This window comes from Seriola dumerili, unplaced genomic scaffold (assembly GCF_002260705.1).
Source record: "Seriola dumerili isolate Sdu_G_001 unplaced genomic scaffold, Sdu_1.0 BDQW01000449.1, whole genome shotgun sequence".
Taxonomy (NCBI): domain Eukaryota; kingdom Metazoa; phylum Chordata; class Actinopteri; order Carangiformes; family Carangidae; genus Seriola; species Seriola dumerili.
The window spans coordinates 693,776-765,864 of NW_019174704.1; the positions used below are offsets into that span (position 1 = coordinate 693,776).

General features: G+C 41.2%; 1 protein-coding gene across 3 annotated transcripts; it reads right to left on the bottom strand.

Moving 5' to 3' along the window:
- Nucleotides 1-19,294: 19,294 nt before the first annotated feature.
- On the bottom strand, nucleotides 19,295-45,852 carry LOC111234360 (gamma-aminobutyric acid receptor subunit alpha-1-like). Of its 3 annotated transcripts, none has more exons than XM_022762401.1 (10): nucleotides 45,753-45,852; nucleotides 43,176-43,281; nucleotides 39,003-39,115; nucleotides 37,836-37,903; nucleotides 36,030-36,250; nucleotides 34,892-34,974; nucleotides 33,546-33,689; nucleotides 32,430-32,582; nucleotides 21,535-21,737; nucleotides 19,295-20,751 (listed from the first exon to the last, which is right to left on the bottom strand). In XM_022762401.1, the coding sequence occupies exons 2-10, from the start codon at nucleotides 43,253-43,255 to the stop codon at nucleotides 20,431-20,433; spliced, it is 1,386 nt and encodes a 461-aa protein (XP_022618122.1). In that variant the 5' UTR covers nucleotides 43,256-43,281; nucleotides 45,753-45,852; the 3' UTR covers nucleotides 19,295-20,430. The 3 variants fall into 3 exon arrangements, with proteins under 3 accessions (XP_022618122.1, XP_022618121.1, XP_022618124.1); XM_022762400.1 differs by having other exon boundaries at nucleotides 45,694-45,852; XM_022762403.1 differs by lacking the exon at nucleotides 45,753-45,852 and adding an exon at nucleotides 44,865-44,927.
- Nucleotides 45,853-72,089: the final 26,237 nt, after the last annotated feature.

Sequence of the window (72,089 nt, forward strand, 5' to 3'; positions counted from 1 at the left end):
TCAGGGGAATGGAAGTAGGATGAAGTTTTTCTAATGTGAGAACAATTACCTGGATGCATGATTTGATTTAGCGCATCAAGGCGGCTGCATCCTGTGAGGTCTAATGGATTTAGCTAAGTAACTTCTTAATGCCTTTTCTGGAGAGCATTCAAAATCTCTATTGGATTTTCCACTCTCCCTACCCCTATTTTTTTTCACTGTCTCTAACATTTGGTCCATCATTCCTCACCCTGTATTTCTTCCTCCCTTTCTTTGCCCCTTGCTCAACCCCTGCTTCTCTCTCTGCCCCTGCCTCTGCCATCTGGTCTCACGGTGCCAGTTTGGTTGAATATGAAACTCGCTTGGACGGCTCCGAGACAGCGTGGAAGTGTCACTAGAGAGCCAGAGAGAAAGGGTATGTGAGATAACGGTGGTCTCGCTATTCGCTGCCAGTGGAATATCAGATGTTCTGTCAGTCACATGATAACCTACCATGGATCCGTACTTGAGATTCAGTGCATAAAGTACCGTACCTTCAGGACAGAAAACAATAGATTTTTTTTCACTTTGACTTTGTTTCAGTTTTTTTTTACTATGTTTCCATTCAAGAAAATATTTTTTCCTTTATACGTATATGTGGAAATTATTTTAGTTATGGAATGGCTCAGTAAAACAGGTAATGGACTGAAATGTGTTCAGCTCAGTTACAGGCACACAGTCATTACAACAAAGTCCAACGGAGCAAAGCGGGCAGACAGAGTGTGGGTGTGGAAAGCAACACTCCAGGGACAACTGGACAGGGAGGTAATGACAGGTTTTAAAATGATGACATGACGGCATTTTTTTAAAAACTTTTCACACATTTATCACATAGAAAACATGGTTTACAGAACATATACACAAGTGCAGCCAAGGAGTGCAGAGTGCTTCTCTGGTGTTGTGGTTAATTAACTGTGAGAAATTATACAGAGGTTCAAAAAGTGAAAACACATGTACTGTAAATGCGCTATAAGTGACCAACCTGGAATGAGAGAGAGTAGGAAATGTAGCTATGTTGTTGTGGTGTGTGAATAAAAGGTGGGGAAATCTATGAAGGACCAACAGTTGTGTCATATTGGACATTATGAGGTTTATTCCAGACATGAGAGCAGAATTTCAGAAATGTTTACTGAGATCATCCAATGACATAAAGTGTCTCTCTTCCACAATAAATTTTTTTTTAAATTATTTTTTATTGGGGTGATGGAAAATTTACAAACTCAAATGTCATGTCCAGGTCAGAGTCAGTGAGGTCCTGGACTTCACTTGCAATGACATCACTGCAGTCATGCCAAGCTTGGATTTACTACTTAAACTATTTTACAGTATCTGAGGTGTTTGAACTGAGGGAATATTACAAGTGGTGTAATCTGTATGAAAATGTATGACCGGTGTGAATTCCATGCAATACTGTATACATTTACATTTACACATATTCATTTGGCAGACGCTTTTATCCAAAGCGACTTATAAGTGAGGGACATCACTGAAGCCTCAGTGCAGTAGGAGACCTTGAAGTAAGTACTAAATCTATTCAATAAAGCAAAGTGCAAGGCGATTAATTAAGGAAGTGCACCAAAAGTGCATGGTAAGTGCTAGTTAGGCATGTTAGGGTCTTAGAGGTGTTCCAAGTGCTCTTGGAAGAGATGAGTCTTCAAGAGATTCTTGAAGATAAAGAGGGACAGCCCTACTCTGATAGCATTTGGTAGCATGTTCCACCATTGGGGGAACAACAAATGAGAACAGTCTGGACTGCGATTGCCTTGAGAGCATGGATGGCAGTGGCAGAGGACATTCCTTGGAGCCTGTTTGGTTAAGTTCAGGTAAATGGATGCAGACCCAGAAGTCATTCTGTAGGCAAGCAAAAGTGATCTGAATTTGATTCGGGCAGCCATGGGTAGCCAGTGGAGGTCAGTGATCAGTCGAGTGACATGTGTCCTTTTAGGCTGATTAAAGACCAGGCACACCACCACACTCTGGCAGCACTCTATAAGGTTTTACTGTCCGTGAAGGGGGTGGCCTGCTAGAAGGGCATTGTAGTAGCCGAGGTGAGAGATAACAATGGTCTGGAGCAAGAGTTGGGTAATGTACTGAGGCAGGTAATGCCAAAGGTAGGTGCAAAGTGGCACGACCTGGAGAAATATGCGACATGGTCAGCAGATAGCTGGTCATCAAACATGACACCCAGGTTTCTTGTGACCTTGGTTGGGATGAGAGATGAAAATGCAATTTTGATGCTGACATTGTGATGGAGATGACTAAGTTCAGTTTATCCATGTGGATATGTTTGAGAAACTAGCCAAGATCCGTGCCGGGACCGAGAGGTCATCTGGTGGGAACGACAGTTGGATGTCATCTGCTTAGCAGTGATATGAGAGGCCATACGAGCAGAACATTGGACCCCCAGGAAGGTAGTGTATATTGCAAAGAGAAGGGCCCCCAGGTTTGATCCTTGGGGCACCCCTGTGGGGATGCGATGTCCACATTGAAGGAGCGCCCAGTGAGATGGGAGGATTCAAAGCCAAGAAAGATCTTTGCCTGAATGCCCATATTGGAGAGTAAAGACAGCAGGATATGGTGGCTCACTGTGTCAAAGGCTTCTGATTGGTCCAGCAAGATAAGAACCAAGGAGTGAGTCGCAGTTCTAGCTGCACTTTGGGCCTTTGTTACAGACAACAGAGCCGTTTCACCAGAGTGGCTGCTCTTAAAGCTCAACTGATTTGGGTGAGGTCATTCGGTGATAGGAATTCTTAGACTTTTTTGAAAACTGCCCTTTTGATAGACTTAGATAAGAATGGATGCAACGAAACAGGCTGATAGTTCTCCATTTGAGCAGGGTTCAGTGAAGGCTTTTTGAGCAGAGGTGTTACCTCAGGCTGTTTTAATGTGACTGGAAATGTTCCCGAAACCAGTGAAACATTAATTACTTGTGTGAGTGCTGACATAATGGTGTGAGATATGGCTTGGAAGGGGGTGGTGGGAATGGGCTCCAGCACACATGTAGTAGTGGATTTTGTTAATTTTAAACTTCTAACTGACTACAGGCATAAACTTATAATTTCATGGTCCTAATAATTACGAGGTTGTTTGTCTTTTTGCTCTCTTAAATGAAGAGTTTTATCACCCAGTATTTTCTTTTAAGAGACCAGTATATGGTTTTGTTGATTATGTGAGGAGAACCCCTGTTTTGAGAATACCTTTTGGAGCCTTTGTTATTCTGCACACTGAAACACACTTTTGGTGTTTGTACTTTTGTACTCACCATTCTCAAGTCTGTCCTGTTGTTACTAGCAATGCATCAAAATAGTGGAGAAAAACTGGCAGGCAACCAAGCAAGAGAGATACAAAATGTTATGAATTGGTTGTTTTCATGACCATTTAGGGGAAAACTTTAAGCTTTATAGTTTACAGGGGGAATCATTATGAACAAACAATTGTGAGTAATATGAAAGCAAGAACACAGAAAAGGATGGGCTCCATGGCCTTAATGCACCATAAACAGTTCAATCTGTCACCTTCAATGGAAGTTAATTGGCACTTTGAATTAATAAAAATCAGATTATGTTGACACACACCCACATCTGTTTAGACATTTGGCTGCCCAGCATATTCATGGAACACAGTTTGGTTTGTTTACATAATTGAATTTCAGTCACACATTTGTCTCAACTTATGAAAATAAATCAAATGCAAGTATTTTATGACTTTAGCTACATAATTTAAAGCACAAAAGGCAGCTGAGGGAGAGGAGAGAGACAGATTTGTCCGTGGTCAGGTTTAGAATACAACAATAATTTATTTAGTACTAAAAAATCAAGATCACGCACTTGGCCCATTTCAGAATGAATAATAGCTGGCACCCAAGGCACATCACGACCTGGCTGTGCGTGTGTCTGGGCAATGTGCTAATAATGAAGTAAAAAGATGAGTCTTCACATCGTCTGAAAATGCTGCTTGTAAGAAATAATGTACTTCTTGTTTGTTGTGATTTTGACTTCAAAAACAATCACACAAAAAACCAAATGAAAATAAAAAATAAATAAGATCAGTGATAGAATGTATATCTCCTGATGATTTTTTTTTGTGCCTGTATAGTTGTCAAATTCACATCCTGAGTGAAGGTGAAGTGAAGGTTTAGAATAAAACAGGGAACTGGAGCAACTCAGTATCAAATATATTACTTGTTCTTAAACTAATTTTATGTAGCTGCACAACACGATGTAGCTCTAAGGAGATTGAAACCCATTATTTGGACAGAACATGGTGTCATAGGTGCAGGTTAACCTCATCATTTCAGCTGTTTAAGTTTGACGTTTACAGTTCAAGTAGCGATAAAGAAGTTGCTAAATGAGTGTCTGTTAAATGAATCTGTGTCTGTTAAATGAATAAATGCAAATGTAAATAGTACAGGCAGCTTGCAAAACAAGGCTGACACCAGAATTCTCTATGACAGCATAAAAGTAATTAGTCTCCGACATGGACAGTTGTCTACAGTGGAATCACTACATTAGCTTAATATCTCAAAGTATATAAGAAGAAGGAAGACAATGTTTGGTCATTTTCCTTCATTCCAGCTGTTGCTTGTTGTTAAATAACTCTAAACACACAGATGCAGGTACACCAAAGCTGAATTCCAAAGACAAGAAAAAAAAAAAATATACATATATATTTGGCTTACATGGTACATACTCCTAAATGAATTTCTGTTTAATTAAGTTATAAAATAAAAGCTTTCTAACTAATAGATGCACAATGCAGAGACAGTGGGAGAAATGCTGGTGTCAATAGGGGCACTTTTATTTTTTTCATAGGGCGCGCTAGAGAGATAATATTGCCATGATCCCATTAGAGTCATCTTATTCACAACCTGTCCACATTAAATCCTATATGTAATGGCCTGGAGTGATCTCACAGTTCCTGACAAAAATGTCAGGGCCTCATTAGCTTGCCAGTATAGTTGTATATAAACCAGGACCGCCATGTGTTGTGAAATATTGGATCGCCAAATCCAAAGTCAAATTAATAAGCCTAAAACTGGCTATGAGCTACGTGGAGCAGTAGACTAGGATGTGGATCTGTAGACAGTGACACTTTGTAGACACACAGTGCCAATGAGCCAATGAAATCAAATGCACGGGTTCAGTGTGACAGTGAACAGAAGCACAAACCTTCTGTTATTGTTTTGTTATGTGATAATGGCCACCTACTGAATGCAACAATCGCATTGTGTGTGACAGAGAGATACAACTCTCTCTTTGCGTCTGGGTTCATCTCAATATCCTGCTCTCTCTTTCTCTCTCTCGCTCACTCACTCTCCTCCCTTCTCTCTGTGCCACTCTCCCTGCCTTCAAGACAGACAAAATGTCAGAACCTCCCAAGTGAGGGGAGACATTTCATGGTTTTGAACAGCCTCTTTCACCGCCCCACTCCACATGTACCTTTCCCCCAGCCAAGAAAATAGGGGAGAAAGAGGGATAGAGAGAGTCAGACAGAGACATATATACTGTGGGTAGATAAAGAGGGAGAGAGAGCGGACAAAAAGACACAGACTCTCTAGTGGATATCAGAGGACCATATAAAGAACTCAGTTCAGTTCTGTGTATCTCTGTTTAGTGAATGCTTCTACGATGTGGAGAAGAAAAAAAAAGTTGCATGCATTTGTATATAACTCTGAATGCGATTGTGTAGTTAGTTGGGGTTTTGCTATAGACAGCCAGAAACCGACCAAATATTGCAACACCTCCCCCTGCTGGATCTACTGCAGTGAGATGAGCAGATGAATAATGGAGGCGGTCTCTCTCTATCTCTCCTTATCTCATTCTTTATGTCCCTTACTCTCTTACCCTCATAAGCTCCTTTTTCTTACTTGAACATGTCTTTTTCTCCAAGGTTTTTTTCTCTGCACCCAAAATGAGGGGTAGACTCATTTAAAGAATCTATCTATCTATCGATCCATCTATCCATCTATCCAACTATCCATCTATCCCATCCCATCCCATCCCATCCCCCTGCGTGTTGTCGTTTATGTGGGGGGTGGGATCAGAATGCCAGATGACACAATGTGAAACAATAAGGGGTGGATGAAGAGGGAAAATGTATTGCCTGAGGGTGGAACAAATGTCAACAATAACAAATTACATCAGCATTAGCTGTGTGTGTGTTTGTGTGTATGTGTGTATGTGTGTGTGTGTTGAGGGGTTAAAGACAAAAAACAATAAGTGTTCCTTAACGATTTTGAAAGCTGTGGCTGTGTTCATGGTAAACAACCACACAATTGTATAATAGTTTAAATTATGATGGATATTGGATTTATATGTTCTCAAGGTGTCTGCATGTGTGTGTATAGGTCCAGGTGCAGTTTGTATAGTGTATGGTGTGCATGCAGAAATGCAGTGTGCAGGGTTCTGTCCTGTTTCTCATCTTTTCAAAACATGACAGAGAAGAAGAAAAGGAACGCACTCGTTTAAAATCATACAGCTCTCAGAGTCTGAGGAGGAAATCTGTAGGATTTTTATGAGAGAGAGAGAGAGAGAGAGAGAGAGTGAGAGCCTCGGGCATACCCTCATGTAATATGAAATTGTTGCCCAAAAACAATAGTACTACATCTGTATTTGATAAAAGGAAGACATGTTCCCCTGATCTTTTCCTCTATGGCCCACTGCATTTTGAAATCTCTGAACAGCCTCAAACAGTGCAGTTGCTCAGGGAAGCTGCTTTAAAAGAAAGAATCAGATTTAACTAATGACATGGCAACATACTGCAAAAAGACCTTGCGTGCACTTTCTTAAGGTTTTTGAATGTTGCCCAATACTGTAAAATGGAATAACATTTAAACATTGTCTTGTCAAAGCTGCAACAACAGGGTTTTTATATAGCTGAGACCAGTCATGACAGCAGACTGGGGCTTGGGGAGCTTAATAAAATAGAATACAGTAATAGTATGACATAATGATGGTTAGTGTATTTAAATCATAATGCACATATGACCATAAAAGGAGGGCAAAACTACACCAAGCCTTTTCCCAGTGCATTATGAGACACAACACAATACATGAGGCTCACAACAATAACATACTTTTCCTTTCAGTTGTAGTACAGGAGCAGGAACCACACAGCTTTCACTACTGAGCAATTACATTCAGTGCAATGGATCCACCACTGGACAGTGCACACTGGACTGTGCTGGACTACTTCCACAGCTGCGAGACTGGGTCACGCTACACTGACTTAACTGACATCAAAGCTCGGTATTACAGTAAATAAATTTAAAGAAATGTGTACTGCTCACAAGGTGACAATCCATCTGATCTGTGATTAATTGTAAAGATGTCTGTACCAGTGCAATGTCCACTCCTTCAGTTCTCTCACCCTCACTGGTTTTATAGGAACAACAAATCCATCTGTTCAGACAAACCACAGCTACACCTCCATTTGACAGCTAAAACTGCTTTCTCAGAAACCTGACCATATCTGCTACCACAGCTAATACACTTAGCTAATACAACCAACCTCTCTCTCTACAGAAAATGGGGCCATCTGGGGTTGATTGTCAATAAAATGAATTTATAGAATTACAATATTTATATATGTCTGACATAAATGAACCTTGTTGATTTCATTTTGAAGGCATAAATTGAAATAAAAAAAAAAAATCATCAGGTTATTTTACAGGACAAAAGAAGAGACAATCCTAAATAGGTTGATTGACCCGTGTGGACCAATCAGGCTACGCTGCAAACTGACGTCCCTAATTGATTCAAGCGTCAGTCGTAATAACATCGTGGCAACATAGGCTGACAATTTAGGAATATACAGAATGCATATTATACGTATCTTAATTTAAACAGTCATAATTAAAAGATGAAATAATAACAAAAAGATAACAGCCTACAATATTTTCAATAGGCATCTGATACAAATCGGCCCACAGTCCTCTCCAACAAATGTGTCAATTCACGGGTGTCCAAAAGTTCTGCTTCATGACTACACTTTGCTACAACTGCTGTTAGCTTTTTGTGAGTTTTATTATTGCTACATATCCAACTTTAGCACCTTTTTATTTACCAGTCCAGAAATAATGTTGCGAGCTCAGCATCATCGAACTTCATTACGTTACCCTCAGTGAGCTGTCTCCCGTGGTGGAAAGCGCCAATGTTAACTTTTGCCTCTATCGCGTCTTTTCTTCTACTGATATTAGCACGCTAACCAGCTAGCCGCGGCCAGTCTCATCACTTTCTGATAGGGACCCACTGCAGCCTCCAATCGGCCCTGAAGACGTAGCGCTGCTCAGAGGGCATATTATAACCTCATGTCTTGTAATAGCAACAATGGCCGAAACTCTTGTGAAGCGACGATCAGCACCACCCGCTCCCAGAATGAAACCACATTCAGTAGCGGAGAAAACTTATACCATAGCCCCTTTAAGAAGCACGTTGAAAGGGAGCACCATATGTTTTGTTTTTCGTTCTAGTCTGATCAGGATCCATTTGCCTTCCCCACCATTTGCATTTAACCTACTAACTGTTGATGGATGCTTTAGTGTCCCATGAATCCTCTGGGAGTTGATGTGTCGATTCAATGCACACAGTCTATCAAGACTTGATTTATGGTACAATTCACTGTAACATGTGCTGCCTACCATACACAGAACAGCAGATTGAGAGCCAATGCATACATCTAAAGATAAAATGGCTCTGAACAGGTCCAGGCTTGTGAAGAGGGGTTTTGACATTGAGAGATATTATGTGAAAAAATATAACGACAGCGGAGGGGAAATGTAAGCATAGAAGCATGCCCTCTTCAAATCTGGTTTTCCTGATATGATTCTTCTCATAATTGCATTGCAAAAGCATGATGTATCTTAACTATACATCCAATTAATGTTTCACACTGTGCTTCCTTGGTCACACACCATGTTATCCTGTAAGTTCTTTATTGATTTACGCTCTTGAGACTGGAAAAGCACTGGCCTTGAGAGGAAATTATATTTTGTACCTGTACAAGCCAATACATCTATTATGGCTGCAGCCAGTACTGTGTCATAGTTTTCGGAAGTCGGTTTTGCAGGGTAATCCCCAGTGGAAAAACAGGGCGAACCTCTTTCTGAAAGTCAGTGGTGAGAATTATCTGGAAAAAGAAAATTTGCTAGGAAAAAAAAATGTTACGCTCTTGTGATTGAATTCGATACAACTTGTGCCCTTTGAGTGGCTATTTTTCCTCCCAGAATAGTTTCAAAGGGGCATGTCATGGTAACAAGATATGATTGAATGGCAATGTGTGGCTGAGCAGAAGTGAGCTTCATAGCCTTTTGCACCGCAGAGCTTGTTAGAGATATGCATGGCGGCTAATGGTTTTGACAAAGAACATCCGGAAGGCCTTGGAGAGAGAAGGAAAATTGGGAGGAATGGGAACAAACGGAGAGAATGGAAGAGATGGAGGCGGGGTGAAAGGATATTACAAGAGAAGATGAACACAAGTGATCCCTTCAGAATCCCTGAAGGGTGAAACAGTGCTCAGGTTGAACAGGGCACAAGACAAAGAAGAACCTTAACCAGGTTATGCTTGCACTGGCCGAGCTAAATGTGGGTTTACAGTGTGATTTATAGGAGTGAAAAGGAGAGGAACACAGCTTTAGGCGGGACACACACAAGCCCAAGCACATTCCCACGCACATATGGGCATAGTATGTAAACACCGGCACTCACACGCAATAAACACTCAACACAGATATAAAATCGCACCATGTAACTGGCCAAGGTGAAGTTGTAAATCTATCACATTCGTCGGCTTTATACCTACCTGTGGGCAAATGTGTGTGTGTGCCTGGTGCCTCAGCAGGCCCTCTAGCAGTGACAGGTGCAGTACTGTAGCTGCATCGGGTCAATACTATACATGCCTGCTGGAGCTTACATTAATACAAGACAGCTGACAGCACACACATTCTGATAATACCCTGCAAAGAAAGTAATTTCCAAACAAAAAATGGTTCCAAATAGCCCCACACTGAACCAAGCACACATATTGTCCACATTGGATCCAAGAGTATTTATGCTTTGACCTTCAAGAATTAGGCAGTGTTTACCGACTATGTATCCAACTAGCTTACTGCAGCAAAACTAAAGCCAGGGCCATTGTTCGGAATAAAAGAATTCAAAACCGCAAACAGGTCGAATTTGTTCCACATAAATCCAGTTGTATTACTACAAAGAGTGGATTGTACGCTGCAGATATGGTCACTGAATCCCCAAGCAACTCCATACAGCTGTACAAAAGGAGAAAGTGCAATGCCAATAGACGTTTTACACATAATTTTAATGAGTGTACCTATTTAGTTGACGCAACGTGAAAGGTTCTGAATACCACAGTTATCGTATGTAATTATTAAACTTCCATTATTTCACAAGAGCAAAACTAATTGTATTTTAGCACTGGTACAAAATAACAAGGGGCTCCATATTGTCTCTATATGACTGTGACCCTTATTAACTGGTGGGGTTGAAGTGGTGTTTCTGTAAGAAAACTAGTTAATTCCACATGAAAGCCCACACTTGCAATTTAATGGAACAGGATGCATTTGGTGATGTAAGCCAAATAAATTACCCCCTCTGTTGTCTGGTATTAAATATACCCATGGATTGCAACAAGCTTAAGACCTCTCTTGATGCAGGACGCTTGGCTGGCAAGTGGGAAGCACACAAATGTAATCCAATGACGGTAAAACAGCAACTTTTAATTATGTTACATAACTGCCATTATAGAAGGCAACCCTACAAACAAATTGAATGTGTATCCTGCGAAAAAAAGGGAGAACAATTTTGTAGATAACAGAGCGGCTTTTGTTTTATAAAAGTCCATCTCACATGTTTAGAGGTGGTGAGAGAGAGGGTGTAGTTCATGATTTGGAAGAAGCAGATATGTTATTCAAACATCTAAAAAAAAACAGAAACAGGAGGTTGAGAAGAAAGAGTTGAGGGAAGGCAATGAAGGAAGGTTAGATGAAAGGGAAAGAGAACAGTCAACAGGGCAAAGCTGATTATAGAGTAGCTCAGAACATGATGAAACATCAAAAATAATTAGAATATATTTTCAAAATAGCTTTTTTGAGTGTTTTCTTTTCAGATTCCTTACAGTCTTATCATGGCTGATACTATACATGTGGCTTTATGCTCTATTACATCCCTGCTCCCTGTTCTCCAACCCCTGATCAATCCTGGGGTTTTCTGTGCCCTTATCTCGACTTTTTCTCTCCTTCCTGGATGATTTTTTTTTTCTCTTCACTGACTCCTCCCATATCACGATAGTATTCCCTTGCACCATCCTTCCTCTACTTCACTTTCCACTGTAATTACTCTTGGATTTTCCATTTGCCTCGCATCGTCTTTCTGCTTCCCCATTCTATGACCTTTCCTGACTCTGGACCTTCACTCATCCCTGTCGATCGTCTCCTCCTTTCCGTCAATCTATAACCTCACCTTCCCTTGCGTACACCCCACCCACTAACACACACACACACACACACACACACACTAACCCCCAGTTGCTATCCCCTTGCCCCTCAGCTCACCTTTAGTTGCTTGTGCTCTCCGTCTGCCATACCTCATTCCAATCTTGACACAAGTTCACTCCTCCAGGAGAGCGGAGTTTCAATTGCAGTCAAAAGTGATGGGACGGTTTAATAGGAGATCAGTTGTTCAGGTGTCAGGGTGACCCTGGATATCAATTTCAAAACAGAGTGAGAGAGGAAGGACATAACTGTGGAGATAAGGCACAAGAATCACTCAAGTCCAGGAAAGTGAATGTAAATGTGATGATAGAAAGGCCGAAGACTAAAGAAGAAGTTTGTCTTCTAATGAGAGCTGTAGGAGGAAAGACAATACGCTGATGATATCATCATAGCCTAGAGAATATGTCCCACTCTTACGCCAACCATCACCCAGTCTTTCCTCTGGACTGACGAGTCTTCCCTTCGGCTGCTTCCACCATCATTAGCTGAGGCCCAGTGTTTTGCAGCATTCAACCAAGACTTAACGACTAGCTCATTTAGATGGACCTGTCACTGTGGTGGCTCTGCAAATGTCGTGTTATATGACTAACATTATCCTTATTGCAAAAGAACAGCTTGTGGGTGAAAGTCGGCATCACTCTGCTTCCACAAGCTGGTCTGGCCAAGTTTAGCAAGTCATTTTCTATGTTCTGTGCAACATTATGGCTGCAAATGGCAACATCCCCCAAGAGGGACTTTCTTTTTTGTAGTATTTGCATCGAAGCACATTTGAGGTTGATGCTGTCGTTATGTGGGGCTGCTTTGTGTCTCGGTAATTTGTGGAAATCTCATGCAGCGCGACAGAGCCCCTCAGGGAACCTGGGCCGTGGTCCAATGAGGCTGAAATGAACAAAGCGCTGTTCTGAAGTTCAGTTTGGGGTTGAACATCACAAGAATAGGAAACACAGACACAGGAAGTCAAATAAGAGGAGTTTGACAGATGCGATAACTTCACTTGTCACATTATAGAACTGTTGCTTTTCTTTTGAAGTCTGTTTTTTTTTTCTTTTAAAGTAACACCAGCCACGAGTTTGCCATCCCTGTGGAGCGGAGGCAGTGATGGCCAATTCTCCCTGCAGCTATAGAGAAAAGCATTTATTTAGGTATCATATGTCCTAGTATAGTAAAGAACAAATTACAAAGACCGCTGCACACTACAAGCTCATCACCAGACAGTTATCAGACAACATTAGCAACAAGCTAGTGGAGCATTTAGCAGATAAAGAGCCAGATGCCTCAGTAATTGGTTGAAACCAAAACAGAGCTAAAAGGACAGTTAATATGGGCCTTGCGCTCATTGGGTGGACAGACACATGACTCCAAAAGAACGCTAATGATGACCTGTACCTGCTTGATGTGGTGACATGTTAACCACAGCAACTTGTTATACTCTATATATGAATGTATGTAAGTACATCGTATCTATATGTTACAATTAAGTAAAGTACACCAAAATTCTACTTAAATGCAGCACTTTAATTAATATTTCGTGACATTCGATCACTGCAAAGTTAAAGCACACGGGCAGAGACACCAATAAACTGTAAATGGTTCCAAGTTATACCAGCCTGTCTCACCGTGTCACTATAAAAACTCTGGCACTTTGTGTCAAAATACTACCTCACATTACTGCCTAACATTTCACTCTTATGGACCAGACATTTCATTTTTATCTTAGCCTTTATCGTAGGAACAGCTTTTGAGAGTGGATGGAATTCACACTGCAATAGACTACCTTAAGTCCAACACAATGTTGACTCCTGAAACTCTGCTAAGGAAAATACAGTAGATGACTGATTTGATTTATTTATTTATTTAAAAAAAAGGAAGAAAGGGAATTTCTGTTGTACAAAAACAGTTTGCAGCACATGCACACATGGGAAAATATTGTTAAAAATAAAAACGTTGCTGTCCTTGGGCACAGGACCTTTATAACAGAATCATTTACTTTCTGCGGGTACAGAATATAAAGTAATTATCTTTTGCTCCAATTGTGTTTTTCTTACTGTTTACATATTCATTTATTCATTTCAACTGAAAGAGAAAAACAAATCACAGATCCTGATACCTGGCCAAGTAATCTGCAGAGTCTTCCAAAAGGGTAATTGGGGAAAGAGAGACAGCAGGCAGCAGAAGAGAGTGAGACACTGAAGCAAAGGGACAGAAAAAATGAGCAAGCAGGGAGAGAACTAATAGAAATCTCAGGAGATGTGAGTCCCTGATGTGGCTAGTGCTTGAGAATTTAGAGGCTGGAGAATTGGACGTGGCATGAGGTACCTGGGATGTGTGTGAGAAAAAAACAGAGTGACTCCCTGCTCCCCTTTGGCTGATGTGAAGCCTCCGTCATCTCTGTGTGGAGAATGTAAGCGCAGACGAGAAACATGCGTGAGAACTTTCACATTCATGGTTAGATTATTTATTTTGGATGGAGTAACAGGCTAAATGCAACAGAACATTTCTGCTCCTTATCAACTAAATTCTGGCTGATGACCAATGTTTGCCTTTCATGGAAATGAATGGCTTTACTCTTTGATTCAAGTTGGATTCCAATGGCCACTGAAAGTTGCCAGTTAATCGATAGCTATCAGCTCACAAGCCACACTGCTTTGAAATAAGTCATTCTACTGGTGTTTTCGTCCACCTACCACCACCTACTGGACCGGAGTATAAAGCCTATACTCAGATTTGCAGATGCAGCCCTGGAAAAGCAAGAGATGAATGCAATCAGATCTGTCACCAGAGATGCATACATGTGGATGAAAAAGTTTATTAAATTGCATCTGCAATCTATCTGGATAAGAGAAATGATGAGTCTTAGCTAGGTTTGCAGTATGAGTGTGTGCATGAGATCCCTACCAGTTCCCTTTTACATTACCAAAATTGGAAGCTGCTTTATTAAAGCTGATGTTTGGTTCTTCTTCTTCTTTTTTTAAATCTGGGCACGTAGCAGAACAGTATTCTGAGTTGGATTATTTTGTCTTAAGAAGGGTGATCACTGCTAAGCATTTTTCTAATTTCTCTTTTTCTGTGCAGTTATTGCTACATTTTGACAAAATTGCGAGCTCTCACTGATAATGTAGGGATTGCTTCGAATGTATATTCATTCCTGCACAAACACGATTCATGAACAGATTGTTCAATGCCCCTGTAAATGGAGTTTCTAGGAAAATTGGGAGACAAGGAGAAAGACTGTCTTCTTAAAAGGGAAAGCTGTTTGTATTTGTGAAAACACACATCCACACAATGCTTTTGTGAAATTCAAATGTGTCTAAAAACGCATATCAAGAAAAAAAAAAACATGCTATATGTATTGCAGAGACAATTGGAATGCAATTTGTCCTGTGCCATGTCACCATGCCCCCCCCCCCTTTCAAAAAAAAAATCTGTGTGTATGAGGGAAAAAGTGACTGACAGAGAGAGAGAGAGAGAGAGAGAGAGGGAAGAGGAGGAGGAGAACCAGGCAGAGAGAAAGAGAAAAAGCCTCCTCTCTCTGCTCTTCTGCCAGCAAGAAGCAGCTTTATTACATAACAGTCTCAGGGCTTGGCAGCTCACATGCTTTTAAGGAAGAAGCGCACGTTCCCCTGCACCTGAAGTCTCATGGCAGGGTGGGAGAAAAAGACGGGGATGAGGTGGAGGCTCGAGAGAAGAGCAGCGAGAGTGAGGAGAAAAGTGATGAGGAACAAAACACAGATGTCAGCTGAGAGATGGCTGGACTGCCTTTTTCCAGGCTTGAAGACAGGCATCAGCCGATTACTGTAGCTGAAATGAAATACTGCCACTGTGACTGCCACTGATAATAAGAGCAATAATAATAACGCTTTTATGCATGTTCTGTATTGGCTGGAAGTTTATGGCTAGAATTAGTGGAAACAACATGATCTACAACAAATACCTGCAACAGAGGAAATGCAACAGCAGTTTTTTTTGTTTTTTTTTTTAAATAAAGCATCATCCAAATTCTCTATTAAAACATGAGAGGAAAAAAAGGCAGTGTAACATTGTTTGACTTAGAGTAATCTCCTGAATTTTGGAACAAAGAGATCTATTTCGATATATTTAGTTTGGAGAAAATAAAAAGTATATGATGTGAGTGTGACTGAAAGACTGATATGGTATGATGTATCAGTGTTGGTATGTAAAACCAACTACGCTGGTTTAAAAAGCCGGTCGGTTCATGGGGTGCGACCCAGTAGCCTTTACACATACCACATTACCGCAATGTCCTTTGACTCCCAGCTGTTGCGTATCATACGCCTCTCTCTCTCTCTCTCCCCACATTTCCTTTCTGTACCTTGACTACTGCTGTCAAATAAAGGCCTAGGGATTGTGGAGTAAAGGTTAGAAGTCAGGACAGTCGTCCCGTTTATCAGAAACAAGGGTCCTGACATGTAGAGTATATCCAACCCAAACTTCCTACCAGACCACAGCCATACTAGCGGCTCTATGAGGCTGTACTTTGACTTGCTCTTGCTTTGAGCGAAATGCTAACGTTAGCAGGCTAATAATGACAATGCCAATGTGCTGATGTTAAGCAGGTATAATATTTACTGTGTTTGCCAACATAGCTTAGCGTGTTAACATGCTAACATTAACTAATTTGAAATGCAGTAAGCACAAAGCACAGCAGAGGCTGGTGGGAATCTTTATCAAATTTCATCCAGCCCATCAGAAGATATCCCATCGCTCTGTCTAATCTGGGTCCCAATGAATGTCTTCTCGACATTAACATGCTTCACGTATACTCTGTGCTGTCTTGAAACACAATGATTTCCACTTTTGCAACTTGTGATGTAAATGGTGCACTTGAAACAGACCCGACAAAGGTCTGAGTGTGTGTCTTTGTCTGGTAACCCACAGCACAAGGACAGAGGTGTAGCCACGACTTTCATTTGTTTTCTTTTTATTTAAAGACTAATGCAGAGAATCAGATTCTACAGGGCCATATCATAACCAAAAGAAACAAAAGAAAACATTTACAGAAGGTTCACCATTTCATCTACATCCATCAGAACCCGTTGTCAGTATCACTGAACTACTAACACATTCCTGTGTACAGTATGCGGGTGTGTGTGTTTGTGTGCATCTTGAACGTGTGTATGTATGGTGTCGATGTCCATATGTAGACAGTCTCACTCTAATTTCTCTTTCCCTAATCAACTTTTGTGCTTTAGAAAATTAGTTTTTTTTTTTACATTTCAGTGAAAATCAGAACATATTTTGCTTGATAAAAATACAAGAAAAAACTCCAGTAGGTATCTAGGAATAACCAAAAACTCAGTGTTGAAAAGCAAGTGCTGCTGAGAACTGCGATGGACCTTGCATCAAACATAATGGAAGAAATGACAGATGTGCCTACAAATGTGATATTTACATGTATGCTTTGCATATGAGTGTGAAGGTAAAAGTTGGAAGCTCACGATTGCACTGTGCCTCATATTTCACATTCCCTTCTCTGTGGAGCATTAAGTGTAGCAAAACCAGACCTGGCTCAAAAAGTATTTGTAAATGGTCTCTAGCGTTGGTTTTCATCCTGCTTGGAGAACTAGATATAGGGGCTCATCACAGATATTCCTAGGAGAAAAATCTACAAAATTCACTTTTGTCTTGTCAAAGTCAAAACTCTGTGGCGCTCCCTATGATATCATTGAGCTTTGGAAAACAAAATAAAGTGATCCATTTAGCAAAATAACATTTCACCTGCCTCCATTTCTGTAATGACAAACAAGCTCAAGGAGTGAACAGAAATATTATTAACAAGGTGATCTTGTTACAGTTTTGCTCCTGTTGTTTTTTTTGTTTTTTTGAGTTCAGTCACTTTATTGCATTTCTCTGGAGAAAAAGTGCAATCGACAATGAAAGCCATTTTCCCTTCAAGCAATGACAAAAATCCAAAGCGCAAATAAAAGAGATAATCCACTGTTTTCTTTGTTGTCACCCTGTATAGCCATGGTTGAAAAAAAAAAGCTAATGGTTTGCACAGCTGATATAAAAGCCAAGCTTTTTTTTTTTTATTTCTTTTTTTTTTATAATAGCTTGTGAATCTGAAACACAATGGTCAGGGAGAGAAGGTCAGTGATGTGGTTCAAAGCTGTCCTTGCATAGCACAAAGCTGACTACATAAATGTGATGTTATTGTTCTTCTAAATGTGCAAAATGCATAACAATAGGTTGATAATACAAACAATATTCATCATCGTCTTAGCTAATATCTTCATTAATAGAATCAAATACTGTATGCATTATGTATTTTACATATGTATATATATTTTTTTCCTCATGATAATAAACATACATACAATAGTTTAGAATTCAGATATCTTTATACAACTCTTCACCCTGAACTTTTCAGTTCCTTGACCCTCTGCTTGTAGGTTAAGTGGCTGTGAACAGTAGACTGCTTGCATATGCTTGCAAAGACGTCTGCCATTAGGGGGGATAGGTTCAGTATTGGTCATAATGATAACGCAAATAATAACAATAGCAACAACCACCAATGTCTTTTTAGTTTCCCTCTGGCGATAGTGTGATCTCTTCACCTCAGCGCACAAACACACAGAGAGTTATAACATGCCTTTTGGCCTGGTCAGTGCCCTGTAAAACATATTCAAACAAAAAAAAAAAAGAAAAAAAGAAAAAAAAGAAAGCACACCCAGAACCGATAATGCAGTACAATGCACCCCCACTCTCTGGCAAGAAATGTGGAGATTTTGCGAAACAAAGTTAAGAGTGGGACCCAAAGGCTTCAGAACCCCAGATGGACGCACAATGCAATGCTAACTTTGACCAAATCTAAATATTTCCTAGATTTCTATGTACAGCATACAGATGAAACTACAAGTAGGAGGGGTCAATGTAAAGCTACAATGGATATCACCCCCAGACTGAGTGTCAGGTTCAGGTCCTAAGAAAAGCCCTTGCTAATTAATATTGCTACATTAACATAATTTAAAATGGACTGTTCAGAAACCTTAACGTGCCACATCAGAGAAGAAGCATTTCCCTAAAGTGTGTGTCTTTACTAAGTTTAAAAAAAAAAAAAAAAAAAACAGCAAGCAATGTTCTAGACAAAAACAAAAGCATTCTTTTCACATTTGCGTTAGTTTCTGTTGGTTTTTCTCGGAAGAGGGATTGACATCATGCTACAAAAATATATTCATCTTCATCACTATCGTAGAACTACAAGACAAGTCCTCTGTGCGAAACACAGCGCCGGCTAAAGTAAGATTACAGTGCCACTTCAACTCAACGTCTCCTTCCTCTCTTTGTCTCTTTCTGTCTCTGTCCCTGTCTCTCGCTGTTGCTCACCAACAAGCAGCAACAAATGAGTCCAAACGGGCATGTGATACTGAAGGCAGTGTAGCTGGTACTTTCTGAGTGTTATGTCTCAATTTTCAGCTGAAGGGAGATGGGGACTATGGCAAACAAGGTTGGGGGACACAGTGGGATGGAAAATACAGACGCGCCATCAATCAACAAAGTAATAGCCATCACAGCTTCAACTCTGAAGTTGGAAAAAGGCACTTCTCCTCCTTCTCAATGTGCCCCACCCCTCTTTAAGTGATGCTAACCGTACTTTGCTATAAATGGCGGTTTTGGCAAACGAGGCCCCATCATGAATAATCAAACGCTCTAAAAAAAAAAAAAAAAAAACAAAAAAAACAAAACAACAAAAACAAACGAAATATGTAAATAAGAATGTTTTAATTCTAGATGTAAAATGCACACCAGGATTTGAGATGATTTTTTTTTTTTTTTTTTACATTCTTACTCATAACTAGTCAATCTCAGTTTACACGGTTGATGTTGTTGTTGTTGTTGCTGTTGTTGCCGTCAGTGTGTACACAAACACACAATTAAACAATATTTTGACTTCGTTGTGAAAGCAGCTTTGAATGGAATGCTAACTTGGTGAGAAACAGTCACTTAAGCGTGAATTAGACCAGTATATACTCTTTTTGTAGAAAGTATCATAAACAAAAACAAAAATAAATGGAAAAAAAGTTTACTTTTCCATGTATTCAATAAACATACCCTTTTAGTTACATTTTGCAAAGCTTAAACATAATATTGACATCTCTAACACTTGATAATATTTACAATGCTGTGAAAGGAAATTAATATTTTCAATGCTGAGCACAGAGATGATTGGATTTTTGTATATTTTTTTTGACCCCTAAATAAATGGTGTGTCCACTGAGACATGTTTTATTGCTATTGCAGAAACCCTAACATATTTTGAAGAATGACATAATTAATCTCATAAAACATCTACAGAGAATGGAACATATTTTGACAGAGACTGAGCGTTTAGCATTTTGCTGATGATATCAAATGAACTAAGCCATCAGTCAATGTTGATCTGTTTTTTTTTTTTTTTAAATAAATAAACATAAATAATAAGATGTCTTGCCCATGCATATACACAAGTGCCTTTTACCGTGTCTGTGATACCATGTTTGAATAAAATATAATAAAATTAAAAAAATTAAAAAAAACCAAATAAATAAAAACAAGAAAGCAAACATAGAAACAAAAGCCCCTTAACAAGTTTGGGCTATGTGCAGTTGTAGAATAGCATTCTCTTGGCTATATATTTATATTAGCATTTTCTTAATAGCATCATCCCAGACCTGAACAACACCCTTCCAAAAGTCCATATTGTTATCGTTCTTTTTTTCTCTATTTAGTTTTTTCAAAATCTTCAAAATTTAGGTAAACATAGAAGCAATGCAACAACTGGGAATTCAAACCAGCATGGACACCATGTTTGTCTGAAAATAAACACCTTTTTTTCTTCTTTTTTTTCTAAGGAGGAATAAGAAAGAAAATGAAATAATTACAGGTATAATTTAAAAGGAATGAAACATGGATTAGTGTGGATTGACCCCCTGCAGTTTGGGCTTCTTATTCAAGTAGGTTGCCCAGTAGACCAGGTTAAAGGTTCCAAAGAGCAGAGGGAAGGCTATTCTGGCAATCCTGTCTATCTTGCTCACACTGTTAAAGGTTTTCTTGGCCTCTGGAGGCTTGGGCTTTGGCTCCTCCTTGGGCTCAGTTGGGGGTGGTGGTGCGCTTTTGGCAATAGTGGCCAATCCAGGGTCCCTGGCAATATTGGGGGCGAAGGCTGTAGCAGTGGCAGCTGGGTAGGCTGTAGTGTTGTTCTTCTTGAGGAGGGACTCCTTCTTCTTCTTTTGCTGATTTTGTTTTTATGGAAAGTAAAAAAGGATAAAGAGTTCAGGTTACACGTATCATCAAAGCTCTGACTGTGACATACAGTATATTACTGTGCACAATACTTGTTTAAAGCTGCATTTTGTATCTCTGACACAATTACTGGTGTGAATGTGTGATCCAGCAGCCTGGTGAACATCCAGAAAAAAATATGGAAATCAAGTTGAGAAATATTAATTCCTCACATCTACATATTCCCAAATAGAAGCATTAAACTCAGCAGTCTAAGAATGAATATTGGGCTGTATTTATATCAAAAACAGCTGCAGATTACAGAGTACTGTGCTGCTAACTGCGGCATAGAGACAAGTGGAGCAGAAAGCACAAGATGAACACTAAACTATTAATGTTCATGTCATGTTACTCAAATTGCATTTTCTATGAGATGAGCTGGCGACAACAACTAATGTTCCCTGCCTGGTCTTGCTCCCTTGGTAGTTAAGTGTAAACCGTCCCGTTGCAAAATGAATAATATTTTGAAACAGAAACCCATATATGTCTTTTTTTTTTTTAAATGTTATTTTCTGGTGTCTGGTCTGAATAAGAGTCTTTCCATTTCCTGGAAAACATGAATTTGCCTTGCCATTCTGCATTTTGTGCAGTCGTGTTCCATATCATCACCTTACAAGCCACATTATATAAGAGCCTTGGTCTGTTTTCTCTATTTTTATATCATTGTAAGGACTCCTTAGGAGTAAGTAAGCAATTATAAAATAAAAAAAAAAGGGGGGGGGGGCTTCAAATACCTTCTCTGGTACCACACTTTTTCCATCCCAGGCGTAACCCCTCTTGGTGAAGTAGTTGACTGTAGCAAACTCAATCAGGGCGGAGAAGACGAATGCATAGCAGACAGCGATGAACCAATCCATAGCTGTGGCGTAGGCCACTTTAGGGAGAGAGTTCCTGGCACTGATACTGAGTGTGGTCATGGTCAGGACAGTGGTCACTCCTGCAGGGAGATACACAGACAACATCAATATGTAATTCTTAGATCATGTAGTCGCTATCATTACTCTTTTTGGTTACCACAAAACAAGATATGTGAAGTATGTTAATACTCTGTATCAAATAGAGTCATTGGCATGAATGGCATGAAAGTGAATTTATTGTTTGTTGTTAAGCTAACGTAAAGCAGGGACCTGTACATTTGAAATATGTGCTACAGTGGACTTTAGTTAAGGGGCATCATATTGTGCATGGCAAGTTCCTCTTATATGCGTAAATCAAATGAGCATACAGTTGATTCACATGAATCCATATGAGCAGATGATACAGTCTTGTGCTTTTAATCGAATCAGAACAGTAGGGATGTCTACAGATGCAGCTGAAAGACACAGTTGGCCTCAGAGATACTGCTGCTGATTAAAAGCAGGAAAGATAGACTTTCTCTCTAAATCTGACCGATGCTGTGCAACACATTATTCGCGTTTTTGTCCTCATGTAAGGAGCGCTTGTCAGCCCTGGAAAATGAAATCACTAAACTACAACATTAGCTGCCGAAAGCTAAGACTCTGCATGGAGAAGCAGAGGAACTGGGTCAGAGCATATCAAACAACGCGGTGCTCATCACAGAACAGGCCGCTGCAGATGTTTACACACCAAACAACATCAGCTCAAGGAGCAAACAATCCACCCATTCAGCCTGGGCTGTGATGAAGGGCGGTGAAGAACAGCTGGCTTGAACGGGAAACTATAAAATATGCAGAGAGGACCCTCCCACACGCATGCTGTATGTGGAGAGGGATGTTTACGTACAACCATGATACCCCCACATACACACACTGTCATGCTCGAAAGACCAACAGAAATGTGATCTCATCCACTTCTTTAAATCCTCTTGATTTATTTCAAACTTCTCGTCTGAGTGGTTGTTCCTCAATTCTGAGTAAACTTCTAAACTTTGAACTATCCAGTCAAGCAAACTGAAAATGATACTTAAGAAAGGGAAAGAGAATCTCATTTTGATTAAATATGACAAATGAGGCGACATTATTAACAAAACAACAGGGACAGTGAACAGAATACTGGAATAAAAGCGACCTCTGTGAGGAATATTGTTCAGTATTTGCAAAGACTGTGTCAGACCCCATAACAATTGTTGTAGGTTACGGGGGTCATAGTTTGTCCCTTTAAGCGGTTACACAGTGATCTTTCAGTCAGTACTGGTGAGGATCTGTTTATTACCACTGTTCCTCTTTGACAATGTAATTTTGTGTTCGGTTGACATTGTTATGATCTTTGTTTAAGACTTTCCCTCACTTGATAGTTCCTCAGTTCTGTAGTTTGTTTGTGACTGATTGGTTCCTGCACCGGCTCTCCAGCCTCTAAAAGAGGCTAAATGAAGCCGATATTAATTTTCTGCTTAACTTAATATGACTCCTTTTCATAGCTGCCTTTCTGATTTACAGACCATCGCCTTTAAGTTTATTTACAAATCTACAAAGACAGTTCACAAGTTGTCATAATGACATATGCTAAAGAAAGGGGACTAGCATTAGCAAGAAAAAAAATGGTTGCCACAAGGTGATCATGTTCTATTTTCTCTGCAAAATCGCTGACAAAATGACTCTTGTTTTCTCTCACAGCCTCTAGAGAAAAAAAAAAGCTTAAAAAGTTAGTTTTTGCATTGGATTACAATATATTGACTAGTGTTCTTATTATTGAAACGTTACTGTTTCCCTTCAGAATAATGAATTCTTCTTCTTCCTTCTCAGTTCTGATGAAGTGTTAAGAGATGAATCACAGACTCCTCATCCTCCCACTCCCTTTTCACATGATTTTGGCATTGCTGGCTCTGGTGCTGTCACATGAAGCATAAAGGACGATTATTATGTTCTCATTAGTCAGAGCTAAATGAATGATTTGTCATTAGCCATAACAGAAGGAAACGCCTCTGGTGGATTTCCTGTATCCGTATAGCAGGTAGCCTACACCGGGCGCTTTGTCATACATTTCTGGTGTTCATTATGGCTACACGGGGAAGAACAAATAAGTAGGTCAAAGTTATTTATTCTGAAATAACGTATTGTTGAAATTTGCATTGCTTTAATAAAAATGGAGGGTAGAGGGTGAGTTTAACTGGATGAAAACGGACATATGGGAATAATCAAGAGTAACACCTGCCTCATCGTCTGCACTTGGCACGAAAACAGCGTGAACAAACGAAAAAACAAACGACAGCTTCGCATTGAAATTGTCAGTGTTCAATTCCAATTTGACGTGGGACACAGCTCAGCTGCCTGAAACGATGTACGCAGATGGAGAGGGAGAGTATGAAGAATAAAGGTGGCCACCATTAAATCCACACGCCGAGATGTAACGCACAATAGCCATTTTTAAGCTACTGTAAGTATATTAATGCTGCTGTGTGATGCCATAAAAGCCACACATGAACCATGTTCTGCACCTCACCCACTGCTAAGTAGGGCATTGAATGGTTTGTTGATGCATTGTTATGGGAATGCATGGCAGCAGGAGATATGGAAATATTAAGTGATGCTTAGTCAAGTATTCATACCAGATTGTCAACTCAGAATTATGTTCATGTACAGCTCATTTGTACCAGCTGAATTACACTTTGAGGAAATGTATGTTGCTTGTCAGCAAAACATCAGTGTTATCCTCAGTGACAAGATGTGTCATTTGTTTTCCTTTTCAAGGAGTAAAAAACCAGATCCTGCAAAAAAAAAAAAAAAAATCCATGACAAGTGAAGAGTTAATAGCCACTTTAAGTTTGAGAACAAGGTCTTGAGATTTCCAGTGGAGTGCAACATTAACATCAAGGTGTCACCGCTTAGGAGGTGGGTGCCAGAACACTCTCCATTGGAGAACGGCCAGTGTAAAGTGATTTTGCCAGCAACCGTGTCTACTTATGGCCTCAGCAGGTGCTGGAGCACAAAAGAGCGACACCTCACATTCATTGCCTCTGTGCTGAGCGCTACAGAGGCAACATGGAGGGGATTGAGGATGAATAAGCATTGAAAGGGACAGCCGTTACGGAGAACTAGGAACTAGATAATATAAATACATATGTGGGCGGAGGATGACGGCCTACTGATGCACGTGGGGCGCATTAGAAGGAAGAAGATGAAAGATGGTAAAGCAATGTGGATGGAGAGATGGGTGGCAGCGTAGTGGTGTCAATCTGTCAGGTATTCCATTCGCCAGTAAATCAGTTAATTTTGTGGGGGAGGATGAAGGCAGCACCACTGGGTATTACACAAGTCCTCACAAAAGCGCCCCAATGCTTGGAATCGTATATACTTTACAGTGTTTGACACGCTCTGTTGTCATGGAAACAAGTCTTCCAACTCCTCTAGCGTCTTAATACCACAAGAGAAAAAAAGGAAAAAGAAAAAAAAAAACATTTTCTCTAAAAAAAAATCTCTTTCTAAAAATTTCCACTAAGTGTTGGTTTGCTTTTTTGTGCATACACAAATGTGTGTGCGGTTTGTGTGTGTGTGTTTGTTCACAATCATCCGCAGGTATGTGTGCATAAAAGGTGTGTGTATGCTTGTGCTAACAAGGTGGTCAGCCAGAACGATTCCCCTCATGTGTCTGCTCAGTGACGGGCCCTCCTTAGGAATCATTTAGAACACTCGAAAGTTGACTCATTAGAACATGACTCCAGAGCTGGTTTTAAATGACTCCATTTGACATGTTGTAACTAATAGACTGGAGGCTTTGAAGGCTGTTAATGAACAAAGTCACTGATCTGGAAAGTTCTAACTGGATTAATAGTGGAGTAACTCAATTCTGGAGAGTCCCTTCCACTCAATTTAGCTCAGTGTGCACAAGCAGTGACACTTGATTTATATGATACATATCTTCTAACAAGATTTTTGCCTCTGTTTGCAGACTCACTTTCAAATACACACATACGGTACAAGGTAATGGGGAGAAGAAAAAAAAAAAAACCTCAAAATATTGAGAATGATGGTGCGAGAAAACGAATTTGAGGAAACTAAATTAGAGATTTAAGGTGATGAATGACAAGGTGAGGCAGACAGTTTCAGGGTGGTGGGGTGATCATTGGTGCCTCAGGCAAGGGAAAGTTTGATATGACTGCATGTAGGTAAACAGTCCAAATGTGCAGTGTTGGAGAATGTGGGACAGAAAAAATGTCCACTTTGTTTAATAGGTTTTGATCTAATTTCTTTCAGGGTAATCAGTCTGCCTCTGTAAGGCTGCAGATAAGAAAATAAATTGCTCCAGACATAGCTAAAAATAAAATAAGAGGCTCTTTCAGCTCAAATTTATTTGTCCTTTAAGGTCAAACAATTTTTCAGCATAAGGTGCAAAGTCATTCTTTATTGTTATTGATATTATTGATCTTTCTGATGATGAATTGTTTCCTGTGCTGGTTCCAACTTTGGCACTTTGATTGACATCCCTTCCGTGACAGGCTTCAGCTGATCTGACCAATCTCAATCCAGTGAGTAAAATGTGCTGCTTAGCCCCTGGATCACAGCCAAACCACAGACAAATGTTGGTGGGGGGGAGTGAGCCTACAGGAAAATGGCTGTGCTGTCTCTCCCTCTCTCTCTCTCTCTCTCTCTCTCTCTCTCTCTCTCTCTCTCTCTCTCTCCCTCTCTCCCTCTACTCTCACGCTCCCTGGTTCCAGACAGAAATTTGCCTCTGACAATGTTTTGACTGAGTAGGCAACCAATAAAACATGACAATCAAAATGTGGGATGAGGTCAAAAGTACATTGTGAAGTGGGACGCTCGCTCACTCAAAGAATACATAGTTTTTTGTTTTTTTTTGTTGTTGTGTGACTTACACCCTGTAGCTAGGCTGTCAATGAGCTGTCTTTATAAACTGTTAAGGTTGCACGCATCATGATGCACCTGAACAAGGACGGTACAGACAATACACATCTGCAAAGACGAAATTCCTCTGCTCGAGCCTTTGAGGGAGCTTTTAAAAGACGCTTAAGACAGACACCTGTAGTTAAACTTGTTTTCTTTCCAGCGTCAACTGGATCTCCAAATGTGGATGACGCAAATTTTAAAATAAGCTTTGACTGCACGGAGGTTGGAGGGAGGACATGCATGCGGGGTGCAACATTACGACTTTGACATGTGAGACAAACACTTATTGGCCGAAGGGGAAAGGTAGTGAGGAGAGAGTGCGGTTCAGCATGTTCCATTTTGAACTTCAAGTCAGTATTGACTGTTTTTCAATACTCCACCATGAGCGCCATCCGTCTCTATCCCAAACCTTAAACCATGTGCTCTGGGCCGCCCATATATATGATAAGTTGTGGCTGCTTGTAATTAATACTGAAGAAAAAATAAATGAAATACACAAAGTTCCACTCAGTATGAGTGATTTGTGTCGGCATTGAACAGTTCAAGATCAATATAAGTGTTTCATCATTATGTTAAAAACAAAGATCCAAAATGCTGATGGAAATAAGATGTCTTTAATTGTATTTTTAGAAGACAGGGTCGCCTGCTTGTACATATCATTTTTAGTATTTGTGCTGTTAAAGGAACATGTAGCTGATCAGATGGATCGTACACTAATAAATTAGTGAGCATACGAGTGTTGTATCCTCCAAAGACTGTTGATGAATGAGCACGAGTGTTGTGTAGGGAATTGTCAAACAACTTTTTATTTTCCCTCAACCAGTCCCAGGAGTGAAGATGTCTTTGTTGGATGTCTATCAACATCTCTCCTCTGTGCCCAGGCTACTCATTTATTCATGCCTTATCAATAACTGAAGCCTCAGGGGTGGGGGAGGGACTGGGGGGGTTGAGCTGGGGCTGACTCAGAAACACATAGCCTTCAGCATCACTACGTCACCTTTGATTTACATAAATGGAGAAATAAATTGACATGTTGATTGGCAGGTGAGTTAAATGGCTGTGCCGGCACCGCAGCTGTGAGATTTGTGGCACACACATGAACACACACACACAAACACACAGTACATAGCAGCACTGCCTACAGTGTTGTCAGCTAGTAATCATGAATTTATGAGCACCCACTGGCTCACAATTAGCATGTGCACATGTAGCGAAGAAACGCAGGCACTGACTCATACACGCGCTCACATTTGTGTACATACACAAACAAACCCCAGCGGCACACAGGCACACTTTTGACACACACACAAACATGCCCCTACCCCCCCCCCCCCCACACACACACACACACACACACACACAAGGTGTTATTCCTTGATGAGCAGATACATTAAACAGCATCATGGGAGAACCAATAAATACCCAGCCAATCGCTCTTAAAGAGGGGAGAGGGAAGTGAGCTAATCTTCTGAGCACTGCTGTCCCTGTCAGCTTAGAGACAGAGGGGGGGGGGGGGGGGGGGGGGGGGGGGGGGGTGTAGAGTGAGTGGGAGGGAGTAAGAGTGAGAGAGAGCACCATATCAGCACCATCACTGGCTGTTTCCTGTTTTGCTTTTCATTTGGACTGCAAATAAATAAATTGCCAACAGTTTTCCACTACACCGAACTAGCTATAAACTAATCAGCCTCTTAATCGGCACAATGATAAATAAGATAACTCTACCCACTGCTGTGTTTTCAAATTGCCTATTCATCTACAGGGCAGGCTTTAGGAAAGAGATTTAGTGCAGAGGCTGTGTTTCATAGTCACATAATGTAATTTAAAGAGTGTTTTCAGTGCTGCGTTTGTTCATGTTAATGGGGCTTCCGTGTCAGCGTTTGATGTCTGTGTTGGGAACATAAAGCTGATCACATCGGTAGTAATAAGAGAACATCTATAGTATTACAGTGGGTCCCCGTTTATTCGTAGTGTGGGTGCGTGGTTTGATACATTGTGATTCTGTCATGAAATAAAAACAAGGAGAAACCAATCTGTGAATAGGTGTCTGCAGGTGTCCCACAGTAAATATAATATTAAAATCACCATATTTTATTTTAGGTTTTTTTTTTACTCCTAGGGTCCTTTAATTACATGGAATAAGTCATTTTGAAACTTATTTTACCTTAATGACTAGCATGAGTGATGTTTTTTCCTATTTCTCACAGTGAGTCCCCATAATGAAATTGCTTTAGACTGACCGACGACCACAAGCACTGGATGACACGACGTTAGGTTGGGACTCTTCATTAAGTTCCATTTGCAGGATATTTATTCATTGATCCATGCAGATGACACTCATGGAAAATAGAAGGAGGCCGTGCTGGTCTGGTTTTCATTTTGCTTGCGTGGATTATTAAACCAATTTTATTTTCTTTGTGTGCATAAGAGGTAATAATTAAGTGATAAGGTGAAACAGTATGTGCATTTATTTATTATTATTATCTCTCTGTGTGTTCAACGGTAGCCTTTTGGTTAACGCGACTGCATTCAATTTAGACTCTATAGTGCTGTGTTGGAAATGTCACTAGGTCAGACATTATTCAGACATTATTCAGACATGACACAGGCTGTATTATTACAATCACATGATGAGGTGCATTTCTGAAAGGGCCCTACAACTACAGTACATCAAAAGCTATTTGTGTCCCTGCCAAGCCATCAGCTGCCTGTCTCAAAAATTCTGACGTCACTGATGTCACTGAATGTCCAAAGCACGATTTACAAGTGCAGCTCTCAAAATAATCAGTGAATGCAGCGATGCTAAGTCACAGCAAGACAAGTGGAACCAGAAGTGCTGAGACACATTTCCCCCTGCGTACAGCTTTGAACAAGCAACACATTATTAATGCATTATTTAAGTTGCATCTTGCACATGATTCATCAAAATTAAGACATACTGCATATAAGCAATATCGGAGCTTCTGTGGCAAGACGGCTCAGAGTAGCCTTTCATCCTAATGGTGATAGACACATGTACGATGGTTTGATATACCACATAAATCTTTGACATAGATGATAGTCAAAGGATTAAGATGGCAATGAAAGATCCTGATTGTCTGCTATGTCTTTTTAATGATTCATTTACAGCGGTATTGACATTGTAACCTCTTTGAAGAACAGGCTCATTCATCTGCTGTCTCAGATGATGCATATTAATCACATGAATGACCTACCTAGTATACTGGGTAGTTGCAGCATCGCAAAGCATGTACATGTGGTTATTCAACTGTGTGTGTGTGTGTGTGTGTGTGTGTGTGTGTGTGTGTGTGTGTGTGTGTGTGTGTGTGTGTGTGTGTGTGTGTGTGTGTGTGTGTGTGTGCGTGCGTGCGTGCGTGTGTGTGTGTATGCATGCTTGTGTGCGCGCGCACGCGCACATGTAATCTTGTGAAGCAGAACCAGCAATGATAGCATGAGGGACACACACATGCCCTAGATAGTTGTTTGAACCTAATCTAGGCCATCCTCATTTCCCCTCGACACGTGACAAGCACCGCAGGTAGCAAGCTGTGGTACATACACACACACACACACACACACACACATACACGAGAAGACACTCACAACTCATACAAACAGACACCAAAACATTGCAGGAAGAGTAGAAAAACCTGCTGGAGACTGCAGAGCTGCAAAATCTGGTGCCTGTATAACGTTTCAGGGAAAGCTCTTTAAGTCGTGGGCCAGGGGAGACACTGACATCCATGAGAAGAATGAGAGGAGAGAGAGAGAGATGGAGAGATAGATATTTAGCTAGAGAGAGAAAGAGAGAACGAGACAGAGAGAGAGAGAAGGAGAGAGAGAGGAAAAAGAAGAAGAAAGAGTGTAGGGTGAGGTAATTCAAGGACATTCTGCCTGCTGCTGTGCTTTGCTGCTACTGAGCATGCTGCAGACTAGCAAAAGCTTTCCTTTTGGGCGGTATTATGTAAGACCTTAGTGTGACAGACAGACAGATACACACCAGATACACACTCACACAGACACGTACAAAGACTCATGTACACATGCCCAGACACATGCACCCAACACACACAGGCCAATCCGTGTACACACACACACACAAACACACACAGATAGACACACAGTGACAAACACATCACACACAGGCGGGCACAAACACACACACTTGTAGACACACATTCAGAGCACGTAAATCTCAATTCACACTGAGCCCTGTGCTTGAAATTCCACTGCAGCCAGCCACAACTGATTAAAGCTCCTGTTCACATCATCAGTGCAGAGACAGAACGAAATAAAAATATTGCACAATAAAGTTTGGACTGAATGTGCAATTGTTGCAAACATTTAATATCCTTTAAAGGAATAGTTTGACATTTTTGCAAAATAAGCTTCTTAGCTGTCTTGCAGAGACTTAGAAGAGAAGATCAATACCCCTCTCTCATCACTGTGAGGTTGCCCAGCAACCAGCAGAGACACCACGAAGTCACTGTGCCCGGCAAAGTTTGCAAAGACATTTTTACAGCATATTGCCCCTATTTTCATTTCTCATTGTCTACATCACAAAAATGAGATACAACATGTTAATTAGTAAGATGTAGAGGTGTTGGCAGTTTTGAACTTTGGTCAGAGCCAGGCTAGCAGTTTCCCGCTGCTTCTAGTCCACAATGCTATGTTAGGGTAATCTCTCATCTAACTCTCATCTAAAAAAGAAAATTAAAGCATTTCCCAAAATGTTTAACCTTGAATTTTTTCTTTGTCCGTATCAGAGAATCGTTCTCCAGTAATGTCAAGCAAACCATCACACTCTTTGCTTTTTCTTTGTTAATCAGAAAATCATCTAACTCACTCAACACACTATACACTATCATGAGGTGACGGACCCGACGACCTCAACCAGTTTTACAGAAGCAGGCTCCTCAACACTGAAGACTTTTCTTGTATAACAAAATTAAATTGTCTTTTTCACACTGTAGCAAATACCAACATCATAAACACTTATGGAAATCTTTTAGGCAGGACAAAAAAGAGCTGCACTCCAGGGTCACTGCACTGTATCACAGTTGCTTCTGCTCAATCCAAAGCCAAGTTTCCAGGGTATTTCATTTTGAAATTCAATCAGTGTCTCACAGTCCTTTATCTTTAGATCAAAAATCCAAATACACCCTGACACCATTTTATAACCATTTATGACTCCATGTACATAGAGAACAATGTATTGTAATACCACCTCATTAGCATGTTAACCAATGATAATCACATAATAATGCGTTACACAGCCTTCAAATCACGATGTAATATATTTTTAAAACATTCCATACTTACGATAAAAAAAATTATATAACTCAATCTTTTCTGTTATTCGGCAGATGTTAGATGATTACATCACTATCGAAAACAGAACAGCTATTTTGAGTATAATCACTACATAATGTCATATTGTGGCATAATTATGGCATGAAGAGGGTGCATTATGTATTTGGTCCATTTTTCTCTCATTTTATTATATCCAACCAGCATTTTTAAGCAGCCCATTATGTTTTATGTCTTGCTCAAAATCACTATAGTTATGAATGAGAGCCTGATGTTTCATCATCATACACTCAGTTGGCAGTTTTAATAAAAAAAACTGAACATTATAACCCTCATGAAGGTAGCATTCATTGCAGGACTGTTGTATAAGACTGACATTACTTTTAACTACATAATTAACTGCCAGTTGAGTGTATATTCCACATTGATTTTCCAAGAACAGATGTGAAACCTTGTGGTGATGGGTTCATTTCTCTGCCCATAGCTGTTGAGAAGAGAAGAGAGGAGAGCAGACGACTCACCAAAGACAGTCCTGGCAGGGACGGACTCTCTGTTGAGCCAGAAAGACACTTGGGAGAGGATGACAGTCATGATGCAAGGTAAATATGTCTGGATCACAAAGTAACCGATTTTCCTCTTCAGGTGGAAGTGGGTTGTCATCACAACGTACTCTCCTGTGGTCAGCAAACAAGTCAGAAAGTGAGAAATGAATTCACACATACCCTTTATACCTTTTAAAATATACATTTAAGACATCTATTGTACCTCTCCCTTCGGCGTGAAGTGTTTTTTTCTAAATGGTTCGTTGTGTTTGGGCCTCTGGTTTTATTGTCGTTGAGATTTATCAGCGCAGTTATGGGTGTCATTTGTCAACAAACTCAATACCCAGGCATGATCCATTTCATCAGTGCATTCAGGCCCAGTCTCAGAGGGGATACGACAGTCACAAGGACAGCACTGGGGGTTTAATCTTACTATAACAATATGTTGATTTTGAGGTTTTACAGAGCCATTAATTAATGCAACAAATAAAAATATAGTAATAAAGTGATGCATTTGTGTATCAAGATAGCTTATTCGATCAAGCTCGGTTGATATAGTGTCTTGGGAGCTTGCTAGTAAAGCAAAGCGTGGATTGGGGCATAGGGCTGTCTTAAACGTTACTCTCTGCCTGCAGCGAGCGTCACTGCAAACAGGTCACCCATTTTATGCTGTCACTAATTTTTGCCAGTATCAATGGACCAAAGAGAGGAGGAGGAAAAAAAGACATAATGGCCAGTAGGGAAATAATGAATCTGGGACATAGCCTGTCATTTGTAAAGCAACAAACCAATGCCACCGATGAGGCAGATGAACTGATGCGGTTGTCAAAATTTGCAGTTCCAAACCATTCATTTGTGCAGTGATGAATGATGAGTGAGACTGAGGATTTTTTATTTTATTTATTTATTTATTTTTCGAACAATTAGGAGGACTATGTAATGTACCGAGCTCAAATCTTTCCAAGCTGCCTCGATTAGGTAATGCAGTGTTAACATTGTTGAATTCAAAATGCAAAACCACCCCTTTCAAAACATTTCTTTATATCACAGTAAACTCTATAATTGAGAGCCCATGGGAACCAAACTGAAGCCTACCTGTGCTGGACTGCACCACACCGGAATCCACACTCTGCCCCATCAGATCATACTGGTTTAATCTGGAGCCATCCTCTGCCACCACCACAGACTGGGCAGCCCCTCTGGTCCACACGTACACCACTTCCGCTCGAGTGTAGGCATCTGGCGAGGACGAAACAGAGTGAAAAGTTATAAATTATTTTGCTGCTGGTTGTCTCTCGTCATGTACTGCCTGGAAGGTTGTATTTTTGGAGCTGCTGAGGGATGCCAGGTGAAAAAAAAAAGAGAGACAAATCTGGAATTAGGTCTTCCACTAAACTCCTCAATTTTTGTCTTCCCTCATCTCATTTTGTCTCATCTTGTTGTCTCTCATCTCGTCTACTCCGCTCTCATCCAAGTTCTACCTGTCTTGTCTCATTTGCCATTTAAGCACATCATCCCTTTCTTTCACCTTGTTAGAGGCGTCTGCTAGACTCATCCCCTCTGTTTTATCTAATCATCTTTTCACATATTTTTTTGTTGTTTCTTGTCAAACGTTTTCTCATTTGATCACGTGATTGCAACGTCATGCCACGCCGTGTCATTCCTCAGCTTACAGGGAAAACAAACAAACAACATCCCAACAGCACAACATGACCTTAAAACAGCCAAGTCAGTCTTTCCTTCCCTCCGGCCACCCAACCTGTCAAAGCTGCGGTGTGGCTCGACCACTGCAGAGGAAAAGGATGGCTCGACTGCAGACTGCAGCATAAGGAAGAGAGCTCATCACTGAAATATTTAGGGAGTGAGTTCAATTTAAAGGGGGTTGAGGCTCGGTCCTCTCACTCACGCTGTGCAGCTGTCTGAAGGATGGCACAGAGACACGGTGACGTTCACGTCTCCGTTTCGCATTTTGCTGTGTTTTTCTTTCTCGCTCTCCCCTGTAGTTTTTTCCTCTCCTCTCTCTATTCTCGTCCCCACCCTCCATCACTCTATCTCTTGTTATGTCTTCTCAAGGATGATGCAGGGTAGGGGTAGCTGTCAGCGGTGAGCAGCTGGTGTGATGCTCTGGAAATATTACAGAGAGTGCTGCCGTGGATAAACACAGGTCTGTGTGCTGCACGCCTGCCAGGGTCTTGCCGGGTCTTGCAGGGCCTGGCAGGGTTGAATGGGAGGGGACCAGAGGGGCCTTGGAGGACAGCTCCTCTGGGAGAACAGCTGTTACCACACTGTCATTCCTTATCAGGGGCTGGTGCTGGGGTCACGCTTCCAGTTGGATGAGGTAGTGACAGCGTGTCAGAGGGGCACGTGTGTGTGTGTGTGTGTGTGGTGTGTTCCTGTGCATTGATGTGCATGTATGTAGGATTGTGTATGAGGCCACTTACAGCTGCCAAACTTCAGTGGACAAGCATGGGCATCCATAGGGAAGTCTTCCAGGTGCATGGGGCATTCTGCTCTCACTGTAAGCCTAGAGAGATTCACACAGGTATGGACAGTGAATTAAAAAAAAAAAAAAAAAAAAAAAAAACTGGCACCAAGGATAATGAATTAAAAAAACATGCAAACAAGCATGTGAACAGTGAGCCACCAGGACCATGTGATGTACTATTATTTCTGGTCTCTCAGCACCAGATACAGTCAAATTCAAACTTACAGCTACTTTTTTCTCCAAACCAACAGAAGCGCTCCTTTCCCCTGAACTGTGGGTTTCTATTTCCTGACAGCTTGATGAAAAACAGCGTGTCAGGCCACCCGTGACACACTAATCTCCCATCCATCCCTCATCTCGCTCATCTGTGACAGCAATATGGGCTCCGCCAGCTACCCCCTCCCCCTGCTAGTAAACATGCTAAAACAAATGTTTTACGATCCTTGCCTTAGACATCTCGCACTGGCCTCACTCTGTGGTGTGCATGAAGGTTTTTGTTCTGTCTTTAAGCACTGTCTCTTATTTACCCGCCCCGGCGCTGAAGGCTTCTGAGGCGCTGCACGCGTAGCTCTAAACTCAGCTCAGCTGGTCGCGCACCTTATCTTCCTGCTCTCGACCGTCAGGTAGCATCCGCACAGTGATTAATCATTACGGGATAAAACACTTTATTTTTTCCTGGTGAACACTACAATGGAAAAATGACTAATTGTAATAGAAATGTACAATATGTGATACACAAGACTTATAAATGGCTGACCGTAATCTCTAAAGTAAAGTATATATAGATATAAGTATAAATCTAGTAGTGAAGTGAAACTTCTTCTACACTGCAGAGGCAATACACTTCAGAATGGTCACCTAGAAAATGCAACATAGATTGGTGGAACTTCATTTAAAAGATAAAGTTGGTAATTTATCTTTCAGATAATGTAGATCCAGTAAAACCACAGCCCTTCTTCCCCTTCAACGAATTATGTGCGCCGATATCAAAATGACACAAGGTCTCTGCTTTCCTGTAAGTTCAAAAAGATTTTAATCTCCCGCTCATTCGAAAATCCTTTATCTCGCCGGAGTGGTAGAACATGGCAGCCTACCTCATGGTATACAGCAGCGTGCCTTCCTCTGTAATTCGCAGCAGCTTGTTTGGCATGGTCATGTTGTGGGCCACCGACTTCTTGCCATTGTGGAAGAAGGTATCAGGAGTCCAGATCTTGCTGGCCATCAGGTTGTTGAGACGCAGCACGGCCATGGGGCCTTTGAACTTTAGTCTTTCATCCTTCCAGCTCTGTCTGAAGAAGACATCAATGGTGTACTCCTACAGGTGGATGGTGAGAAGCAGAGAAAAAGTCAAATAAGGAAGGAGGGAAAAAAAAAAGATAGAAAGTCGGACCCCCACCTTGTAGCAGTTTTCTACCTTTATCTGCTGACTAATCCAACCTTATTTTTCCTTTCCACCCTTTTTGTGTTCTTACATTTTCCTTTTTTCTTCCTTGTGTCACTCTGACTTTCGTATGGTACTCTTGGCCTAGTTTCCCTGCTGGTAACTGTCTCTCCATGTTAAAGGCCTAGGCAGGGAGGATCTGGTGGATGGAGGTGCATGGTTTTCTGGCTGGTATCTTTTGTAAAAGAATGCCTCCATTGTTAGAGTACAGTGATTGGTCTTTTTTTATTTACATAGTAATACAGTATGAGTGAGTGCATTTCCATTTTCTTGCATTTTATTATTTACATAATTATGGTCTGGTCAGTTTAATGCGCTATATGCAAATGGAGGATCATTTGGTATTTGGTCATTTGGTATTGCATTGTTAAGTAAGGGCTAAAAATGACTATTGTTAGCATTTATCTTTGGGGAAACTTCTTTGCTCGGTAATCTAAATTACACCGGACACAAAAAAAGGAAGCGCTGGCCACAAAATTAGGAGGACATTTCATTTTGAAGGCAGCTTATGACTTTAGCTGAGAGCATATTTTAATGGTTCCACATGACTGCCCAGCAGAGTAAAGGGAGCCAGTAAAAATTACTGTGCAGCCTGTTTTTTGTTCTCATTCCCCCCTTCTTTCCACTCGACCCGCGTAAGATAATTAGTTTGAGCTGAAACAGAGCTTCAAGGTAATGGTAGAGGTTGGGGAAAGGCTGAGAGATGGAGAAAATGTTCTTCAGCTCTTCCTTCTGGCCTAGACACAGCAGCAAAACAGTCCTGGCTTGCATGTCGGCCAGTGCAATTAACTGACATTATGTCAGGTAGAGTACACACACTTCACGTGCACATACCAGGAGTCTTTTTTTTTTTTTTAATTCCAAGTGGTAAAAGAGAGGCAGTGAGACATTTGGATGAGTTTAATTGGTTTCCAGTGCACGGAGTAAAGATCAGATGCTCACTTTTGAAGAGCCTGCAGCTTTTTTTTTATTTTTTTTTAAGGTATCATATTGTAGAAGACTTTAAAGAAGACATGAAAGTGATGATGTGATGTATTAAACCTCAATATTCACACGTTTCCTAGCTCCAGATTTTTCAGTGTAGACAACATGTGGATAGTTCTGAAAAATTAATACTCCTTACACGACACATATTTGACGCTGTTTTAAGCATTCTGCAACAAATAAACAAAACTTGGGTGGGGGGCGGGGGTCATGTCATATTTCAACATACACATAAAAGTCGCATGCAGTTACATTTACAAGCAGGGGTGGCGTTTATGTAGAGTGGGCTTACGAACCGTGCGCCAGAAAATACATTTCGCACATGTGACAGTTTTATTAACACATCAGTATTTAATGGAATGAATCAAATTAAATAAATATTTTACAGCTTTCGAGACCCCTGTCTTATGAGCCAGGGAGGTTAGGAGAGAGGGGTGAGGGTGGGAGTGACATTTACAGAGGCGAAGAGTCTTACCATGTCATGGTCCGAAACTGGCCCAATACTAGTCACGAAAATGTCAGTCTTGACTTCAGTTACACGCTCTGTTGAAGCAGGAAATTGCCAGAGTGAGTGACTATCAGTGGCATTCATTAGCTCCTAACTACCTGTTAATGTAAAAACCACCTGGCTATAGCATCGCATCCATTCAGCATTATTTTTAACACTTAGACACATCCACACACACACACACACACACACACACATTGGAAATAAAAAAACAAAACAACACCATAAAAATGCCCCATTTTGGATGTCGATAACCATTTCTGCTAGTATTGGTTTCAGTGTCAGCTCCATTACCCGGACAGTGGTTCAATCTCTTAATAAATTCGCGCATTGCTGTGTTACTGAAAATATGCCACTCTGGTCCCATAATACTGATAGCCAAAATGGGTCCACTGGGGATTCATTTGGAAGGGATAGCGCTGGCAGTGTGTGTGTGTATGTATGTATGTGTGTGTGTGTGTGTGTGTGTGTGTGTGTGGGAGAGAGGGTTCATTCCTTGTGATTCTCAAACTGAAATATGACAGCATGATTTATGAATGATACCCATCATAATCCATAATTTCTTCCCCTCGGCTGCTGAACTCGTAGCAGGCCAGGTTTTATTCGCCTGTCTGTTTGATGCCTGCTGCATCACACTGCGCGATCCTCGGTGTCCTTCACACACCAATTCTCACGTTATCTCCCCCCTTCTCTTTTCACTTTTACTCTCCGTTTCTTTGCCTTTATCCGTTTCTCTCACTTTCCATTTCTGTGTATGCCTCCAAGTCTCCCAGCCATTTTGTTTCTCTCTTTAACAATGGACAGTTGAGAGCAGAGATTTGCTGCCCACACATACATTACAACTACTGGCTTTATGACAATTCATTGTTTCACAAAAACAGCAGGTGAAGAATGAGTCTACAACTCTTTTTTTTTTTTTAACTGTCACACAGATTTCTGACACTGAAAGCAAACCCACCTCCATAAGATTTAGTCATATGGATATCATTCCATGTAGCCATGTGGATAGTAAGCTATTTGTTGGAGTCTTTTGCATCACATTTGCATATTTGAAAAAAAAAAAAAAGAAAAAAAAGAAGAGTCAAACAGTCACCATGAGAAAGAAAATACATTCAATGACTTGGGTTTACTGACCTCCAAGTCCTGGCCTGAGGCGATTGTCATAGCCATCCAGAAGGCTGTCTAAGATCTTGGTGAACACTGTAGTGTTATCTTTCTGTTCATCTGTCATGCCGTTCTGCCCAGAGCTGGCAAAGCAAAGGAGAAGATTTAAAGTCACAGCTAGAATCCAAAACCACAGTCAAAACTGCCAAAAGAGTAAGAAAAAACTGATTATGAATCATATATCAAAAACAAAACAAAACAATAAAAAAGCTCTACTCTGTAGTTAGCAAGACATCTCTGTTGAAGTGCACGGGCAGCACAGAATGTCATATCATGAATCACATTGTGGGGAAAAAAAAAATGGACAAGAAAAGTCTGTCAGATCTTTTATGACACTGACGCACTTTGTTGTTGTTGCCAATTTACAATTCACAGTGTGTGACCATGAGGTTTTAGGCGGCCATATTGATATGAGATAAATAAGCAAGTGATTGTTCAGACATGGACTGGAAAAGAAAATATCCCAGGAGACCAAGTTATCCCATATTATCCATTTGGAAAACCTTTATTTCAGTAACAGCGTGTTTTCTAAGTGTTTAAGTTATGTTCATCGCTGGGGTGTAAATCCGGGCGTGCAGAGAACACATGTGGGTACACACGCACACACACACGTACACACCCCCACACATAGAAATAATCTCATAGGGAAAGAATAGAGAAATCATAATACATTATTTATACCTTAATACGGTCTTTTAGACCACAAAGGCCTTGCTGAATGTGCTGTTTGAACAACATGAAACAAAATGCTCAGAGCAATGCCGGATTGTGAGAGCAGCAGAGTTTGCAGCATCTCCACACATTAATAATTCAACACACTCATAATCAGGAATACCGCCCCTAATTATGCTGTGTATGATAAGGGCAACATATGACAGGAATGTTTAGAGAGAGAGAGAGAGAGAGAGAGAGAGAGAGAGTGTGTGTGTGTGTGTGTGTGTGTGTGTGTGTGTGCACATGCGTGCGTGCGTGCGTGTGCATGCGTGTGTGTGTGTGTGTGTGTGTGTGTGTGTGCGTGCGTGCGTGTGTGTATTTGCATACCTCAATCAATGCATGCATGTACTGTAGGCTCAGGGTGTGTGCACATACGCAAGCCTGTATACATATTCATGCATATGTTTGCATGTGTGATAACGCTGATAATACCCCGATGAAAGTCTTAACAATGCATTGTACGCCGCTCAGCAATCATCCTCTTTCTCTCTCTCTTTTTTTTTCTTTCTTTTTTACAGCCAATAGCGTTTGGCTTGATTGCATGCTAAATAAACAGCAAGTGTTTGGAAACAAGCTCTGCAAGCTGAATGGCTCCAAGGAGAGGGAGAGGTCATCAAGATTAGTTAGCAGGGACCTGGAACGGGACTGAGGGAAAAGTAGGAGGGATGGCAGGCAGGCGGGAGAGTGGAGTCTGGAGAAACATGCGAGAAAAGCTCGAAAGAAAAGACAAAGAAGAGGCACAAAAAAAATGGAGATAACAGAGATGAAGGAGGGGGAGATAAAAGGCGGAAAAGCGAGGTTGAGAAAAGGGGAGGATGCTGTTAAGTGAAACATTCAGAACTGTGGGACTAGCCACTAAAAAAAAAAAAAAAAGGAAAAAAACTCTGAAAAGCAATGGAACTGTAGAAACTGTGATGAGCAATTTTGTTTTGCGTCAGTCTCAGAGGTAACAGCTTTGGAAATAGTCAAATTCAAAACTATAATTAATCTGTTTTGTTCAGGTCTGGGACGCCAATTATGTATAAATACAGGAAGCAAAATTGCATCCATGGGACGTCAGCTGAGCCTAAAATAAAACACAACCTACTTTTTTCCTCCTTTCTTAATATAACATTTATTTAGGCATTTCCCATTTGCCAGATCATAGCAAGACACTGAAAAAGCTTTTGGTCTGCCCCAAGGGTTACGGTCATCTTGTTATAGCCTCCACCAACACAGAAAACAAGCCAACATGTCCCTTAGCTCTTTCAAGTTCACCAATAATTTAAAGTAATAGAAGGAAATAAGTCATTAATTAGTTCAAGTAATGGTGGAAATTGTTGGCACAGTTTTTGCTTTTCTTGACTGATACTCTGCTTTATATCACCTCTGTTCAAGATAGTTGTGGATGAGTTCTTTTTACGGACAGGAATACATTGAATAATACTGCACATATCATTTTTAAGATGGTGGTGGTGGTGGTGGTGGGAGGGGGGTGGGGGGGTTAGGGGTGCATGCCCCAGAAAAGAAAAGAAAATGGAGAAGAAATAGGTGCTGTGGAAGAATACACATGTTTATCAGCCAGGGGCCACTTCCTCATAAAACATTGTACACCATCCCCATCTACAGGTCATCTGAACAGCAACAGTGCCGTTCACACTCACTCTGCCAATGTCTCTCTCTCTCTCTCTCCATCTCTTTCTTTCTCTCGCTCTCTCCCTCACTCTCTCTCTCTCTCGTCACTCGGATATCTAATTATAAGGCAATTTCTCTCATTGGCAACATACTGTAGCAGTGTGCTTGGTCTTCCTGATTACCGTGTCTTGTTGAATTCCCCCCAAGGTGTGTGTGTACAGTATGTATGCGTATGTGATTCTGCGTCTGACTTCAAGAAGGGAACCGGATTATACAGTAAATCTTTGGGTGATAATTGCTTTGCACTTTGCGGTGACAGTTCCACAGTAAAGTAATCAGTACTTTTACATTTTCTCTGATGTGCTCAACGTGCAGCAGCATCACACTCAGTAAACCAGACCCTGCACTTGCTCGTCAGTACATCTCAAACCTATAAGCTGCTATTAATCAATTAGATCAAATCAGTGTGCAATCATGACGTGGCGCAGTGCATCATACGTTTAAAATGGGACACGTTCCATCTGCGTCGTGCGCGTGCTCGGGACGTGTGAGCTGAAACATGCGCTGTGTACTGTGTGGATGTGTGTTTTTGTGGCGTAGCTGTTGTCACAGAGAGAGAGAAGCAAGCTGGACCATCTCAAGACATTGCCACTGAAGACAACTGTCTGTGACAGTGCCACTGAATTATTCAACCGAGCAGAAAAGCCCAATCCCCTCGGTCTCTCCAGGATTCTCCAGGAGAACCACGGTGGGACGAGAGCTCAGATGATCTCATGCAGTTAAAGGATTCTGCTTTTGGTGTTGTTGTCTTACTTGTAATTGTGAATGTTTTAACTGATCTGCGTGTTTATGTAATCCAAGGAGTGGAGTCAGATTATGGTGTTTTGAGGTATGCTGCACATGACTGGCTGCCGAGCGTTTGAATCATGTTGGAGTTAATGCAGTTGCAGTCACATGACAGTGGATCTTATTGGTGTCGTTTCAAATCCAATCCTCCACCTTCTCCCTCTCTCTTGTCTCTTTGCTTCTGCTTTGGTGACATCTGACACACCGGTGTCGACATTGAGAAGAGTGTCTGTACATCGACCCTACCATCCCCGCAGCCACTGTCAAAAACGTGCACGAATCTGTGCCAAATATCACGGTGCCACGCGCATCATCTACTGTACGCAGCCCAGGACTGAAGACTGTGAACATTAGATGTTGTCCCACAAGGCTAGCGAACCAAAAAAAGTGTAACGCCATAGTAATGTGGATAGTGGCTATTTTGGCTCCTCATCTCCTCTCTCTGTATTGCAGTTCTTATTACCGCTATGCAATTATAGGCATGGAGGTGTCCTGTGGGGATGCCCCAGTTACAATCACATTGAATACGCTCTGTAAGAATGTAACCCAATAAACCAAGCAATAGGCAAGAACACAGAATACCATCCCGGCAGTTGTACCACTGGTTGCCTCCTTGGCTGACTGACTGACTGACTGATTTTACTGACATGTTTTAGCCAGCTGACCATTTAGCAAGCACTGAGACCAGCATAAAAAGATATCTGTCCTCAGACAACTGCATTTTAATATTTTGCCCAATGCAGTGTGGTCTTCACATGTTCTCCCACAAATGTCACCAGGCGCAATCACACTGTCCCAATAATACCTTGATCATGTAGGCAACACTTAGAATCGTCTCAAACTCTGCGTAAGGCTCAGAACGCAGTTATATGAACAGTGTGCATGATATGTGCAGATTCCATACATTTAGAATTATGCAGTGTAATACCCAGGTAGATATGCATTTGGGAAATTAAAGTTTGTTCTTACCTCTTCCCACCCAGTACGCTGTTGGCGACAAGCAAGCAAGCCCACAGACACAGAAAGGCCGTCCTGCTCCGTCCACACATAGTTGCAATATGAGGACCTTTCACTGCTGGAGGTCAAAAAGAGAGGGAGAGAGAGAGAGAGAGAGAGAATGAACATCATTACACCAAGTCTTAGGAGCCAGTGATCCACCATTAACCCAACATTTCATCACATCAAGTTGTTAGTAAACATGTAGATGTGCTAAAACAACAACAGCCAACATAGGGGGTGGAGGGGGTGGGGGTGGGGGGTCAAGGCTCTGAGGGAGACCTTGTTCCTATAGAGATGCTTTATGTGAGGTTTTCAGTCGTGGCTGTTCACATTTCTCACAGATTCACTGACAGCACATGAATCAAACCAAATGGCCTTGCCTCATGCATTGGGCCATCACATGCCACTTGACACACGCATATATAGCCTACCCTCAAAGATTTTTACATCATCATTTTTGAATTAGCTGTCACGTTGATGGAGACATATTCTACACCCTAACTATGTAGGGGTAACCGAATTTAAATAGCTCCTCGGCGTTGGGTTGACGAGAAAGAGAGCTAGTGTAAATACGACTTTCATAACTGACACTCAGTGCACACGCATATGGTATGGCCGCAGCTGTAGCGCATAATAATTAAGAAGAAATAACAAGGCATCACATCATCGACCACATAACACCCTGTGTGAGCTTGTAGCACCTGTACACAGCCTCCTCTAATACCCTGCAATGTGAAACCGCGGCGGTACCGCAATATCAAACCAAATCCCCTAAAATAAGAGCATTTGCTTCCTCCTTAATCATCAAGCTATGATGTCAGCCGGGTCATAAAGTATGTAAGCAATAGTCTGCGCTATTGTGCATGCAAAACACAATGCTCAAATTCTCAGCCCATTTTTTTGAAAGCATAATCGATGTGTCCACGACAGGACCAAATACTTCTATATATATATATATATATATATATATATATATATTAAGCGCTAAACCAGTATTTCACGAACGATCACAAAATTCTGCCACATAGAAGACAATACCCCTGTTACTTGCTTGTGATGCTCCAAGGTGCACTGTGAGCGGATGGGAGTCGGTGGGGACAAACAATGCTCAGTTAAAATAAAATCAAAATCAAAATAAATCCTTTGCTTGACAAGGATTTGATAAAGCGGGGATGATGCAGATTAGCGAATGGAGGAGAAAATCCCGCACAAGCACACTTTCTAAGTTATTCAGAGGAAATGTCACCCTCTCCTCTACAGTACGTGGAATATGTTCGAGCCTGGTAGGAATTTAGCATGCAACTGGCATCCCCGCAAGGCTGCTCTAAATACATGCATGGCGATCCAATTCGTGCGTGGCGGAGTAATTAAGCAAATGTGCGTTGATGCTGTTTCATTCGGAGCGCTGTCCGTGGTGCTGAAGCCAGACTGCTTCCCGTTAAAGACATCAAACGGCTCCGGTTTGCCATAAAATACCGCTTAAACGGTCTTAATTTCGACGGCAAACTCCCCCCCTTCTCCCAAATAAAAGTCGTCTTCGATTCTAGCGGTGTCCAGCAACACAAACCATCCCTTCTAAATCCGAGCGTTTACTCCCCTCTCCCCTTCCTTCTTCTGCCTGATAAAAAAGGCGATAAAAAATGGGAGAAAATCACTTACAGCAGATGACTCTGGGTATATTCGGTGTCCGCTGCCTATATCCTCAAACTTTTGTGAATATCTTTTCTAGCCGGACTGAATGAGAAAAATCCTCTGTGATCTCAGATCTGACGAATTTTAGCTTGAGGCTGGAGAAGCGGCTGCTGACGATATGCGCAGGTCTCTCTCACTGTTCATTGGTGGTGCTGTAGTGAGTTGAACTCTCTCAGTCTGTCAGCAACAAAAAAAAAAAAAAAAAAAAAAAAAAAAAAAAATGTTCTACTAAACTAACAAATCTGGACTGTGTAGCAGGGTCTCTATCCAAAATATATGTTTTAGCTCCTCAATCTGCCTGTAATTAAAGCGCATGGCACACAGGCTGTGTCCAAGCGCAGACCATTTTATTTTAGAATAGGCTGTACCAACCTAATATAAAGACTAGCCCGCCCATTTTATATGCAGCACAATTTAACTTCCACTGCTGTCGCCCTAATCTCTTTTCAGTGGCTGCTAAATAAAAATCCTCTTACATTTTCAACTGGGATCCCTTGTTTTCCCCCCATCGCGCTTTCTCTGTCTCTCTCCCCGACTCCTATACGTGATGATTTTCCAAGGAGATAAAATTGACATAAATCAAAAAAGACTCGACTCGCGACCAAATCAGCTAGGGCATCTTATGGAGAAGAGTAGCAGTCATAAAACGCACAGTGAGTACTTACGATGAAGCAAAAGAAAAAACAACCGAGAATTAAACACGAACGGATTACACGGCTCGGATACGCGCGCACACAAGCAGGGAAAAGGCACCTCCAAAAAATGTTTTTTTTGTAATAAAATCGTGTTCCCTCACCAGCTTCCACTGATGAGACGAGCCTCTCTCTGCAATAAAATCCTCCTCGAATCACTCACCGTCTCCTAAAAGCCCACGTTTCGCATCGAGACAACAGCACTGTGTCTCTGTTTACAGCCCAAATATTCTGCTGCTACAGCCGCGCCACTCCAGACTGAGCTCAGAACGGCGAGGAGCGCTGAGCTGCGTGCATCTGCAAGGGAGGAAAAAAAAAATGGGCTGATGATACCCAGCGTATATTTTTGTAGTCATCTGCGTATTTCAAGTTAAACTACAAATCAGAGGACATTTTCATCACCAAGGACTACAGTAGGAGGCATGAGAGGAAAACAAGGACATTCTTACTGGGCAGTTTAAACCATATCAGTGTAATTCATGATGGCATAAGCCTCCGATATATTCTAGCTGTTGATTTGGGAATGCTTTTGACAGAGGAGCAACTCATTTTTCGCCTTCAGTTTTGACTGGGGGTTTATTTTCATCATAGCAGGCAGAGTGAGCTGGCAGTGCAGTCACGTCAGTCTGGTCTGCAGTGCAACGTTTCCTCAGTGTGTGTGTGCGTGTATGTGTGTGTGTTGCCTCCTCACGCGTGGTTAAAGTAGTGCATGTGCGTGATTAGTTATGAGAGACATCATGGGCATATATGCGCCTCTGTATTCAATAAGTATCTATCTATCTATCTATCTATCTATCTATCTATCTATCTAGAAAGGACTTATATCCACTCTTTTTATCCCTCTTCTTGCGCTCTGCTCACATTTCCTTCTGATAACCTGATGCAGCAGGTGCACGCGCATATTTTAATAATCATAAGAAGAAGAAGAAAAACTCCCAACAACCCCACCTCCTTCCGTAGAATTAATGCCATTGTAATGCAAGTGGAGTATCATTTCAAGCTGCTCCCCTTCTCTCTCAAAGCCAGACGCCACCGCTGCATGTGACTCGATTTTGCCTGTGAGCGCGCGTGCACGTGCGAGCATGCATAAACAACACGTGCCCGCGTGTGTATGCGTGCGTTTGCGCGCGCGCACGCCCGCGACGGATAGTGGAGAGGGAAGAAGTACAGCTACGACTCCCGTTTTTTTTTCTCCCTCCCTCCGTCCCTCCGTCCCTCCTCACGTTTTAATAAACCTTCCCTTCTGCCAAAAGATTAGAGAATCTCTTCGCGGGCAACAATAGACAGCTTTTCCAAAACAAGTGATCAATTAAGACGAATTTCCAGTGTCGCCTCTCTAACAGAATGACGACAAGTAAAGGAGACTTGCCTACTAACTTACAGCTCCATCTCTGGGCAGGTGATGGGAACAGATAGTGAAGTGAGGTGTGTGCGTGCGTGTGTGTGCGTGTGCAGGGCTAAACGGAGAGAGATGGATGACGGTAATTTAGGTGAGAGATGTGCAGGTTATGGGGAAATAATCACTCGCTGTGAACAGTGCTTTTGAATTTCAAAAGAAGGGATATTGATGAACTACAACCCCCCCCCCCCACACTCACACACACACACACACACACACACACACCCACACACCCACCCTCATTCCCTGCCCTCCCCATGACACATTAACACAAAAAGTAACCTGCAGCCACCTTTGTGTCTTTGCACTTAACTGGTTGGTTTGTTGGCCATATGTGTGCACACACTTGTACCACTGTGTATTGTCCATGTGTGTTTCTGAATGTGTATGTTTTGCCCAGGTGCACATTCAATCTCGGACAGTATGTATCAGTATGTTTTAGTATGGTAGTTCATTTGACCTTAAAGTTTTCATGTCTCCGTGGGTACAAGTGTAAAACCATTGGAGCCTCTCTCCACCATGTGAAGTGCCATGATTGTTGTCCCTCAAAGGAAAAGTCGCCGTCTGAGCGCTCATGACCCTGAAAGGTTTTACTGGCCTCTTCTTAGTTTACTGAACACCTGCCTTTTAATGTATGGCACACAAACAAACTAACACCCCCGGATTCTTTTTGAGCCCTTATCCACAAGCACACAAGCAACAGTCTCAGTTTGAAGTCTCAGTTTCAGGTTTTTGTTTTTTGCAGGCAGTAAAGAGCATTTTAAAAAACAGATAAAACCAGGACAGGTGGGAGAGGTTTTTTTCTTTCAGCCTGCTCTTCACAGGGGTGCAATGTCTTAATTTGGCATGTGATGTCACACAGTTGGAGATTCCTCGGACTCTGTGAGTGTGTCCACTCATGCACTCTTATAGGAGCATGGTTTGGCTCTGGTTAGGTCAGAGCTGCTCCTCAATGAAGGGGTCGCTCAAGACCACTCTCTGTCCAGTAAGCAACAGCAGGCAGTGGTCCCCTCTGGCTGCCTCCAACTGAGGCTAAGGCAGGAGAGAGAGAAAGAGAGAGACAGAGAGAGAGCTAAACCCAAGTGCAGTACTTCAGTTCAATTACTGCAGTAATGCTTGATTTGCACTTGCCCTTTTTTTTTTTTTTACCCCTTGTGCTGGTGCATTTCACACTGCCAGTGGGTTGAAAATCCGCTACTGCTCTGGCTCTTGAACCCGGACTTAGTGTCTAGCCTGCTGCCCACCCATGTCTCACTTGCTCCTGCCCCTGCTCCCAGTGTGTGTTCATCTTTTATCCTTTCAATCTGGATGGAGAAGACTAATTGAGACTTTTCACAGGTGTGGGTGAATATGTTAAGTGAGGTGTTATCCACATGTGGTACAAAGGAGTGTAGGGGAAACACTCAGTGTTACGGTGGAGCTTCTGCCACAAACAAAAATGAATGAAGGGAGGCTGGCACCTAAATGCACTGTCCCGTTTGGACTGTTGGACACAGGCTGTAGTCTGTAGTTCCCATTTTGCGCAGCATTAAGAGTGACTTGCCTCAATCAGCTGTCCTGAGGAATAAACCCGGCTGTTGTAGAAGACAAAAGAGTGCTTCCCCTCTGTGAGCTGCTCTCTGCAATCAGCCATTAACTGGGAACTTCTCTGACTCACAGTTTCAGGCCATGTCCAGTGTGACACGTGCATGGGTGCACACTTGCAGATACACATTCATACTCAAATAAACTTGCTCATGTAGGCAGACATGCACACTTGTATACATATATAGGGATGTTTATATGCATACATACATGCATGCATGCAGAATTACATAGGCTGCTGTACAAACATATTCTGCATGTGCACACCACACATGCATTTAACATAAGACTACAAATACCAATAGGCCTATAGATATTGACAGCAGCTATGGATATGATTAAGATCAATCAGTGCTTGGGTCTGTTGATTATGAATTAAGATTTTGCTAATGAGCTTATGTGCTGACATGCTGTGGTAAGCATATTGTATCACTTCTGGTTGTTAGTGTTGTAATATTAAATGTAGACTATTTTTGCCCAAGCACCAAGCATAGCTCTCTACTACCTTCAGCAAATTTCTTCTTTACATGCTATTCAGATCAGTGACTTTAGCTTAGCCGTTAGCGATGGCTTCTATCTCCCCCCGTCACTCTCCTGCTCTCTCTTGTTCGATGGGCCATATGTTTTAAAGTTTTTAGTTAATTTGTTGACAGGCTGATCCAGTGTAGCTCCTTCTGCAGCTCCTACTCTCTCTCAGCAGCCACAAAGCCAGGACGGCAGAGTGACTGTTTGTAATAACAAGAGGAATGACCAACATTACCACCAACCTGTTAAGGGTTAGGGTTTTAAGAAACCAACTCTGGTTATTGGCAGCCCTATTTTGAGAAATGTGAAGTTAGGGACATCGTCAACCGTAGTCAAATGTATACCTGGACCAGAGTAAGTGATGTTGAATATTTGAAACTGCAGGATAAGGATAAATTTAGATGTAGTAAGATTAATGTTAAGTTGGACTCCGTGGTTTTCTCTGTGCCCCTGCCTAAATCTGACCAGTGATGACATGTATAAGCCGCATGTCATCATCCAACCGCTGGCTGTCCAGGTGGTGTCCAGCAACCAGTGAGGGCTTTGTAGATAATTAGCGGACTTTCTGGGGTAGACTTGGCCTGATTAGAAGAGACAGCTTACATCCCACGCTGGATGCAACTCTTATATCTACAAAACTGACCAAGTTTATAAGAAAGCTAAAACCATGACAACCCAGAGTTAAGACTAGGAAGCAAAGTTGCCTCCTGGTCTCTAAGCTTTTCTTAGAGTGACCTGCCATTAACCCCTTGAAAAATATGTCTGCTCCTGACCACGTACATTTATTAATTCAAAAGTAAATAGAAGAGGAATTATACATAAAAACCTAATAAAAAATCAACACAACTACTAGAACAAAACCAAAAAACAAGACAATAAAATATGGACTATTAAATATTAGAGGCATCAGGAAGAATATGTTGGTCTAAATAAATCAGCACCCCCTACTCATTAATTTTCACATTCCTCAAAGCACATGCTGAGGAGGAGGGGTCACAGCGATTTTTCACTCCAGCTTATTAATCAACTCTAAACCTAAACTTAGTCATGACTCTAACTTGAAAGCCTTACTCTTAGTCTTTCACACCCCAGCTAAGGAAACACAAAGAACTGTTCTACTAGTCACTGCATATCCTCCACATGCCCCTTACTCTGAGTTCTTATCTGAATTCTCTGAATGTTGATAGTGACAGCCTCAGTTCTGCATTTAATTCACTGTTAGGCTCAATTGACTTCTTTCCACATGTAAATGAACCCACTCACTGTTTTAATCACACCCTCAATCTTGTTCTGACATATGGCATAGGAATTGAACATTTAACAATATTTCACTATTTCCCTCTTTCGCCTGACCATTTTCTATTAGCATTTGAGTTCACAGTAATGGATTATATAGCATTTAGGAAAAAAAAATCCATTACAGCAGGTTTCTGTCTGATAATACTGTTACCAAATTTAAAGAAAGAAATTTCTTTAGTTTACCATGTGTCAATACAATGGAGGACAGCTATTTCAACTTTACACCCACACAAGTTGATGATCTTGTCGGTAGTGCTGCAGCCTCACTGCGTGCAACACTCGACACTGTTGCCCCTCTGAAAAAGAAGGTAGTGAGTCAGAGGAGACTAGCTCTGTGGTACAATTCACAAACGTGTGCTCTAAAGCAGAATTCACGAAAGTTGGAAAGGAAGTGGCGTTCCACCAATCTAGAAGAACAACCCCAGGTTTCTGTTATTGTTATTCCAGTTATTGTTACACTCACATCTATCTCCTGTAAAATGCCCAGTAGAAAGGTTAAGGGACATGAATAAGCGACTTAAATGTTACACACAAACTTGTGCTGCAAGTGATAATAAAATGATAATTATTTGAGTAATAAAACAAAAAAATCTGCAAGATAATATCCCAACAAAAAATATATAATGAATGACTGAGGTTAACTCAGTAATTATCGTAAACCAAGATGTAATCTGCATAGTAACCATGCTACTATTACAAAAGCGTAAGCAAATATAGAGTAAGTGTTTGGAAAAGCACATATGAGCAAATCCTACATGTATGCACATTAAATGCTAATGCATACAGAAAAGGTTGTGCAGAAATTTCCATTTATGTTGCACATATGTGATAAAGGCTTGTGAATTAGCAGCAATCACACACACACCCACATCCGTCTGCTTACACACACACACACACACACACACAGAAACACTCACACATGCACAACACAATGCAGGACAAAATAAGGAGGTAAATCCAAAGCTAAAGCGAGAGATAGTCTGCAAATCTCTGCGGGCAACTGCATTATGCAACCAGTTGATCTTTTCACACTCAGATATTCATGATTGCCAATGAAACGCCATGACTTATAAACAGCATGTGAATGAATATCAAAAGCAGTACACAACTCGGCTCCATGTTTAGAATACATATGTGTGCTAACCTGAGATGAAGAATTCAGAGGCCTCACTGCTTCAACTTTGTAACAACAAATACATATACCATTGATTTTCTGTATACTAAAACACCCAATGTACTTTACTACATCATACTTTAAAGGGATAGTTCAGCTTCTTTGACATGGAGTTGTGGGGAGGTGATTATCTATAGTCAGTGTATTACCTGCAGTAGTTTCGGATCGGTGACCTCCCCGTTTGGAGAGGCAGCCAGGAGTACAGGTACAGAAGCTGAGCGATGTACTGCTGTGGATGGGTGTACAACAAAAATGTGTTTTAGCCACTTTGAATAAAATGGCAACAGAAAAAAAGATAATGTCAGTTTAAATATCAGCACACAATATTTTGAATATTTTCACCACTTTATAGTGCTCTTTCCTTTGGCACTACGGTCGTGAACCGTTGAATTACTGTATTCCTACGCAGAATGAATGGGCAAAAACAGAGCAAAGGGAAACTACCGTGGAAGCCGGATTCCAAGAAAGGGCCCAAGCTACCTGTTGGTGCAGACGTGCGAAATGTAAAGCCTATGCTCATGGCCTCGGACAGCTACTGATGCCATGGGTGGGACTTTGTTACAACACAACTTCAGGATCTTTCTGAATCAGAGGACGCCAGCGCCTCACATTCAGTCTTCATCACCAACCATCCAGAGTTCCTTGCCTTACTAAATGCTGAGTGAATACTAAATACAAACATGCGCCATCTTTGAAATCTTTACAAAAGTGAGGTTTAGCTCTGTCTGACTCAAACAGCTGATCTGCGGTGTAATACAGTGCGCGCCATAGGAATACGGTAGTTCAACGGGTGAGAAAATGTAGTGCCAAAGGAAAGGACTGTTTGACAGCAAGATAGAGAAGTGAAAATAGTCAGAATATTGCAAACACTTTAACTGATATTGGCTTTTTTTGTGCTTTTTTTAAGTGGCAAAAGAGGCACGTATTTGCATCTGGCCCCCGTCCACAGCAGTACATTGCTCAGCTTCTGTGCCCGTACTCTTGGCTGCCTCTCCAAACAGGGAGGGCATCAATCGGAATCCACTGCAGGTAATACACTGACTATAGATAAGTACCTCACCCAACCCAACATCAAATAACCCGACCTATCGCTTTATGTGAACTGTGTAGGCGTGTGCATGTGTGTAAATGCCTTTACTTCTCAGTATTTTCACAGTCACACCTTTTTAAAGTGATTCTGAATCTGTAAATCTTCACATCAGTATAACTAAAACCTAGACTGTTTTATTTTTTCAACTGCTGTGTCTTGAGACAGTTCAGCATCCTTTAATCTTCACAGTGACACACTCAGTACTTTTTGCTGCAAGGTTAAATATTAGGCTGCATCTCCTCCTCATGTTATGCAATTCAGTAGTTTTCCACTCACAGTTCAATTCTACCACAGCGTCCTATGATGCCATCGCTATGTTCAGTTACAGATCATCTCAGCTGGACTCAAGCCACAATTCACATAATTAGCTCCCACGCCAATATGAACATGAGTATATGAACTGCTTGTGGATTACATTTACATATATGGTCAAAAATTCAGAAACTGAGCTCCTTTTTTTTTTTTTTTTTTTTTTTAAAGGGAGTTGACTTGACTCCAGATCCAGATTCACTTTTGATTTTAATTTCAGTTAAGTGACTAAAGAGCAGTTGCTCATTTTAGATTTCCTCCTGTTGTGCAGCTCCCATCTAAACCTCTCTTCTATATATAGATCTGTTGGGGTTTTTCCCATTCCCTTCAACACAGCTTCTTGAAGCCAGCCTCTAGTGGCCATTAGAGGAAGTGCTTCTGCACATACTTCACATTGGCTTCAGCATTTCAGCCGTGGTGGTTGCCGCTTTCCTGTGATGAGCTGTGTCACTCAAATGCCTCTGCCATAGGGAACTTCCACTGTGGCGTCTGTGTCTTTTCCTGCTGGCCTCCATCTCTCTCTCTCTCTCTTGGTTTCTCTGTCTCCTCCCGCTTGGTTCATGATGCACACAGTGGCTCCTCTGTCATTTTCCCTCTCAAAAATACGCTTCCGCTTGTGAATAACATGCTTAACATACACATACAAACAGCACTGTGGATGCAAGCGAATAGGGCCACGGAGTGAAGGCAGACCGCACAGCAGCAACAGCAGCAGCTACGCTCTCACTCGTCAGTTTACATAACACTGATTATGACCCTGAGATTTAGCCAACCAACGCGCAACAGTTTGGCCTGGGCATTAAAATCTCACTGACCATCTGTTCCACTGTTTAGTTGCTTTCCTTCAAATACTTTTGCTGGACATTGATTCAACCTAGTGAAACTGTGCACTACTGCCACTCATGTTCTGTCATTTTCTTCCTGTGACACACTTACATCATTTGCATTACTGATATATACCATTATTAAAGTAAACAGATATTGAAATAAAAATCATGGAAGCTTCTTTGGATATTAAGCTCCACATTTGAAGTTCCGTACACTCTTCTATTCTTTTACACTCGGTAAATAATCAGCATTCTACTGTCAAACATTGCAATATACAAAGCTATTGTTCTTAGAGACTGAAGCAACTTCACTGATCTAAGATACGATTTTACTATAAAGGGGCAGTTGACTGTTTTAATTGTTTTAGTGTCATAAGTTCATTTGCAGGACAGATATCCAATATATCAGGAGCTCATATGAACTGAGGAGCCAGAGTTAGTTTCCTCAGTATCATGGGCCTACAATTACCAGGTTTGTTTTCACAAACTAATTAGGAAGTTACATGTCGTCAATATGACTGCGCTAATATGTGACGGTAATTTCATAATCGCCACGCTTAACAAGACTTTTTATTGAATAGTGTATTACGGTGACAGCTACATATCCATTCCATCAGCAGAACTTGTGTATTAGTTTCTCACTACATATTACCCTGCACATTCAAACAAAGCTGCCTTGGCAACACACCCTAAGATCAGCCAGTTCTGGGATACAACCAGACAGAACTGCAGTTCTTGAAAGAAAAGTTACTTCTTCTGTAACCGGTCATCTTCCCGAGATCTATGGGACATTTTGACTTTAGATGGAGTTTAAGGTAAACCCATCTACGCTCATGTCGTGTAACTTTTTACGTCTTTTTATTATGCAACTTTTAGTCGGCTGAAGATGTTGGTGTTTGTGAAATCAAACTGCCGCAGGTGTCAGGACACTAAGGTTAGTCGCTCTGCTGCAAACACCGAGTTGTGCTTCTCAGAGAACTGATCTCTGGTTATGTCAGCGGTCTTCTGTGTTATGAAGATCAGCTGAATGTTAAAGTCGATGAGCCCTCTGTAATTATGACTCATCCTCCTCTGCGATGGACCTTGCATCCATACTGTCCTCCCTTCCTCTGATATTTCCTCTGAGTGCAGTTTACAAGTTAGAGTACTGACATTAATGGATCATAAACTCTCTTCCCTCTCCAGATGCGATGGAGAAATTGCAGTGTAACACCATTAACTGTGGCAATTATATGGAATGGCGGTTCCTCTCAAACATATCACTGATCCCAAAATAAAGACGGAGCGAGAGAGGTAGATAGACAGGGAGAGGGGAGAAGGATGTTCTCTGATTGTTAGCACAAGGTAATGAAACACTGAAAAGGTGACATTATCAACATGTGGGCTGAGAGATTCAGTGAGACTGTTGCTGCCTCTATTTCTGGAAGTGTAGGAGTATTTGTGTATGTATGTATGTGTGCGAGGGCTGTGCGTGTGTGTGTGTGTGTGTGCGCGCATTTGTGTGTCTTTGTGATTGAGAGAGAAACTGGTGGTGTCAGACTGTGCATGCATGTGTGCGAGTGAAAAAGAGAACGCGACAGAGAGAGAGAGAGAAAAAAAAAACTGAGATAGAAGGAGGGGAATGGTGGAAAAGGAAAGATTTTTCACACATCTCCTCTCTCATTAGAGCCCATCACCCAAGTCATTCAGCAAAAACTGTGAATTTGTATGTAGGTGCTATTCTGGGTTGCAGCCGCGAAAAGTTGCTCTTCTATTCCCACCACGAGAAACCACAAGACTGAAAATATTTCTTTTTGACTCGTGTCATTATGATTAACCCCTGAAGAGCTATTGTTAGCATACTTCAATGTGTCAAATGGTGGGATACACTGAACAATGGCCTGCTGTACATACTCCCATATCAAATGAAGAAAGTATACACTGCAAAAGAAAAATCTATCTCTTCAATGAATTTATCTTTTGTTTTCCCCCTGATGATCGCAGTCCCATGCTGAACTGTTGTGAAACAAGCACAGATTTCCTCCCCTTCTGTCTCTCTCATGATGATGTGTGGAATTGGTGATGGTGCTTTCGCTGTTGCAGTATAGTATAACCTACCCTTGCCATTAGGTCTCTGCAGATATGCTTATACTGTATACAGCCAGTCAAACGTTTTAGAACATCCCTGTTTTTTCCAGTTTTTATTGAAATTTCAGCATTACAAGTCCAGTGAATAACCTTAAATAGTACAAAGGTAAAAACTGCCCAAATTAAAAAAAACAAAAACTGAAAAATCATGTACTATACATAGACAGCAGGCCTTTTTCTGGGTTAATTTACAGCTTCCCTGCAGCAAAGGAAGTAGATGAAGCCTTGAAAGTTGATGCAAACTGTCCAGGTGTCCCATCTTTTGCTGATGACTTACAAAGACTTTGTCTGTACAAAGGCAGTGTTGGAACAAACTGTGTTAATACACCCTCTGATGCATTATTAGGACAATACCGGACTGCAGAGAGTAGTACTGTATATTGCTGTCAGAATGGTGAGAGAAAGGCAAGTAACAAAGGGAGTTGGACTAGTTGGTCAGGGGGTTCATCCTACAGCGAGATAATGAACCAAAAGATTAGAAGAAAATAACCAGACAGTGGCTTAACATGATGCACAGTCTCCAGATTTGGGATGAACTGGACAGAAGGTGAAAGCAACACAACCTGCAAATGCAAGACATTAATGGTAACAGTGTCGGGGCAAACTTTCTGAAGAATATTTGATTTCAATTGTAGAAAGAACCTCATCAGTGTGTTCAACCTCTCGCCAGCGCAGATTGGAGCGCAAATCAGGAAAGGTCGGAGGCTACAATGTGTCGCTATCAGAAAGTGACCAGACGGGAGAAGGGGCCGGGGCTAGCTGGTTAGCGTGCTTACTTCAGTAGAAGAAAAGACATGAAAGAGAGCGTTAAAGAGAGAACTTACAATTCCAGAAACACAAAGACAGTGAATTATGTAAATTTAGATAAGAGCTGGAAAAACTAAGGGGGTTCTAAAACGTTTGATTGTAGTTGTACGTATGGGTTAACTCATGAGAGGCATTTACTGATACATTTAAACTTAAACTCATCAAAGCAGTTGCATTATGCTATAGGCTATTAAAAATGCTCTTGTGTAAGTGCTAAAGCAAAGGTAGAAAGTTATAAAATAAGAACTGTGGGAAATGTAGCCTAATGAATGTAATGCAGTTCAGGTAACCAGGGAAATTAGAAATAGTCAATGAAGAAAAAAGAGGCATCGCAAAAGAGACACATGCACATAGGAGTTAAACAACAGTGAAAAACTCCAGATATCTGACTGTCTGGTGCCTGTTTTGCCATACTTCAGACATCATCACTTTTAACTCTTGTTACTGGCATGAGCAAATTCAACAGTTACAGACCTACAATTAACCTCTCCTTGATCAGAGTCTAGCAGGGACAAAAGTGGCAAAAGTTGATGGCTATTTTCGTTTTGGCTCTTTTAGCACTCTTTCAGCATTAACTGCTCTCGCTCAGAATACAGAAGGGGGAGAGGCAAGATAGATAGATGGCTAGATGGAGAGAGAGAGAGGAAGGGAGAGAGACAGTCATATTTGGAATAACAGTCAAACAAGTGTCTGCCTCAACTTGTCACTGACAGTGACAAAGTGGAGGGAGAAAAATCCATACATCATAATGAGTTTTGCATAAAGTTAAGATAAACCACAAAGAACAGGACCACGAGACTGATGTGCACCAATATGATAAACCAATTGGTTTTAATTTGCATACATTTTCATAGCTCCTTTCAGTTCCATTACAGAAATACTGTTTATTCAAAAATGAACCAGCAGTGACCTCCTGAAATCTACTGTATGCTGTCACTTGCAGCTACTGCTGTCGTCACTGCTGCTTCTCTTCATATAGCATTTCAAAAAGCAGCCCTATAGCATCGAGCTGTAGGCTCTGACTCTACATTCCCCTGAGGTGGAAGTTATTACTGTTGCTCCAAAATCCCTGATGTGTTGTTTCCTTGAGGGGAACAACAAGGTCAGAGCCAAGATGTCAAATATCAACACTGTACCTTTTTCTACTACATAATAATAAACCATTTCATGTGAGTTTGCTGACTGAGCTAAAGTGTTTGGTAATCTACTACGACAAGAGCTACTGTACTTGTGATAGATTATGTGAGGTAGTGACTTTAAGAGATAGTGTAGATCCGGGGATGTCCGTGTGGATGGTCAACAAAAATTTACCAGAGATTGAATTAGACCATGGAACAAGCAATCCACAAAATGGATCTGCTGAAGTTTTGTGATTTTAGGATAAGCCTAATCACTAAATAATCAAAAGCAGTGGCGTTAATAAAACATCTCAGAGCACTACCCACCCCCATGATTCAATAACAAAGAGCAGAGCCTGTGATTCAGGGGAAATGAGAACCAGACTCAGACATTTGCTTTTGGCTAACTCTCTAAGCCCCTGTGGACCAAAAAAAAAAGACCTTAGCGACTTGCATGAGCACCATCGACTCCTGTCAGAAAGAACTGCCTTCATCCATGACCTTCAGCCATGCAACTGTTTTGAAAAAGAGACACAGGAGTGACATAGCTGGGTTTTTGGATAAACAGCTTATGCATACCAATGAGGCACACTACAGTAGCTCTAATTGTAGAGACTTTCATAACTAGTGTTATGTGATATGATAGGTACACCTATTCCTGGCATATAAATTACACCTTTTGCTCCCTAATTTGGATTTATGAGAAAGCCCGGGCCGACTTGCTGCTGATCCCGTTGCAGGCATTTGGAATCACATTGTACCAACGTTCTGTATCCTCCTCACAATTGCGCCTTGTGCTTATGTTATATAGAGAAAATAAAGTGAGACTGTTAAATAAACACAAAAAAACTCCTCATAGCTGTTATAAATGATTTCCTCATTGCACACACACACACACACACACACACACACACACACACACACACACACACACACACACTACAGCATTTGTTTCCATGTTGACATGCATTACCGCCATAATAGTCTTGTAAACAAGATTGTTTTTCTTCCGTGGATGAAAGTAAATAAGTTTCTGCTGTGACATAAAAATTTGCAGTGCTGCGCATGAAAGACACAAACTGTGTTTCAACGCAAACGTATATGGACATGTTCATTATTCACACACGTCTACAATAACATCAGCAAGCACAAATACACCCCTAGTGACACAAACACACACACACTCACATAAGTGCACAGTGGCCCTCTAGCTTTGTGCTAGGTGATATCGTCCATGCTTCGGCGGTCACAACCAAGGTCAAGTGCCGTGTAATGAAGATTGATGTGGGTGTGATGTGGACCTAAATTGTCAGCACTGACAGTGCAGCGTTTGTGTGTGTGTGTGTGTGTGTGTGTGTAAGCATGCATGAGAAAAAAAATAAATAATTGAAAGTGAGAACAAAAGACAAATGGGTGCAAACAGCCCATTTGAGTTTATTGTAAAGAAACAGTGAAACTTTTAAATAAAATTCACAGATCACATGTCATGTGTCTTTAAACAGTGCTTGCAGCTGTATGTTTAGGCTGCATTAGCTTGGCCCCAGATGCTTTTCAGCCCTCACCAAGCCTCCATTCAGCCTCTATAGCTGGTTGACCATGATTGATGAAAGGCACAATACCACACTGGTGAGGGAGAGGTGACCACTGGAGCTTACAGAGGTAATAAGGTGTGATGGTGGTTGGGATAGCTGCAGTGGATGTATTAGTGCCTCATACAGTAGAATGTAGGTTCACATTCTCTTAAGCATCGATCTTATTTTGGATAAAGCTCTCTGGCTTAAAAGACCTTACAGGTTATGACAGCTTGAGAATCAGTCTCGTGGCCTTTATGTATTCAGAAAGCTTGTCACTCTTTGATGATGAGAATGAAAGAGGGTTCCTCTGCAGGCTCTCAGTGCTCAGCTCTCGCTCGTCAAAAATAAGGAGAAATATTTAACATATCTGACAGGATGTGCTCAGTGAAATTGCTGAAAAATCTATTAGCGCATATAAATCACATAAAGCCACTCTTCATCAAGATTCTGAATAACTCACCATATTATCATTTCTGTAGGGTTTTATTTTAAGGTTCTTGTGGCTCACAAGCTTGAAGTCAAGCTAAAACAGGCAGGTAATAAAATGTTAGACACTTAGACCAAGCGATCACATTTTGTACACGCTGTACGTTTATCTGTTTTCTACTACTAAGATGAACACTTCACATTTATGGTTTCTAAAGACGCTATGACAGTATCCTTCATGAACTGATGAACAGTATGAACCTGAAAGAATTTACAGTTGAATTTTCTATAAGATGTAACATACTGTGGCTGTTAGACTGTTGTGTTATTATTTTTTCATTGGTTTCTGTATTTTACAAGTCCAGTTTTCATGCATGCACAGTACAAACTAACCAACTATGGCATTTCTGCTGGGCCTCCACATTTGAACTGACTCTGGATTCCCAACCCCTGAAGCACGAGACTTTTGTCCCAGAATGGTGTCAGACTGGAAGAGAAAGTCCATGCCATGTGGTTGCTTGTTGGTTGCTGGCACTCAATCTTGTTTTCTTACAGTTTCAAACAGTTTGCAAGACCCCCTCCTTAAGACGTTTGGAACTGCAAGACCTTGTACTTTATTGTTTGTGTGAGAATGAAGAATGAATGAAGGAGGAATGAAGAATAAATGAGATTGAAGATCCCTCCATTTTCTGATCTGGTGTGTTCATTGAGCCTTGGTAAAATGATATAACATTAAACTCATCTTATGTTGTAGAGGGAATAAATCACGCTAACCTTGTGTTTTCTATCTTTTCATCTCATTCAAACTGACTTTAATAATGTTTTGCCGGTGTAAGTCCAGTAGTAGAGCAATTTCTATGAGCAAAGTAGTTGGGGACAGCAATATGGAGATTTGTGGCTTTTCTACAATTGTGTTGGTATGTTGATTCAGGCTTTATCTTAATTCACAAAACTTGGAAATATGGCTGTGGGTGAACCTATGGCTGCTATGAATTGATTTGAAAAATGGGTTGTCTTGTTTTTAAATGTTTGATTTGAGTTGGTGTTGAGGCAGTACTCTGACATTCACTGATGTTCAGTATTCAAACATAGTATATTTTACGCATTGTCATCTATTGAGGTTGTTTTAAGATGTTGACTTGTCGCTGCTGTGCCAGTTAGAACATTTTAGGAGCTCTTGCACCTGTGGAAAAATGTGTATTCCCTTTTCAGAGGGTGATTGACTCATATATCACATGGGCCCCGAAGCCAACATTGTAATCCTCTTCAGCTTTGTCCCCTATGTCCCGAGTGTTTCCTGCACCTGTGGCATTTCTCAAGCTCCGATTTGGAATTGTCATATTAATGCTTTTTCTGACCTCCAGGGCTGAGACATCAATCTCTGAAGAGGGAATAGATTTGTGTTGGACACCTGGAGCCATTCACTAAGATGACCTGTCCTCTTTATGATGATGGCACTTGTGTCAAAGTGGGCGGTAAATTCCGCGGTACTGGGGTTAGTTTAGCTTCTGTGTTAACGGCCGATGCTTGTCCTAGGCAGCGTTGTTGTTATGGTTATGGTGTGTGTTTTTGAAGCATTTAGTTTCTGAATCTATTTCCCTTTTCTTTTTCTTTTTCTAAATCACAGGATCCTCCACCAGGCTAAAATCCGGTCTTTTCTACCTCTCACCCCTCTGACATTGCTGTAACAAGGTAGGGATTGACCCTCGTATCTATTCCTGGAGAAGGACATCACTGGAGTGGTGGTCACCCATATTTATTTACATGTTGGCATGCAGCTGATGCTCGCCCAGAGCTCTTTAAAATGGGCAGGGAATGCTTCACTGTCTTGCTTAATGACAGGGTGAACACATTGGCTGCTGAGACGGCAGAATGGAGTTTTAGCTATACCAACACTTCCTGGAGACAGAGATGCTCTGGAGGTTAATTCTCAAGAAGCGGAGCCAAATAATTAAAGTTTCCATGACATGACCTGTGTCCCAATTCCATATTATGCAGTAATTCAAAACAGGTGCTGAGTATGTAGCGTGTTCACACCAATAGGTGACAACATTAAGTATACTCAAAAAAGTCAGTAGAATTGCTATTAAACAATTTAGTCCTGACTGTGCTGTTGATGTAAGATAGTGTCCCAAAATCCAGTGCACAAATGAAATGAAGGACCCACTCACAGCTAGAATCACAGGACTTAAATCAAACTGCAGAGGTGAAAGAACTCCAATAAGATCTTGGAAAAGGGTGTTAAATCTTTGCTGCCAATGTCAAAAATTTTGGACCTGAATCTTGTGTCGTGACTGCTGCTCCGGACATATTTTAAAGAGGAACCAATACACAGCAGTATATTGCCACAATACTTGACTCACACCATACAGCTACACTTATAATGCCGATATAAAGCCATGACATATAAACATGGAGAAAAATAAAAATTACATGAAACTAATGCATGTGAATCAAATGAGGAGAGATTCATGGCACCAGAGAGTCCGGTTGCTGTTGCTGTTGCTGTTGCTATTGCTGCAGCGTTGTCATGACATTACCCAAACCACGCAGGATGAACTAAGTCAGAGAACTGCTGCATTGTGAGCTGCCGTAGATGTATTAAGAGAACTGGATACTGTTCCAAATATACCAGCCCATACATTCTAATGAGCATTGCTCAGCAGGCCCATAAAGCATGTGCATTAGTATTTCCTTAGTCAAGCTAATCGACTTCCTGCTCATTCTCTGCGCACATGAATGGCAAGAAAGTAATTTGTAAATCGTATACACAGTAGGTTTACAGCTGTCTGTTTTCTTTTTGGACCTATGAACATCATGTGACATGGAGTTCTGACTGTGGCCACTATGCCAAAATCGCCCCTCAGGCCAGCGCTGCTCCTAGGGGCTTTTGTGAAAGACTGAAACAAATCCTTACATGTTATATCTTTATGTTAACCTACATTACTTCTGAGCTCCTTGGCCGTGAATTACGTCACTGAAAAAAAATTTTTTTTAACTAGAACTCCATTTTATGCTGAATACATAAAACCTGTGACCTTTATGTTTGCAGGTGGTCTCTCTATGTGAAATTGCCTGGAAGTAATCATTTTCAGGGGATCTATTGTTGGCTGAGGTTTTGTGGGATGACAGCTGTGCTTCTGAAGGCTTTAAGAAGAGGAATGCTTTCCTTTGTTTGGGTTGAGTGTCGGGCCTAGAATATCTGCTGATGTGAAATATGTCAACTCAACACTGGCCTGAAGGTTCTCCTTGGAGCAGGTATTTGCTTGAGCGCCGTCAGCATATTGGACCAGGCTGTAAATTGGTAAATGTGGAATACAGTGGCACAAGTCCTGATGTGTATTTCTGTGGGAGAGCAATCTCTGACGAGCAGGCCGTCCGTACCGGGAAGACAGGGAGCAGACTAGGGTTGGACTTCATGAGGTACAGCATCATTGTTATTTTCGATCAATGCAGTACATCTCTATAGGTTTTTTTTTTTTTTTTTTTTTGTGTCATGCATCTTTACCATAATCAGTGTCCATTATTATTTAATGCTTGCTTCCTACTCCACTCTCACTCATCTGTCCAGCACTGACCGTGTTCACATGCCTCCCTCCTCCTCCCACCTCTTTTTTCATTTATTCCATCCATCCATCCATCCATCCCTCCATCCATTTATTCACCCTTGGACATTCATCTGTTCATCCAGCCAACCCCTTATCTTCCTCCAACAGTGTCCATTACAACCCCTCCCCACCCCCCCCAACCCTCATCTCTTATCCTGAGTCTACCTGTACTGGTATATGTCTCTCACCCGCCTGCTTCCTTCTGTCATCCCCTGTGCTAATTTATCTTTTTCCAGTTCACTCTTTGCTCAGCCCTCTGCCTTACTGAATGACTCTCACTCCATTATTTGTTTCCTATTCTTCACCCGGCGTTTCTTCTTTGCACCATTTTTCAGTTACTTTCTTCTTTTTTTTCCTTTTCATTTCACAGGAGTTTGATTTTTTTATTTTTATAACCCCCCCCAACACACATACACACACACACACACCATTTTCCCCATAATGCCTCCTCTCCTCCTCATCCTCCTCAAGTCCTTACCTATGCTCCTGCCTTGATCTTTTTACAGGCTAGATTTTGCCTTCACTTCCCCTTCTTCCACATCTGTCACTTACTTCCTTGTCCTTGACTCTGTTCTCCTCATCTGCCCTCCTTTTCTCTCCTCCCTTTGTTCCCTTTGGTCCATTTTCACCTAAACATTTGCCCATATGTTCACCGTCGAAATATCATTCTTCATCATTCCACATCACCCTCCCATTGTTCCTCTTCCCTACCTTTTTCATGCCACTGCCAGCTTCCCTCTTGCTTTCTCTAATGGACATATACATCTCCCTCATTCCCCTTCCCTTCCCTCCCCCTGCTGTTCTTTTTCTTCAATCCGACATGCCCCCTAGTGTGCACTCCAGAGTCTCATTTGGGGTAGTTAGATTATTTACTGATTTTGTTTCCATGTAATATTAGTAGGGCAGCAAATTTTAATTAAGATGATTACTAAGTGTATTAAGGGGAGCATTGCTTTATGTGCTCATCATTACATAAAATCTTTACTCAATCTTTTTTTTTTTTTTTTAGTAACCACGGGGGATGATTCATAAATGAACACATGAAAAAGTGTGTATTGTAAAACACTTATCACAAAAATGTTCTGTTCTTGCCTGCACATCAAGCCACATTATGCCATAGCCTGTTACACAGTAGGAAAAGATTATGACACAGGCAATATATTGCCAGGGATAAAAGCTGTTTAATTAATGTGGGTAAAAAAAAAATCAATCTTACTCATACTGTAAGCTCAACAGGGATTATTTAGGTTTGCTTTCAGTTTGGTCATGCAAAACCACCCACCAGTGGGAAACACACAGCTTTTACATAAGATCGACTGCGTAGCCTGCAGCAAATACTCAGGAATCCGTGATATTATTGACTGAGCTTAACTCATTGACACACACCACAGTATATTTTGTGTATAAACTTAAATTAAGTGAAGTCTGCATGGTCCTCAGAGCCACCGCTACTCAGAAGCACATTTTCATTTTTTTTTCCATAGGTGACAGTCGAGAGACAATCTCCAGTAGTGTTTATGAGCATTGTTCAAATGCTTTTATGAAATATTGTCGCATGTTGTGTAAAGGTAATCATAGATACTCCTGTGTAACATTATTGTTGGCAGAAGTGCACACACAGGAACCCTTTACAGTCTTAACCTTTGCCAGGGGTGCACCATTATACCAGCTCCAGGGTCCATCTCCAGGCAGCGGTACTTCCAACTTGGTGAGCAACCGTGATCTGATTTGGCAGTGTGCAAACAGCAGGACACAGTAGGAGGAGTTGGTTACCCGGCTGAGAAGTTTGAGGTGTGCAGCCTGTCTCCGGCAGCTCTTCATCTAACACTAGCTCACTGTGGCTGCTCCTTCTTGTTCTGTTACTCCCTGCAGTATTTCAAACTGATCCGCTGCAAAACAAGTGACCGTTGTCATTGTTTTGCAGATGTAATTAGGAACGGGAGCAGTAAGTGCTAAGCTCACTGACAAACACTTTGGATTTCCTGTGACTACTTCATAATAAAAGTCAGCTTGTGTTTCGCCTGTTAAATGCTTCTAATGAGAAGCTACAGCAGCGGGAAATCTTCAATTTGCAAAATCAGTCGGCCATAGGCTGAATCACCATTGTGTTACCTCATTTGGATAGTGACTTAACGTACATTTATTTTAATGAAAGTCTTCAAGAAAACTTTATTTGTGTCTCTGCCCACGGAACCACATACACAGCTGTCAAGACAGATGGTACCATCCATTTAAGTGTATGCACTGTATATAATTAGTCAATGATTGGGTGTTCCGGGAAGACTGTAACTGCAGCTTATTACTACCAATAGTAACTTTGTATTGTCAAGTGATCTGTAGCAGCTTATGATGGGACGTCAGGTGACGTTGTTTAAAGAGCGCTAAGTCCACATTAGTAAGGAGGAGGAGGTTGGGGTGGATGGATGGGTTTCACAGAACACCTGACTTTGAAACAGAAGACCACTGTTCATTTCCCAATTGAAACCAATAATTGTTTTGTATTTTTTAACCATGGCCAATCCACAGCCTTGACAACCATGACGATACGCCCGTATGCCTGCTGATGTAAGAGGGCTATTTCAACGCTCCTATGGGTCATATCAGAGGGTATATACGGTCGTTCAGGTTGGAGGACTTGTTGGTTCTGGGGCTATTTTGATGATTAATCCTCCTGATTAAACATGCATCATTGTTTTGTGCATAATTCTTTCCACTGCAAGACATAAATCTTTAAACACAGGATGACAAATAGCTGGATAGTTTACACAAAAGGCTTGATAAGTTCCTAAAACAGCTAGATGCTGTCGATTTCAGTAAATGTCAGGTGCTGTTTTCAGTTGCATTAATATCTGCTTGTGACTATTTATGGCAGCAGGATGGTGTATGTGGGAGTGACTCAAAATAAACTAAAGTGTCCCTGTTCATGGAACTGAGGGGACATGTCAGCCAGTGCAACAATGTGGCTCACTGATGTGACCGTAACAAAGAAATAGAATATCACCACACTAGTCATTTAAGAGGGCCACAATAGTGATCATAATACACTGGAGAGCATAAATCGTTGTTTTGTGCCTCTTCTGTACCCGATCTGAAGTGGCCTTAAGATTACATGAATCAGTGGCCTTCAATTTGTCGTTTCGGTCACACCGCGAATGATTATATCTGAGGTTTTTTTTTTCTTTTGTTGTTTTTTTTTTTCTAGACATTTTTGTTCATTTTATCAGGGTGAGGCAATCAAGAGGCGCTGAAAGCATCCAGGCAGACGAGAAAACCGTTCAACCAAAGCAACCAATGCCTTGACCCTGTGACACAACTACAACTGTCTGGTCAGGGCTCATCATTCACATGGACGTTTGGTCTTCAGTAAGATGTGTGCTCATGCCTCTGTGTTAGGAATTTCAGATTGACCGCCATCTTGATCTCATTCTCTCGTATTGTATTTGTAGGGGAGGAGTGGGATGATTGTGGTGATTAAAAAAAAAAAAAAAAAAAAAATGTTTTCCCCTCAAACTGTGCATGACATTTTGGGTTTCACATATCCCAGATCTCTGAGCCAAGACCATCCAACCATATATCCAAGAATGTATAAATCCATCCATCCACTCATCCATCCCCCTTCTCATCCCCTCATCTATCCACCCACCAATCCACCCAGCCAGCCAGCTATAGCTAGCCATCTGTTATTTTCTCAACTTTTTCCCTTGCTCCTTGTCTCTCTCTCTCTCTCTCTCTCTCTCTCTCTCTTTCTCTCTCTCTCATATTCACCCTCTTCCAAAGCCCATCCATGATGTGAATGCCCCGCTCCAGTGAGCAGTGTGCTTTTTTTTTTTTTTTCCCAGACATCCTGACGGAGAGAGAGACAACCTTGGCAGAAGACTTTATGTAAGCAGTTCATTAGCTTCTCAGCTCTGGACCCCCCACACTCACATGATAATCAGGCATGGCTGCCATGGTGAGAAATTACTCAGAAAAATATCCATTTGACATATAGACTGAGAACACTCCAGCCGGACATGTTATGCAACTGTGACCCTGGTCTCTTTGCGCTGCAGGAGTGAAGGCACTGTGGGGCAGAAAAGGCCAGGCTGTTGATTAAAAAGACAAATTAAAAGGCCTTTATTTAACTGCCCTTTTAAACTGTCACTTTATGCACAAGAGGCACACCCTTAACTCAGGTTTGGGAAACCAGCAATGTGTTTGATATCATTTAATTCCACAACAGAGTGTTGTTACTGTACCTACCCTGCCACTTTCCAATAGTAAACAGTGGAGTTGTTGTGGCTGAATAGAGTGGATGTCACTGAAACTGCCTGTGTTATGGGGTTGGTTATTGACTTGGTTATTTCACTTACTGTGACCGTCTGTGCTGTAAAAACATCTACTGCTCTTTATGTCTAGAAATACATTTTGAACAGATAATCTCTGTTATTTATTGAGCATTGAAAAATTAATTTTATTAATTTCTGATCTCATTACATATTTAACTTTCATACAAATTCAAGGTATTTGTACTTGAGGCTTAGGGTTACTTCAGTATTTTCACATCATGCTACTTTATGCTTCCACCCCACTACAGTTTAGAGGGAAATGTTGTTACCACTGCATTTATCTGACAGATTTGGTTTGTAGATCAGGAGCTTCTGTTGCTCACGAGGTATAAAAGCTTGTCCACGAATCACAGGGTTGTTAGTTCGATCCCTGGCTCTCTCCATAAGCAGAAGTGTCCTTGAGGAAGATGCTTCATCCCTGAGGGTCAGGCCAGCACCTTGCATAGTCGCTGCTATCTGTGTGTGTGAATGGGTGAATGAATGAATGAACTGTAAAGCTATTGTTAATGTAGTGGTTTTGGTGCTTTTTCCTTAAGTAATGGATCCATGATTTTTAACTAGAACAGGGAAAAGTATGAAAAATTCAAGATGGTGTTTTCAAATTTAAAACATTTAGTATCTAAATAGAACATTGCTTTTTTTTTTTTTTTACAATGTGCGCCATTAATACACATTATAAGTGAAACTGGCAATTACCTGATTTATGACAAACAAATGATGGATTTTGTTTACCTGTTTACCAGCCAGTATCCATCTCTGAACCAAGAGCTGCTGACTCATTACCACTGTCACAGAATATGGGGCACAGGCACCAACTAAATGGCTTCAGCGCTGTAATATTTTCACCTCACCCCTGGATTCCAAATAATTAACTAACTAAATCAGAATTATATCTGATATGTTACCTAATATGCGATTAGTTGCGTTAGTGTTCATCATAATTAAACCAATTAGGCGACATGATTCTGAGGTGCACCACCAGGAGTGATTTGGCGCAGCAGCTGAAGACTCAGAGAGGGATGCTTCCTCCGGATAGCTAAGCCAAAGATTGTGTTTGAAATACTGAAATGTGGTAATAACAGGAGACAAACTTTTTTTTTTGCAATAATATATAGAGACAACATTTTAAGTGTTTTGGTTAATGTTTGGCTAATTGTGAAAGGTAGGATAAAATAACAACGGTGTAGGCTTGTAAAAAAATGTTCTTTGACAATATTCAAACCCTAATCACTCATATATTGGTCCTTGTAACAGAAAAAAATAAAGCCCCGATAAACAGACAGGATTGATGACCTATGACCCATGGCACAAAAACCAACACCCCCCTGCTCTCCCAGAGCAAGTCGGACTACCCTCCTTTCAGCAAAAATGAAAAAAATACACTGGTCCCATTTTGTAATGCAGTGAATACTAGGTGTTTTCTTTTGCTGTTTTTGTATTTCATGAACACACTCTTCAGAATTGGTTTCCAGTGACACCGAGTAGAGGATGTTGCCGCTTGAGTGAACACACAGATTCCGTATGACTATAACAACAGCAGCTGGGAAGAGGTGTGGGAGAACCGACTCAAAGTTAGCTGAGGAACAGATGGACCAGCTGGTCTCTTCTCCTGGGTTACCATGGTAATGTGGATTTGACCTTATTTGTGTCTAAAACTTCTACTGCCCCGCGACCGCACCGCACCGCACCAAATCCTTTCTTCAAGAAGACAAGCATATATGTCCATGTTTATACACACACATGTACTCAACGTGGACAGCCACTTAAACACACATTACTTAGCCATCAACAAAAGTCGCACACGTTTATACCCGTTTGCCCACACACGTGTGTGCACACCTCTTTCCAGGATATTCAGGCAGCACCCGCTGTGCTCGGAGTTACTGTTGCCTCTTCTCATTCAATTTGCTTTCTAAACCCAGGGGAGGTCTCCCGTGTTCCTCATTAGCATAGGTTCTGTCCACAGCGTGTAGCCTGACATCAATCTTCCGTTTAAGATATGCAAACCTGGAACACAAAAAAGGAAAAAGCAAAATCAGACAGCAGAAGACTGTAGGTCAGTTTTACAGTAGTTGAAGGCTTGTTGACAGAGTAGATTTTCTTCTTCGTGAATTCATTTAAAAGCATTTCATTTTTTTCTTATTCTTAATGCCTACTTTTGTTTCATATAGTCCTTATGTTATTGTGGCTTTGCAAAAAAAAAAGAAAAAAAAAAAGGGATGAGCCTCTTGCAATGAAAAGCTGGTTCGAGTGTCACCTCTGCCCAGGTGGCCACAGTATTTATAGCTACATTACATGCTAATGCTTCATAGAGTCATAAAGGAGTCATTAAGCCTTATTCTATACACCCATAAAGCATTTCTCTGTCCACTACAGCTTGTGGTTTAAGCTGATAAAGCAAGTGCATTCACATTACCCATACTGATATTACTGTTGTTATACAATGAAACTTTCAGCCACCTAATAAGTCTGACATGTTTAACATTGTTTACATGGCTGCTTTACTGGCTACTGAGCTCTCTCTTCCCCACATCAGTCTGCTCCCTCCTCCACCCAGTCTCAACATGCCGTCTTTACGCTCCATACCAAAATGCCCCCCAAAAAATTAAAGGCTAAGTCCATTGATTTTAATTATTTCAATGGAGTTCTAACTGCTAAGAAGGCAGGTTTTCCTGCCAATAAAAGTCTTATTTCCTCTTAAGCGCAAGGAGCCAGGAAGCCCAGTTGATATATAGATATGCTTTAATGCAAAAATCATGGTGCGTAATATACTGTTGGGTGTTATGAATTGCTTGTATAGCTGTTTATATACTTTAAGTGCTGGGGAGGCTAGAGGATGTGTGTATATCAACAGTTTTTTTCTCTCTTTTTTTGTCATGAAATATATATATATATATATAAATACATGCAAACCATTACACTCTGATCTATTACACATGACGCATCAACTAGTTTCTTATCTCATGTTATGTGGATTAATGACCAAGTGCGTCCATGGTGCTGTCTATCTCCAACATAATCTAGATGTTGAGGTCACACCAAGCTGCTTAATAAAAGTGGTTTCTCTGTAAGTACAGATCGGCTTTTCCCATCACCCACTATATGCTCTCTCTTTCTTTCTCTCTCTCTCTCTCTCTCTCTCTGTCTGTCTCTCTCTCTCTCTCTCTTTCTCTCTCTCTCTCTCACTGTCACTCTCTCTCTCTCTCCCCTTGCTGTAATCCTCACAATGAATGTCTTTTCCCTAAACTGCAGTGTCAGGAGTAACAGTGCACCTCACACTCTGAATGAATGTGTGGATTTAGGTGTACCAGTTAGTGGACAGGAACAGAGTTGATACGTACATCACTGGACACCTGAGACACCGGCAGTATACTGTTTAGTTGTGTAGTTTAGAGGGTGTGTCAGTAATGTTTGAATACAAATCAGCCACTGAGTGGTATGGGTGAATATGTGCCACAAATACAGGTGGTGGACTGATTAACAAGGGAACCTGCATACAATTCTATACACCTCTGCAATACTGTAAAGGTTAATTATTATGATCAATATTTAATTATCTAGTTTAGACTAGAGGATCAACTCTGTGGTCAGTTTGTTGGCCGCAGTTTGTGGTGGTGGTACAATGGATTGAATCTTATTGTAAAGTATCTCTGTTAATTCTTCAACCAATATATACTGTATGTGTCAGGACAATATATTTGTATCAGTGAGATGATTATTTAATATAAAATGACAACTGGTGACACCAACTGTTCCTGTTGAAACTATAACACTGAAATGAATAAAAAGATGAAAACAAACACATTTAATGACTGATGTTAGCAATGCTCATACTAGTGCTACAGTCCTTGAGGATCAATAAAAGTAATCAGGCTTAAATGGTCTCATCCTCAGTACCTCTGTGATTTTCCTCATTATAAGACCAACATGGGAATCAGCCATCTGCACAGTTTTGTGTGTCAGTTTTGACACATCATCAATATGACCTGTCCCTGTGCACACATATATATTCAAAGTGGCAGGCTCTCCCTGGAGATGTTTTGACCGTGCGAATCAGCTTTTCCTCCACTCCATATGAAGTAGTTTTACAGTTTTACATATGAAGTTTTATATAGTTAAGTTGGAACACAAAACAACTGCGGTTCCTTATTGCTTGTCACCAGGTTGTTGCTACCGTGCGTCAGAGGAGATTTTTGTAAAGCTCTCTCAACCTCACTAGGGTCATGCCGCTGGCCAAATTTTGAGTCCTGAGTCATGGTGGGTGGCACCAGGATGTTATTTCAAGGTTCAATTGAGAATGAATAG

What these genes read in the sequence shown, in the direction of transcription:
- LOC111234360 (XM_022762401.1), bottom strand. Translation starts at nt 43,255, where the DNA reads ATGTGTGGACGGAGCAGGACGGCCTTTCTGTGTCTGTGGGCTTGCTTG. An exon ending in ACGCTGCTGTATACCATGAG is followed by an intron (nt 34,975 to 36,029) that starts GTAGGCTGCCAT and finishes GAATCTCTCTAG; the next exon opens with GCTTACAGTGAGAGCAGAAT. An exon ending in AAAGTGTGGTACCAGAGAAG is followed by an intron (nt 20,752 to 21,534) that starts GTATTTGAAGCC and finishes AAACAAAATCAG; the next exon opens with CAAAAGAAGAAGAAGGAGTC.